General features: G+C 48.1%; 1 protein-coding gene and 3 non-coding genes across 4 annotated transcripts; 3 read left to right on the top strand and 1 right to left on the bottom strand.

Moving 5' to 3' along the window:
- The first annotated feature begins 3,558 nt into the window (after positions 1 to 3,558).
- On the top strand, positions 3,559 to 3,630 carry TRNAE-CUC (transfer RNA glutamic acid (anticodon CUC)). The gene has a single exon. It is a non-coding gene; the product is annotated as a tRNA-Glu (tRNA).
- A 5-nt stretch (positions 3,631 to 3,635) lies between these two features.
- TRNAQ-UUG (transfer RNA glutamine (anticodon UUG)) lies at positions 3,636 to 3,707 on the top strand. Its single transcript has one exon. It is a non-coding gene; the product is annotated as a tRNA-Gln (tRNA).
- A 15,558-nt stretch (positions 3,708 to 19,265) lies between these two features.
- Positions 19,266 to 19,353, bottom strand: TRNAL-UAA (transfer RNA leucine (anticodon UAA)). The gene has a single exon. It is a non-coding gene; the product is annotated as a tRNA-Leu (tRNA).
- A 20,305-nt stretch (positions 19,354 to 39,658) lies between these two features.
- On the top strand, positions 39,659 to 49,581 carry LOC149352010 (uncharacterized). The gene is made up of 2 exons (XM_089577106.1): positions 39,659 to 40,151; positions 46,872 to 49,581. Exons 1-2 carry the CDS (start codon positions 39,858 to 39,860, stop codon positions 48,756 to 48,758), a joined length of 2,181 nt encoding a protein of 726 aa, XP_089433232.1. The 5' UTR covers positions 39,659 to 39,857; the 3' UTR covers positions 48,759 to 49,581.
- The last annotated feature ends 22,206 nt before the right edge of the window (positions 49,582 to 71,787 follow it).

A 71,787-nucleotide genomic window follows, 5' to 3' on the forward strand; every position in this document is an offset into this window, starting at 1 on the left:
TTCTACAGTTCCTTCATCTCGCAAGATGGAGCTCCTGACACCATCAACATTTATTTTATTGATTGATACTCAGGTTAAATGACTGCGTACATGGGCAAATTTCGTGTGGTCCATGCCATATTTTCGCACGGTCACTTTGGCGATGTGCCATCGACCTATCAGGAGCCCACCATTCAATTTTCGTCGCTTTCGGCCAAGGTTACTTCAAGGTCAAATTTCGGGTGGTTAATGCCATATCTGGGAATGGACCATGTCAGGGTATGCCATAATAACATCCCCAACTTCATGGCTGTCAAGGCAGCCATAGCTGGCCAAAACCAAGCCAAGTGAAGCCTGACGATGGCCGGATGGACTACAGGCACCAAATTTTTGCTTGCATGTTTTATTCTTTCAAACGATGCGTTAGAGATTAGAATACGTGGATTACCGCGCGGTATTCGCCTACGACCGCTAAATAACTTATAATTATATTTCTTAACGCTTTTTCGGTTCCGGTTTCAACTGGCAAACGATGACTGTGACGTGTAGTTGATGTTTAGGTAACTAGAGGAATTAAAAATCAACTGTATAATTGCTGATAGGTTGTTTTTTTTGTCATGCTACGTCTTGAAAAGGCTGGCTTATGTGTTGTAGTGAATTAAAACTACGTATCAGCTGATTATATTAGCGTTTTTCTAGTGCATCACATGACCTACATGTCAGAGCCATCGTTAGGTTGATGAAACCGAAACAGCACGAGAGAAGAAATTTAATTATAAATTATTTAGCGGTCGTAGACGAATACCACTTGGTAATCCATGTATTATAATGTCTAACGCATCGTTTGAAAGAAGAAAACACGCAAGCAAAAATTTGGTGTCTATATTCCTTTAATCCGGCCATCGTCAGGCTGCGCTTGGCTTGGCTTTGGCCAGCTATGGCTGCCTTGATAGCCATGAAGGTTGGGGATGTGATTATGGCATACCCTGACATGGTGCATGCCCAAATATGACATGAACCGCCCGAAATTTGACCTTGAAATAACCTTGGCCGAAATCACCGAAAATTGAGTGGTGGGCTCCTGAGGGGTAGTATGGCACGTCCCCAACGTGGCCTATGCCAAAATATGGCATGGCTACACCAAGTTTGCATTGGAATGACCTCGACCGAATTTGACTGCCGGTGAATTTCGGTGTGCTCGCGTGGAAGAGAAGCTTGGCCTAGTCTCAGAATGGAATTGGCCCACTAGGGACACCCCCAGAATGGGCTTGGCCGACCCCCAAAATATGAATGGCCAACCCACGACAATTTGAAATTTGTGTTGTTCCACCTTCGGAACCGACTTGGGACACCCTCAGAATAGGTTTGGCCCACCCCGAAAATTTCGGTGGCCCACCCTGCTTTCGCACACTATTTCGTGCTTAGCAATGTTAAAACGCCAGCGATTTTTTTCGGGTTCATGATGTCGAGATGAGGTCGCTGAGAGGACGATTGGCGAAATGCAACTAAACGGGTGAGATGAGACTTGATGAATTTCAGGAGAGTTCCCTGAGAGGCGTAATGTGTCGTTTGGCGCCGCCTTGCTGCGGCCGCGCGTCCCATGCACCTGAGGGCGAAGAAAGTAGCACGATCGAGGCGCGAGGCATTGGCCGGGTGCGCAGGATGGTTACGCGATCGCGGACAACCGCGCGCCCCATCCGACAACGGGTACGATAGCAGAAGACATCGGCTTGTGCTTTCGAGGTTTTTATGACGAAAGGGAGGCTCGGCGGACGCCTGAACTGCGAAGTGAATGGATGAAAGAGGCAGTGAGAAAAGGCAGACAGAAGCACCGTAGTCGATGGCCAAGAATTTGGAGAGGATTCCCCCTCTCCCTCCCCCTAAATTCGATTCCTTGGGAAACCCCTGGCAGCGGAAAAGAGCTAATTGTGGCCAGGCAAACTCGCCTATGCTTTGTCACGCCAACCGAGCAAGCGAATGTGCAAGCAATCGCGAAGCTGTCCAAAGCAACAGGTGGGGAAAGGCAGCTTCTAATTTTCACGCAGGCTGGCATGTGGCCGCGGCTACAGCCAGAACGGGAGCGCCGTCCCCTCAAAAAAGTGAGCATTCCCCATAGGGTTTCCGCTTTATTACATGCTCAGTACAAAATGATTTTGATAGCCTAGAAGCATTACCTTCAATGACAAATGAGTAGTCCCGTTCGATAAACTGCTTCTCGAAGTTCCACGCCCAAGGCGGAGTGCATACCTACTTCTCAGCCAGATGATGGACAACTCGCATTTTGTAAACCATTTGGGACACCACAGCACAAAAAGAATAAAAATGTAAGCCTGTTTCTCACCGGTTTTAAGCTGGCTATACGCTTTACTTCATTTTTACCTTAAAGCACTGGGTCTGTTGCGAACCGCACTGCGCTAGAGGAGACGGAAACCTAAGAAATTAAGTAGCTGCTGTCGCTTACCTTTAGCGTTTCATTGCCAAGTAGTGAATATCTGGTTAAGCCGTAGTGTCTGGTGATAGTAAACACAAAAAAGTAACGCTGTGAGCCCAAAACTGTGGTGAGCGAAAGGATAAATGAAACCGCGGTGAGCAGCAGACGATCCGCTCCCGAGCGCAGGGCGGAGAACAGCAGCGCCAGTTTTGTTGTCATGAGGCGGAGGCGGGCGAAACTGCGTTTTGAGCCAATTGCCAGTCGGCACACCTACACATCTACCCAAAGTCCTTTGACAGCATGTTAGAAAATTGGTTTTCACCAACATTGTTAGGCAGTACTAGAGAGTTTTAGTATTGCGGGCTTTGCGTAATTGCGTGCATAGCTGAATAGCGGGTCCAGAGTGCGCATGCGCCGCCCGCGAGAGCCGCCCGCTTCAGCCGATTCAGCCGTCCTTGCGATTCCGGTGGGCATGTTTACAACCAACCACTGGTGTTGTTGCTTTTCGCGGTGACTTACCTTGCTTCGACGTTTTCGAGATCCACTCGCGATTCCTAGCGCTCAACCCTAATGGGACCTCAGGCTGCACTGTAACCGTCTGCAACTGCCCAGAACGTAACACAAACGTCCGGGACTAAACAAAAATATATTTCGAGCATTGTCGCAGTGTTTTATGTGCTTAAATGATGTAACACAACAATTTATATTAGATTTACAAAAATATTTTGAACTTTAGACGCCCTGTGGTGGAAAATATTCTTGCTCGAACGGTTTGTAGTTGACATTGCTTTGACTAGATGGAGCCACTATAATACGTTTCTTTTTTCGCTTGATGTTAATTTTTCGGTCATTTTGCTGTTGAAAATTAGTGTTGGTGTAATAATTGGCTCAAAAGACTCTGAAATATTTTATTTTGGCAAGTTAGTGGCATTGGCGATTGTTTTAGAAGGACCTTTCGCCTATGTCAAGCAGATCGCATTTTACGTTTTCGGTAAGCTATACCAGAGCTGTCTATGGGGATAAGTTGCTTGCATCACGCTGGCGTAATTTCCCATAGGTCCGCTATCGCGCTAACGCTATACTAAAACTCTGCTACGAAAGGTTTTTTGCAAGTATATAACGCGTAGAATGCCGCGCTCCCATCGTGTTCCGGCGTGGTCTAGAGGTTAGGATACCTGGCTCTCACCCAGGAGGCCCGGGTTCGATCCCCGGCGTCGGAAAGTATGGCCTCATGGTGTAATGGTTAGCACTCTGGACTTTGAATCCAGCAATCCGAGTTCGAATCTCGGTGAGGCCTGATTTTTTATTTTGCCCTTATTTTTACCTACTATTTCGCTGCCAAAGTTTGCGCCTGGGTGTCCATGGCCGAGTCAAGCTGTCCCAGAGGGAGCTTTACTTATGGGCATCCTGCCGCCATGCGCGCTGTGGTGGTGAAGTTATTATTAATGCCTAGAACGCCTTCTTGCTCCAGCTCGTCTTGTTGAGTTCTAGATACCACTACCGGCGGTCAAGAGGCAAAAACGTAGGAAGCAGGAGCACTGTGTTTGCCGATGCTCATACGGTTTCGTTCCCAACTGCCAAATGGAAATACTGTTCTTATGCAATGCAATGTCTCCGGCCGGCCTTATCTCATCGACCAATTCGAAGAAGAAATGGAGCGGCTCAAGGTCGTCACAGACGCGGCGTCGAGAGCCGCCTAACAGATGAACCACATCTGCGCTGTAACGACGCAATCAATGGCTGCTAAATAAAAGGTTAGAAGGTAAAAAAATGCCTCGTATATCCACTCTAATCACAATAAAATATGAATCAAGCTGGACTGGATACCAAATCATGCCAGCGACGACGCCAGGCGTAAAGTACTGGAGCCCTTCGGAAAAGTTTAGACTGTCCAGGGAATCTTGGCCTGCAAGCAATTTCAAGGTCGCACAGACTTCGTCCAGGTTAGTGGTGTTCACCATGAAAGACGGGTTTATTGCCAAGACGTTGCCGCATCAGTTGCGCATTCAGAGTAGCTAACGCCCTTGTTATCGTTCACGGAAGATCGCCGCTCTGCCTACGAAAGAATGCCGTATTTGTTCAGAGTGCGGCAAATTCAGTTGCGGAGCAGAAGGCTGCACGAAGACATTCGGTGGTGGTGGTGGTGAAAAGTGTTTATTTAATATTTTACAGAGAGGTGCTCGGGGAGAGGCCCCTAATGTGTCTCACCCCTTACAATGCAAGGCGGAGTCCCTCATTCCGGGATCCCGTTGGTCGAGACCGCTACACAAGTCCGCCGAACCAGGGCCTGTTGGGCCGATAGTTCCTGGCAGCTGAGCAGGGCCGCCTCCCAGTCCTCTCGGGTAGGGGAAGGGGTGATGGGGGAGGGGGGAGAGAAGGATTTTTTCTGCATGCCCAAACCATGTGGAAGGTGTCGGCCACCTCCCCACAGAATGAGCACCGGTCGTCAAAAGAAGGATTAAAGCGCTTGAGAACCGCCGGACACTGCAGGGTGTTTGTAAAGAGCCCAAGGAGAATTCGTTCGCCAGCTTTACCCAGTCCTTTCATAGGAACTGGGTATTGCCGGTGTTCGGCACGATAGTGCTCAGTAATGTCTTTAAAAGAAAGCAGAGGGCTGTGATCTGGGTTAAGCTCCTCCCAAGGGACGCCTGGTGCCCGGTGAGTGAGTGCGCGGGCTGCCTCATGGGCGGCTTCGTTACCTGGCATGCCTTGGTGGCCCAGTTTTTGAGATACGCTCTCGATTCTAGAGCGTTCAAGCCTAATGGGACCTCAAGCTGAGCTGCTACCGTCTGCAATTGCCCGCAACGTAAACAAACGTCCGGAACGAAACAAAAATAGAGTTCGAGCTTTGTCGCGGTGTTTTATGTACTTAAATGATGTATCAAAAAAGTTTTTTGAATATTAGACGCCATGGGATGGAAAATATTCTTGCTCGAATGGTTTGTAGTTCACGTTGCCTTGACTAGATGGCGCCACTGTTGTACGTTTTTATTTCCCTTTACTTCAATTTTAGGGTCATTTTGCTGGCGAAAATAAGCGCTGGTTTAATAATTCCATTAAATGACTTTGGAATATTGTATTTTGTCAAGTTAGCGGCAGTGGCGACCATTTTAGAAGTACATTTCACCTCGATGTAAAGCAGATCGCGTTTAACGTTCCCAGAACGCTATACTAAAACTGTCTTTGCGGATAAGTTGCTTGCGGCACGCTAACGTAATTTCCCTTAGGACCGCTATCACGCTAACCCTATACTAAAGCTCTCTATCCCATTAACGTTCTACTGTCGAAAATGTTAAGGCGAAGCTTAGTGACCCCGCCAGATTTTTTTCGAATGTTCAGAAATATTATTTTGAAAACGGTGAGAGATAGGTTGGTGCGGACTGTGCTGGTGTATGGTACAGTAAACTGGACGTTACGTACAGGATAGAGCCCAACAGTTAGATGAATAATTAACTGAAATTAATACCCCCGTCACACTAGCAAATTTATACCCCTGCCACACGGCAAATTTAATGTCATTCTCATCGAATGACATTTGTTCGACTTAATGTCATTTTTTCTGCGCGCTGCTACACGGCAAAAACTAATGTCATTTGCAAATGATAGCGATTGCTATGAAAAAAGAGTACAGGATACAAAAATTTCGATGTATGCTTCAATAAGTTGTAAAAAGTATTGCTTTGCTAATGGAAACCGATTTTAAAATCTTCATCCTCATTCCAATAACGTGTTGATCACTGCTATCCACCACGAGTCCAAGCCAAGCCAAACCTCAGCCAGCGGCGGCAAGCAAATGGCGGACGTCATTTTGTGAAATGCTCTTTATGGTGAAATTAGACAGTATTAGCTGTGCGTCCGCAAAAGCTTTGCCCATGCTACGGGCGCACCTTGCGCACCCTGCCGCCCGTTAGTTGGGAGCACGGTGGTTGGGAGTGACTAGCGTAGCGCGCAAGAAGGATAACATACTGTGGCGCCATCTAGATGACAGCAAGTCAAACCTCCTGAACTGAGTGCCGAAAAAACGTTTTTCTCTTTCATTAACGGCAGTAATGAATGCATTCGAAGGCTTTGTTGTTTTTTAATGTAAATCAATTGGATGAAATGAAAATGTAGATTCTAGTGCAAAGTTGGAGAAATACTTCGCTCGGGGTCGTTGCTATGACGACAGTGTACGCTGTACATAGTTAAGCCTAGCATCAAGAAATTCTGAAATTTATCTCAAAAGCGACTAATATTTCAAACCTATATTGTCACGGAGGGATGAGAATGCACAAAATAAAAGCGAATACAACCGTTTAGAGCAAGCTATCGCGTCGAAAAATGCAGCGGCGACGCAGTATTCGATCCGAAGCGGGCGAGCTGGGGGTCGCCATGTTGTGAATGTTAACCACGCAGGCAGGTAGCGAGAGTGAGTTTTATTTTTTTTTCCAATTCTATTTGGCATTCTTATATACATAAATGAACGACCGCACAATCATATGGACGCGAAAATATTACAGTGCTTGTGACGTTTTTGTAATCGTGTTTTTCGGTGTATATTCTCACCGTCTCTGGTGTCGAGGGAACACAATAGCTCGGAGATCGCTGGCTAATGAGTTCTGTAAACTCATTCGGTAGCTAATGTCGTTTTCATCGAATGACATTATATTTTCTCGTGTGGCAGCAAACTAATGTCATTTTGAACGAACGTCATTCGATGGGAATGACATTAAATTTGTCGTGTGGCAGGGGTATTAATGTCATTCGAATCGAATGACATTAGCACCTAATGTCATTAATCGACTGCTACACGGGAACATGTAATGCCATTAGGTTCGAATGACATTCGCCATCGAATTTAGGGGAACTCATTCGCATTCGATCTCGAATTAACCGAATGCGTACTCTGGACACCAGATACGCAGCAAGAACAAGCGACGCGAAAATATAATGTGCACACTGCGAAGCTTAGAAAGTGCATTTATTTAGTTCTGATAAAAAAGTTTAACGTTGGTGTGAATCTGTTCACACTAGAGGCTGCCGTGGATAGCTATTACTCTCGGTCTCCGCAGCAGCCAACAGCAGCGGCCGAGCGTGAAGCAGCGTCTTTCCCGCGACCGTCGGTCATTTTGGGTTGCGTGATTCTTGTTGGTAGGCGTGCCATGTTCGTTAAGCTCGAAGGTACTTAAAGACGTAACTGAACAGTTCACCTTTTGGAAGTCATTTCCAAGCTCCGCGCGTGTCCGCGCGCCGCCATGTCAGCCATTTTGTTTGTTTACATTTATCGGATTGAGGTTGACTTTGTACTTGGCTTGGCTTTCGTTGGCTAAAGTGGTGCAGAATGGCCGGAAATAATATTTTAAGCTTATAATACGGCACACAAATGTTCTCACCCGCTTTTGAAACACTGTACAACAATTTCAAACATCTTTTATGCGAGCTGATGTTGTTCAGTTGGACTATTTTTTTTCACTGATCGTCGATGCCATCATTTTCGAATGACATTATTTTTTTCCGTGTAGCACCGAAAGAGACCAAATGACATTCGATGCATCGAATGTCATTAGGTTCGAATGACATTAAATTTGCTAGTGTGACAGGGGTATAACTCATCATTTTTTTATTCGTGGTTTTAAGGGGGAAGCTTATTTTCCGAAATTGAAGGCCCTCAACATCGAAGGTGAGCTCCGTGTTTAAATTTTCTTAGTAGGCAATGTGGTTCGAAATGTTGAAAGTGAAAAATTCACACCTGAAAGATCGTTGTGCCGGATTTCCAAATTACATATTTATAAAATGGCATCATCCGCACTTCTTACGACTGCCGCGATGGCTCAGTGTTAAACCGTGGCTGGAGGAAAAGGGAATATTTTCCCCCTGTCCAGTTTCTTTTGAACATGTATGGGGGGCCTAATGATTCTAAAGAATCTCTATAGCAACTCGCTGCCTATCGAGTCAGCTCATTAAGTAGTCTATTTACTTTTTAACGAGACCTAACTGTAAAACTTTGCTCTGTATGCAGTCAACAGGGATTCTTTAGAATTGGCTCAATAAGAGTTCATAATGAGCCAAATTTTATAGAACTTCTTTTGTGCCTTCGCTATAGGAACTCGCTCCATTCACAGTCAAAACAAATTCAATAGAATTTCATATGTAAGACTTTATAATGAGTCGAATTTTATAGATCTTGTTTTGTACCTTCGCTATATGAACTCGCTCCGTACGCAGTCAAAGCAAATTCAATAGAATTTCCTAGACTTCGTAATGAGTAATATTTTATAGATGTTGTTCTGGGCTTGCTATATGAACTCGCTCCGTTCGCAGTCAAAACAAATTCAATTGTACTTCCTCTGTAAGACTTCATAATGAGTCAAATTTTATAGAGCTTGTTTTGTGCCTTTGCTGTATGAACTCGCTCTATTCGCAGTGAAAACAAATTCAATAGAATTCCTCCGTAGGACTTCAAAATGGGTCTAATTTTATAGAGCTTGTTTTGTGCCTTCGCTATATGAACTCCCTTCATTGACAGTCAAAACAACTTCTGTAGAAATGGCTCGGTAAGACTTCAAAATGAGTGAAGTTTTATAGGGCTTGTTTCGTGCCTTCGCTAAATTAATTCGCTCCGTTTGCAGTCAAAACAGAATCTGTTGAATTCTCTCGGCAAGACTTCTTAATGTGCCAAATTTTACAGATAATGTTCACTGTTTTCACTATATCAATTCGCTCTGTTCGCTGGAAAAGGCCGTAAAATTTTTAATGAAACTGCACATCTGCAAGCTATAAATAATTCAACCCAAACATATAACATAACATTTCCGAAAGGCGCCCCTGAATTGACGACCGGTCCGAGAAAAAATTTGGCAGAACTCAGCGGCAATATATTCGTTTGCTTTCTTGAGTAAAAAATACCCTCAGTGCCGTTACGACCACTTGAAATCTCCGGAAACTGGATCAACAAAGCATACAAGTATCTGTAACGAATACTTTTTCCTCGATGAACGACAAAATATGATCAGCTCTCACTACTGACTAATGAGCATGAATAGGAGTAGCCTTGTTCATTACCGTTGTTAATGCATTCGCCTTTTTTCGAGTTCTTGTTGATTTGTGTCTGAACCAATTGTTTCATATTTTTTCTTTGGCGGAAAAATTGGCCTTCTTCCCGCAACGTCCTGTCTAGAGCATAAACGCTACGCACGTGTTCTACCACGAACAATGTTTGTCGACCAAGCACATGAAGCACTGTGGGACAGTAATTCGATGCAGTACTAGCAGAACCTTTCCACAACTTCGTAAGTCACCTTTCCAGCATAGGAAAAACACTTTTGCCATGGCGTTGCGGCTCGCGAGGGTCGGGAGTTGGGTGCAGAACTGAGGACTGGCAAAGCTGCGTTTCACTGTTCCGTCGCGACTGCAGCGGGGTGAGGGTGCATTTCACCAGCGAAAAAATGGCTTGGCAGAGCTGCGCCTAATTTATTTATCGCCGCAACGACACAAGGAAGAAGCGTGCACGAGGCGCGCGACATTTTTCGCACAGTACATTTCTCCAGGGCTGAAACCGATTTATGCCCCCTCCCCCCCCCCCCCAAAAAAAAGAAATAACTTGAATGGTGAAGACCCCTTCCGCTGCAAAGAGAAGCTGACTTCGTGAGTTTTGCAAGAGCAAACCTGAACTTGAGAGTCTCATCCGCTACAGGAAACAGGCCCATTATCAATATTATGTTTGTTTTTTATCTTCGCTTGTATCTGTATACATAAGTTAATAAATATTGTTTGTTTTAAGCGCTTCCCACATTTAGCAACAGACCAGCTGTAAGGCCTACAAGTGAACTTCACTGTGTGGCGAAAATTCCTTTGCCAAGTTGGCATGGCCCCATCTTGAGGATTTAGTCGTTAGGTGCAATGGTGGCTTTTCTAGTCCGATCAGATGTGTGCGCGCTACTTGCGGACGTCTACCGCGCAGTCTCATAGTCGATCCTCGACTCAAGGACGCTGAACCAGACGTTGTCTTCTCGAGGGAGGGATATTCGTGCGAGGACCACTTTGGTAAACAAAATGAATTTCGCACCCCACCAAGCGACAGTAACCCACCTGCGCCAGAAGAGCCTTCCTCTTCAAAGACTCCATAAATAAAGTTTATTCTCGCTCTCTCTGGCACCCCAGAGTGACCGCCTCCGAAGAAAACCGAAACTCCCACCAGGAGCCGCGACAAAAAATTTAAAAAAGTCACACCGAAGCCAATCCAGTCCAATCTCAAAGTCGTAAGCAGCGGCGCCATGTTGTGTTTGTTGCCGGGTGGCGTTTCGGGCGTAGTTTTTTTTTTTTTCGTGTGCGATGTGTAGCTTTTTCGCTTAGAGAAACATACTTATGTTTCTCTATGGTTTTCGTGCTGTGGTTCTTCGAATGTGCTGCAAAATTGGTGTGCGACCTGCGCGCTTCGAAAGACCTTCTGAAGTACAGTCGTGAGCAAAAGTGGAGAGATCGGCGCTTCGGCGGCGGGAGCAGTTGCGGGGCCGCCCCACGGCGCTGCTATCTCGCCGCGCTCGCTCGCTGCGAGAGTGCCTCGAGTGACGACAAACTTCCCCCTCGCTCTCGCGCGGGTGTTTATCACGACTGATAAATTCCTAGTGCGGATTTCGGCTACTTTCCCTTCGGGAACTACACACTTTTCTTTTCACACTCCTCGTCGACGCGACCGTTCACCAGCAGAGCAGCCGAAATCCGCACTAGGAATTTATCAGTCGTGATAAACACCCGCGCGAGAGCGAGGGGGAAGTTTGTCGTCACTCGAGGCACTCTCGCAGCGAGCGAGCGCGGCGAGATAGCAGCGCCGTGGGGCGGCCCCGCAACTGCTCCCGCCGCCGAAGCGCCGATCTCTCCACTTTTGCTCACGACTGTACTTACCTGAGATTCTGAAGATATTGGACGTCGTATTGCGCCCTGCACCACGCCGTGACAATGCCGGCATTAACGTGGAAGAAAGAACGACCTTACGTGATTGCTTACGAATGTGAGTATAGTCCTTGAAATTATCTTTCAAAATGTTGTTCTGGGGTGCGTGAAGTGCTGTAAATGTTGCTGGATGTTGTCTGAGAACTTCTTCGGAGTACAGTAGAAGTTTGAATTCGATGCAACGGCTTCCGCAAGTGCGCTGTTTTCACGGGACCGCGCACCAGTCACACAGCCACGGAAACCGTCGCTTCGCGCCGATAACTTCCTCTCCGCAGCGAAGAAGTTGTGACAAGGAGTACAGTTGCATGTTTTTAATCTCTTGATATCGTTGTGCTCATTATTGCAGTGAATGTGACAAACGCGCGGAAAGCAATGTATTGGAACGACGTATGCTTCTCAGTGGCAGTGGTTCCCGGCATTTAGTTCTTCGTGCTTGTATGTGTATGTGTGCGTGTGTACAGGGTGTAATTCCAAGCTCAACAAAACATGGCCTGCCGAGTCCACGTTACAAATGCTCACAGTACTCAGGCCGTTCAGTGCCTAGAAGTGGAATGACGATCTAGTTACAAGTGCCTTGAGTTGCGCACGCCAAATGCACAAGGAATGTTGCCGGTGAGTTTTGCCGCGAAAATAGCTTTTGGTAATCCATTTCCGGCGTTGCTCGCTCATAGAGAGTATTCAGCATTTTGTGGGCACTGGCTTTGGTTGATTGTTTCTTTTTTATTTTTGCATTTCAAGCACACTTCCAACTAGTGCAATAAAGAACCTCTACGAAGGAAAAATAGTAACACTCCTTTACATCTTCCAACATGTCGCTGCACTGCGCTGGGAATGCTTTCATTTTTGTAATTGCTCACTTTGGGGTGTACCATCGCAAACTGCGCGTGGTACACTATGCTTTTAAATAATTTTATTCCGAAGGACTTTAGGTGACGCTTGCGGTTTCTCCAGAGTTCTTCAAAGAGAGAAGTACTGAGACTTGGATTTCTCCGAGATGTGTAGTTGGAGTTCCCACTTGCACTGTAGTGTCATGCCGTAAAAAGCTTACTATTTTACATTGTGTTTTGTTATATCTGTGGTATTGGTGCTGATTCATTTGCCTAGCTGTAATCTCACTGCTTTTCTGCAGCAACTGGAACATAGCCTTATTGATCTCACTACCAGAGTGCTAGAGATATCGTGAGTTTTTAATGTATGCAACTGAGTAGTCATTGAAATGGATGAAATGGATTATATGGGCTAGCAGTTTAAAATAGTCGTGACATTGTTAATGCACCTATCTTTCTACAACTATTTCAGCAGTGCCAATCCAGCATTAGTGGAGCAGGAAAGCGAAAAGTTTTCAAAATGCAGCAGGATCAGAATCCATCCCTTTGCTTAACAAAGGGGTCGTCGGCATGACAATCTTGTCAGATTTTTAGTGAGTGCAATTACTGCGTTTTAGTCGCCAGTCCAAGAGACTCGGATGTAGATGCTTTGTGCTGCCTGTGAGCTACTGAGGTTGCGTGACAGCTGTTCTCAGTTTGCACTGCACCTAATTTACTGCAATTAATCAGTCACTTGTAAAACACAGAAGACAGGTGAATTTATTCTCTAAGAACAAGTGATTGTGAATGTCACTGCATTATAGTGGCAATATTGTTATGTATTAGATAAATACTGTTACAGGCTAATGTAATAGTTATTCATTCTCATGAAATATTCTAGTCTGGCAGGGGTACCAGTCACAGCTGGATGGTGTTTACAGTTCTTTTCTAAGGGTACATTGCATTTATTTTGAAATCATACTTTCTGTATTGTGCTGTTAGTAGTATTTTCAAAGCTAGATCACCAGAGTTCTACTGCTTGTAGATACTGACCTGATTGATGCTTCTGTTTGCATTAGTGTGAAAGCAGTTGTGTGCTAAGTCTCACTGACTGATTTTTTTCTTTGGCCTACACGCAGACATCTGGGTACTTCAGACTGGCAAGCATGGTGGTGCCTATTTGACACCTCTTCATCTCTGCACAGACAAGAATGATGCACCTAATAATCTACCGGCCACTGCAAGTCATCAGCACATTTTATGAATGGAAATGCTGGTATCTATGCGATTGAGTTATTGTTCTGTGGGATATGCACAATGAAGATCACATCCAAAGAATAGCTGAAAGTGCCGATATGAACCAACAACTACCTCCTTTTGACCAATTTTATTTTCAGAATAATGAACTCAAATAAAAGATATGAATTCTAAACTAAATATGTCTATACCAGCATAGTTAGAAAGTCAGACCTCGTATCAAGCATTTGCATATTTTAAATGCGTGTTTTGAGTTGGTTGTTAATATCCCAGCACATTTATCCTCCTTACTATTTACTACAAAGGAATTAAGTGCACATGAAACAGTCTGATTTTCGAAATATTTTTGTTTCTCCTCTAAACCGGATATAGCTTTTCTCATTTTTCTTTTTGTTCACTTGATTACTGCAGCATATCATAGCTTTCTTTAGCAGTGAATTGTGCAGCCTGCTTCTGATGTTCTCAGATTGTTGGAAGCAAGCTGCCCATTGTGAATCCAGGCAACACTTAAACACAGCTCAGGAAAGCATATGCATAGGTATAATATTAGTTGCCTGTGGGCAGCAGCAGTTGAGTGAATGGGGGCTGTAACAGATGACATTCCCAGCTTATGTTGTCACCTAACAAGGATTAATGAGCAGCTGACTGTAAAGCATCCTATTCTGGCCGCTCTTCTATTCCCTATGGTTGGATCGTGCTGTACATCGGAAGGAATGCAGGAAAACACAAGTGACATGTATGTAATAAAAGAAACCAGTCTTTTTGTTGGCACAGTCAGGGCGTTGATGTATAGCTTTTTTTGTGGTTAATAGCGTTTAGTTCAAACCGATCTGAATTAAAATGCCAACAAAGGCACGCCCTTGTAGGAAATAGTAATATGCATGATGGTTATCTGGCTGATTATTGCTCAGTATCAGACATAAAGTACTCCTTGAAATTTGCATTCTCATGAGACGATTTATAGTCATGTAGAGTAGAAATGAATATTGTACTCTTTCTTTCGTCATTCTTGTACTTTGTGTCTTGCTCGAATTAGCACTTTATTGCTGCTTAACGGAGTGCAGACACCTAACTTTTGGGTGCATATTTTCTGCTTTGTAATGATGCTTAAGACAATATTATACATCGATTATCATGTGGTATTCTAGTGTGCCCACTAAATAATTTACAGTTGAATTTCTTTCTCATGCTGTTTCGGTTCCAACAGCCAAACGATGACTCTGACATCAAAGTGTGCTTATAGGTCTCACGAGACATGAAGGAATTGTGATATAATCACGGCTTTGTTCTTTTAATTAGCTACAATGCTAAAGCCAGGCAGTCTCAACAACCAAAATGACAACAAATGTAGAAACAGTGATTTGCTGTTTTTTCATGCCTCATGTGACTTATAAGGGCACGTTAACGTTGCATTCATCGTTCAGCTGTTGGAACCGAAACAGCATGAGAGAAAAATTCAATTATAAATTCTTTATAGGTTGCTATCGCTGCGGAGAAGAAAACATGCCACCGAAATTAGGCGCGTGTACTGATTTGATAAGAGGCAGTTTAATTGTGGACAGTAGATCTCACGTGTGCTCTTCAAAACAATTGTGGCTCCTTCATCATGTTCACTCTATTGTGCCCATAATCCTTGGGACAGCTGTAAATGATATCCTTTCAGAATGCTGCATAAAGGTACACAGTGCTTTCTAACATTTAATTCTCACAGAATGAACATGCAGCTAGCAATTTGCTGTGGCTCCGACTAGCATTGTGTACCTTATGTAGGGCATAAATAAATAAAAATTAAGGCAGGCTCACTCAGAGGTATTGAAGGCAGAAGGTTAGGCAGTATTTGTTTGAGTCGGTACTCCACCGTTTTTTCGTGAAAACATGCTTTCTTTGAGGTGTGATCTTTGTTGCACATGTGGTGCAGAAAATAACTGAATCTAAAATTACTTGATTGTCCCAAAATGAAATGTGTTGGTACTGCTCATGTGGCATGTCTCCTATCAATTTTCACATAAATGCTGCTAAGGCCCGCCGGGAGCTGGAAACATTCAATACCATAAGCTGCTGTAAAAGTTGCTAAGTGAAATAAAGTTAGTTGATTGCATGTGGTGTGCTGTTGCTCTGTATGATTTCTTGCATACTTACAGCAATAAGAGTGGTTACATCATGCATGTTACATTGTGTATGCTGAGCTTCTGTGGGAATGTGGTGGCCAATTAGTTATTGAAACTCGTTACTCAAATCTTATACAGTGTCAAAAGCATCACATTGCATTGAAATGAATGCATTCCAATGGATTTATATAAAATTCCTTTAACTAGTTTCAAAAAAAAGTTGTTACAGTATTTCTTTTAAAGGACATAAGCCACATTCCTATAACAATGCAGTGGCCAATTAGTTATTGAAACACTGTACCCAAATTCTATACAGATTCAAAGACAGCACATTACAGTGAAATGAGTGCACTCAAAAGGGTTTCTAAACAGACTCCTCAAGGAGTCTCTAAAGCAAGTCATTACAGTGTTCCCTTTACAGGACGTTAGCTGTGTTCCTATAACAACACGATGGCCAATTAGTTATTGAAACTCTGGACAAAAATTCCATACAGATCTAAAAGAAACACGTGTCATTCTAATAAGGAAATTTTAAATATTTTCTAAAGAATGGCAAAAGGAATTTTTGTAAGGGTCTGTCAAAAGCCTGAAACCATAGAACACATTTTTCTCCAATGTTCGGACGCGATATCCCCCTGGGATATTCTACAGCGCACGCTGAAAAAGCAGCTGCCAGTTTCACCTCGCGGCATCCGCTTCCTTCCGGTTACTGATGAAGGACGGATACCCCTCGATATAGTTACTCTACTGGGCTTGCACAGCCTATGGAAGACGTGTACGTCTGTGAGAAATGCTGATGAACGTGTTCGCCCCGCGCGAGATTGCTTTGGTTTATTGGGGTTTAACGTCGCAAAGCAACTCAGGCTATGAGAGACGCCGTAGTCAAGGGCTCCGAAAATTTCGACCACCTGGGGTTGTTTAACGTGCACTGACATCGCACAGTACACGGGCCACTTGAATTTCGCCTTCATCGAAATTCAGCCGCCGCGGCCGGGGTGGAACCCGCGTCTTTCAGGTCAGGAGCCGAGCGCCGTAACCACTGAGCCACCGCGGCGGGTAGCCCCCGCCCCGCGTGGGAGTGCTTTATTGACAATGTGGCTTTCATCAAACAATTGTTGAAAAGCCAAGGTGATCCGCCAGAATGGCTACCGAAAATGGATTAATTAGTCAACGTGAGGCGACGCACCGTCCGAGAGGGCCGGGCGTCCTTTATTGTCCGTTGTAAGTGGTGGTGTTGCATATATGTTTAAGTGCTCTGCAGGCAATAAAGAAAAAAAAACGCGGTGGGTGAGTGGTTATGGTGATCGGCTGCTGACTCGAAAGACGCGGTTCGATCGCGACCGCGGCGGTCTAATTTCGAATTCGATGGAGGCGAAATTCTAGAGGCCCGTGTACTGTGCGATGTCAGTGCACGTTAAAGAACCCCAGGTGGTCGAAATTTCCGGAGCCTTTCACAACGGCGTCTTTCATAGCCTGAGTCGCTTTGGCACGTTGAACCCCATAAGCCAAACCAAGCACTTCTTACGCATCAAATACAGACGCTGTTTTCGTATTCGATCATGTAGAAGAAGTGAACATGATTTTGGTGACAACACCACGCGCAGCGATTGCACTTGATTAATATGTCATGCAAAAAAGCCAACCCAATAAGCTTTGCATATTTCTGGCATTCGATATTTCGAACCACATTGTCGATGTCGATTAAGAAAAGTTAAAAACAAGGCTCGACGCAATTATTTTATTTTTTTATGTATTTACATTACCCCTAAGGGCAAAGCCGTTACAGAGGGGGGGGGGGGGCTAAATGTACAAAAACGAAAAGAGAAATACCCTTGGTTGCATGAATATTAAATATCACCTGGGTATACAATGTTAGGCAGTGCTACGCGGAGCTGCTTATAATTTGGAATGCCTACAATAGGGGATATTCAAAATTCCGCAAGTGCGCTTTCCCACATAACTATGTTGCGAAAAACAAGGTGGCCGACTTCGCTATATAGAAACTATATAGGCTACAGGGAAGGCGCTAAAGGTGTGGATAGAATGTAAGAAACGTATTTAGCAAGAATCAAACAAAAAACTAGGAAACGCATGGTCGGCCATTTTGTTTTGGGCAACATTGTTATGCGGAAAAGCGCACTTGCGGAATTTTGAATATCCACTATTGCGGCAGGTGGTTCCAGTCACGTGAAGGTCGCGACAGCAATGATTGCGAGAAACATTTCGTGTTACATGACACGAATCCGACTGATCAATGCGATGGGATACATAAATTGGCTGGGGGATGAGCTGGTCACGTAGAGCAAGGCCCCGCCGTGGTGGCTCAGTGGTTACGGCGCTCGGCTGCTGACCCGAAAGACGTGGGTTAGATCCCGGCTGCGGCGGCTGAATTTCGATGAAGGCGAAATTCTAGAGGCCCGTATACTGTGCGATATCAGTGCACGTTAAAGAACCCCAGGTGGTCAAAATTCCCGGAACTCTTCACTACGGCGTCCCTCATAGCCTGAGTTGCTTTGGGACGTTGAACTCCAATAAACCAACCTAAACGTAGAGCAGGATGGTGATATAACTTATGGAACAGGGTAATAGTCACTTTTTTGCGCGACATCAGCAATGCGAGGCAGAGATTCGACTTCATGGTAGTTACACTGGCAGTACGCACGGTTGTAGTTAGCAAGGATAAAACGAACGGAGTGATTCTGGGCCATCTCGAGGTCACTAATTAATTTCTCATTATTAGGGTCCCATACCGATGTAGCATACTGGAGTTTGGAGCTTGGATATTGACAACCTTCAATCTCACAATATAATCTTATCCCTTAAAATAAAAAAATAAAAAGTTGATGTGTTAATTTTTGTTGATTAACCGTATAACTATTGAGCTCTATTACGTCATACATATCCACCTTCTGTACAGTGCACGTGTACAGACAGCACCAACTGGCACTAGCATATCTCCTGCAGGTTTTAAAATTAAAATGTGTCTTGAAAAATTCCGTTTGATATTAGAAAAACGCCGGGATGAAGTGGAGATCAATTAGAAGCAATTACTTTTGTCTCAGCATGTCAGAAAGTGGATCTCTTACACATTGAGGCGTGTATAAGCATTATAATCGTTGCCCTAAACGGTGTACGATATACATCTTTTTTTTTATCTTTAAGGTGACTGCTTAATTTTCTGGGAAGTTTTACATTGTGTACCATGACGACCTCTCCTCCATTAATCGTAGCTCTAAACGGTGTACGATAACATCTTTTTTTTTTATCTTTAAGGTGACTGCTTAATTTTCTGGGAAGTTTTACATTGTGTACCAGACGACCTCTCCTCCATTTCCTCTCATTAAAATTCCTTTCTCGCTCTCTCTCTCTCTTACTTTATGCAGAGAGCAAAAGGGTGCCTTTTTTGTCTGTGTTTTTACTTCGAACAAAGCATGTGCACTGCTTCACGTTTTTCTCCCGTGTATGCCTGCTGTTTACTCTCTCGATAGATAGCCACAGCGGTTAACAAGGGACACTTCAATGGGAGTACTGCCATTTTGACAGAGAGGGGGGGGGGGGGGGGGGGGAGAGGGGAGGAGAGGAGAGGAAAGGAAATAAATTTCAGCTTTCTCAGATGTTCTGAAGGTGGCTTCCCTATGGCTTGACGGTGTAGTGGTGAAATCCTGTGTTGTGGCGGGTGAAAAAGAATCGAAATAAATATTCTGAGCATGTTACACTTTGTGTAACAATATATTGAGCAGTTTCTAAAAAAAAAACTAACTGTCAGGAGTGGGGATCGAACCCACGCCCTCTTTCGAGGACCAGAGCTTAAATCTGGCGTCTTAGACCGCTCGGCCATCCTGTTTTTTTTTTTTTAATTTGTCACAAAAGATTCTCATACCTGCCGAGCTCAGCCTTTTTTCCAAAGGTGTAACTTTTTGTCCAGCATCTGGTAGGTTCAATGAGTTTCAACTCTTCCAGGATTTGGACAACTTCGCGCGAAACCTCCGCCTTAGGGAGTATTTCTACGAGCACACCAGCGACAGACAACAAACGATACCCACCGTGTCAGACAAGTTGTGGACACCGAAAGAACAACGTGATAGACACCTTGATATGTATATATCCGCGGTGCAAAAGGACATAATAAGGGCGTATGGAAAACAACGTCCGGTCCACAACAATCTTTCGAACGAAGAACGACAGGCTTTGGAAACGTTGCGCAAAGACAAAAACATCGTAATAAAACCAGCTGACAAGAGTGCAGCATAGTAATCTTGGGCAAATCAGAATATTTAAAAGATGGCCACTGGCAGCTTAATCATCCTCAGTTTTGCAGGAAGGCCATCCTGACTTACGTGCGGTCAGTTTTTTAACAATAATTTATTATGCATATTAAGTAGAGTGTGCTGCATCAAGTACCGTTTGTTGCATTGGACACTCGCAGTGCGACGGACGCTGTGTATACGAGATCAGATTCGGGCGCCTCTGTATTTTTCGACCTCGTGATTTTAACAGAGGTGCTGTTTAAGCCGGAGGTTGTTCCGTTAGTCGTACGCAATGGTTGTGTTCGCAGTAATGAGCAACGTTCTTAGTTTCAGTTTCGCAGCTCCTCTCGGGAGCACGGCCGGTCTCGACGCGCGCGCTCTCTCGCTCTAGAGAGCGAGCGTAGTGGTGATGTGAAATATTTATTTATATTATGCACAAGAGATGCATTGCTTGGACCGTGCCTGAAGGGCCCGGCCCTCACAATCACTAGGAGGGATCCCTAGTCCGGGACCCCTGTGGCCTCCTCGGCGTCCCGGGTTCTTGTCACCAGGGCTGGTTGGTCCTGGAGAGTTGAGCAGCCGAGCAGGGCAGACTCCCAGTCCTCTCGGGTGGGGTGGGGGTTGGGTGGGAAAGCAGGATTGGCAGGGTAAGCCCACACCATGTGATACGTGTCCGCAAACACTTCCCCAGAATGTGGACACTCGCCCGAAAAGGCCGACCGGCTGTGTCGGGAGCGTCGGTAGGTGGCTAAAGTGGTGGGCGCGGGAACTAGTGGCGCTGCAGTCGAGCTTTTTTTACATCGTCTGCTGTCGCGGGAGTTTCGCTTGCTGCAGTTACGACAGGCTAGTCAGATTTCAAGCTGTTTTTCGTGTGATGGTGCTGTTAGTGTTGTGAAAACGTGTTTATGGTGAAATATGCGCACTTGGTGACTTCAAGCGAGAGGTACACATGCCATCCTGCCTTGCGCCGGCTGCTCAAGTGGCAATAGAAACGATGCCACCGATCATCATTTTTTCAAACCGCCTCGCGATGAAAGCGAATTTAAAAGGTGGGAGCAGATGTTGCATCGCAAGGACAGACGGCTCTCTCACACGTCTAAGATATGTGAGCGCCATTTTGAGCACGCAGACATTATCAAGGAGTAGAAGCACGTTGTGAGCGGGCAAGAGGTCCGAATTCTTCGCGGGAACTGGGCACTAGTGCCCGGTGCCGGCCCTCGACTCATTCCCAGCCTTACAGGTCGATTCTCAAAGCCAAAAATTGTGAAATGCAGGCGAAAGTCACCAAAAACGCGTGCTGTCATGCAGACTGATAATTAAGCGTGAAGATCGTTGAAGCGACAGTATACGTCCTCCTCAGGAGAGCCTTGCGTAGAGGCAGTCAGCCCAGATGAGCTGATGACTCTTTCCCGCTCGGCGGAAACCAGTATTACGTCCACTGCACTGACGATTGGTGACCTGGCGACTGCGACTCTACCATCTTCGGAGTGGCAACATGAATCTATAGAGGACGAAATAACTGGGAAGGTGAGTGCAGTTTTCTACTGCAGAAAGCTAGCGGCAAGCCGTCTAGTGATTCCCAGGGCTGTTATGTGGAAGAAGATGGTAGCTGCTTCGTGAACGGCTACAAGAAGCTGGACAAGCAGCTTTTCAAAACTGTAGCTTCTGTCACTGACCTTGAAAACATTCTGCTGGAAACAGATGGCTTATAAATATATGTGCTGGAGCAAATACAAATGTTGATGAACAGCTGATCGTGCCGAAGTGAACAGCCGCCGCGCCGCTGCGGAAAGTGCTGACGCACTGTCAAGCCGCTGCTGAGAGCGGCGGCCATTCACTTCGCCACGGTCAGCGGGCACGCTCCGTTTACTCGAAACGCTGCAATTTGGTAGCGCACGAGCGTAGTCACGTGGTATTTTTTGGTTTGGTTTGGTTTATGGGGTTTAACGTCCCAAAGCGAATAAGGCTATGAGAGACGCCGTAGTGGAGGGCTCCGGAAATTTCGACCACCTGGGGTTCTTTAACGTGCACTGACATCGCACAGTACACGGAACTCGAATTTCTCCTCCAAAGAAATTCAACCGCCGCGGCCGGGATCGAACCCGCGTCTTTCGGGACAGCAGCCGAGCACCATAGCCACTGAGCCACCGCGGCGGCTGGTGGTATTTTTTCATATTTCGCGGGCTTTCTTTAGATGCCGGAAAAAAGGACCCCGTAGGAATGCGATGCTACAACAAACTGGATCGGTTGTTTATAAGCCTGCTCTACAACCTAACGTAACGGTCCTGGCACTAAAATGAATATTCGAAAAGTTGCATAATTCATCGTAGTTAATTAACTAATTAAGCGCAATAAAAGATATTCTGAGGAGCGCCACATGATGGCGAACAATGTATCGGTGGTTTCAGCGGGCTGCGGTTTACCGCTTTTTTTTAAATCCTTGGTTCAAGTTACGTAAAACACCCTGTATAGCCTTATATGTTTACATGAACACTATAGTAACGGGTCGAGTACAGGGCTCTTTCATATTACCAGTTGCGAAACTTGCCATAAGGTCCATGAATCAAAAACGGCGGTTCGCGCTGGCCAAAATTCGGGTGTTTGCAGATTGCCACGCTACTCGCGGTTAATAACGTAAACTGTGTTCATGCTGCAAGTTTCGAGATTGTTGACAAACACACAACCGCCTGGCAACAAAATCAGTGATAGAGATGCATTAACAAAAATCCAAAGATGTAACTGTCAGAGATACAATTTAAGAAGTAAAAGAAGAGGGGAAAAACGACACTTTTCAGAAGACATTGGCGATATACGGCATCATATTTTATTCACCGCTTCCAGGTGGCACGCCATCGATAAGCACCCGGAAAGTGGCTATTTGAACTAGACACCCTTTGAAGTCAAGCTTCGCAGGAGGTACTGTGGAGACAACTTCAAACAAACTCTCCCTAACCCCACTGTCCGAAGCCATAGCCCGTTGTGCCAAATGGCGGCGCGGGCTGGACACTTTTCTTTCTTTTTGTCGCCCTTTCTAATATATGTCCTAAGCAATGTTTACCTGGATAAATTTAAACCGGAGTGCAGCAAATGCGGCGGCAAAGCCACCGTAGACCACATCATCTGGGAATGTCCGACAGATCTCCACCAATATCGCTTTAGAGGCTCGCGCACGCGGGCCCGCGGGAGACCTTGTTGCTCAGCTCCTACCTGAAACCGAAGCACAGGCCATGAATAGAGCCCAAGAAGTCGCCGCCACTCTCCACTGACGGCCACCTAGCCAGATCAACTAACCTACTTGTAATTGGGGATGTAAAGTCATTAGGATACCTACACCGTAATCTCCGAAATTCACCGTACAATATTCTAAAACTAGAATACCTCACTTTTGTTCGTCCACAACTTGAAGTTGCTTCTCCCATTTGGTCTCCCTATCATAAGAACATGATCATCGCGTTAGAATCTATCCAGCACGATTCATTTCACGAAACTACAACTACCGTTCAAGCGTCACTCAGATTAAAACCGATCTTTCTCTACAATCATTAAGCACGCGCCGTCACATCGCTCTCCTAACACTATTTCACAAATATGTGCACTTCAATAGAACAAGTTCATTTCACCTCGATGTCTCATCCCGCACGTCTAAAAGATTGTATAATCAGTTCAGTTTCGCAGTGGTGATACATTCGCTTTCAATTGATCTGCACTACCACGAGCCATCAGATTATGGAATGGCCTACTAGACAACATCGCTTTCGCGTCTAATCTAGATTCCTTCCGTTCTCAACTCATCACACATTTCACTGAAACCGTCATTTAGCACGCCTCCGTTCAAGTCTTTTTTTTTATTTCTGATTTTTTGTTCTTTACTTTACTGCTACTCTCTTGCCATTCGGATGTTTTCTTACTTATGTTTGCCTGCCATGTTTCCGTATTTGCCTTAATCACGCTATTTTACTCATTATTCCCACGTTCGGTGAGCACATTATCCTTTATTGTTGTGCTTTATTTTGTGTCGCGTGTTCTTTTTTTCCTGTTGTTATTCCCGCGACGTTTCTTCTTCTCTACTAATTTGTTGATATACTGTTTATCATGACTGTATGTTTCCCTTTTGTTTCTTTTGGTTATTAATGCACTGTATTGATTTATTTTTTTTTATCATGATCGTATGTTCCCTTTTGTGTCCTTTGGTTATTAATGCACTATATTATATTTTTTCGCCACCCTTACACAATGCCCAATGACCCTATAAGATATTTCAAATAAATAAATAAACTCAAGCCGATAATAAAAGTTTTACAGTCCAATCAGCGGGTATGAACTCAGAGATCTGGGTCGAGTAAGGTGTCTCGCAGAGCAAGGTCAGCCCTGCTCGAGAGAGATAATAAACTCCTATTGCATAAAAGAACACCGGAGCGGATTGTGGATGGGTTCCTCAGTCCAAGACTCTAGTAGCTTCTGCTCGACGATTGCGCGTCTACATGAACAGCGAGTAAAGACTCGCGCGACTGGGGCGACGCCAAGCGTTGAGCAGTGGGGTGCAGGTGCGGAAAGGCGACGTCCGAGATCGCGCCACCCTGCCGTTGTCTCGGAGGCTCTACGGCAGCAGTACAGAACAGGTACCGATTCCTCCTCTCTCCTCCCGCCAACCCGACTCCCTTACTCGAGCGCGTTTACATGCATTTCGCAGAGCGAGTCAGGCCAGTCAACCCAATGTTCTAATAACAGTTCGAGCAACCTAGTTCTAGTATAATTTAGTAAACCTACCCCCTGCAGGCGAGTTAACTCGACTCGCCCAGCCGCCTGCATTTGCGATCCGGCAGCGTCTACATGAATCCGACAACCGGTTTTTACCCAAAACACAAACTCGACTCCACTCTGTCGAGCATGTCGGTGAGCACATTATCCTTTATTAGAAGTTACAATTACATGAAGTTACAATACATATACATACATATACAATACAATACATACAGATATACATATACATATAGAATATATACATACATACATATAGAATACATATACAATACATATAGAAGTTACAACTACATGTTGAGGGACCAGGCACATCGATCAGCCTGACGACACCTCTGGCGAATTCGCTCGCCTGTGTACACTGGACGCAATTCACTTCCCGCAGTTTCCGTTAGAGCTAGCTATGTCAGTCGCACTTGTCGTTTGCTCCGTTGTCGGCTTTATTGTTGGCGCCGCCGCCCGCCGCCATCTTTGCGGTGCACACAGCAGAACACGGAGGAAGAAAAATTAAGGAGAGGCCCTCGCTATCCGAGCTGCACCACAAGAAGAATAAACTTTATTCGAAAAGGCTCCTCGATGGGAGCAGTGTGGTTGCTGCCGAAGCTCGTGTAGTCCAGGGCTCCCACGGAGACAGCCGCGGCACAAGATCACCCCGGGACCGTGGTGGCCGAGACCCCCTCCCACTGCTCTTATGCGAGACTTTGGTGTGAAAGCACAGCGGGGTTACGTTGGCAGGTCCACGTGGTATGAAATAATGTATCTTTAACCCCTGCAATGTGGCCGTCTATCTTCATAAGCGTGGGAATTTTCTTGATCATTGATAGGCACGGAGAGGTGCCTGTCTGAAGCTGGCGCCAGCGAGCGCCTCCTCTTGACTCAACTTAGAATGAGGCGGAGGGTACCATCTCCTGATGCTCTTTATGTCCTCCAGTATGACGCCGTACCGTTGGGCTATGGACTTTGGAAGCCACGCTTCAGCCATCGCTAGGAGAGGCCTCGAATGTCAGCCGCGTGATTCCCGGAGAGCCCCGCGTTTCCTGGTATCTAATGTTTGATTCCGGTGCTTGCGCCCCCACGTTGATGAATGAGTCAAATGGCCGTGTTGCCTAGTCCGATGAGATAATTCCTGCAGGCCTGCTGCGCGTCGGTGACGATGGTCAGAGACTCTCCATGCGCGTTGCCGATGGCTACATCTAGAGCCACAGCGACCTCTTCAGCCTCGGTAGGTTTGTAGTCTGTGATGGCAACGCTGGCGATTTCTTGGTACGCAGAATTTACTGCCCTAGCAACAGCCGCTGAATTTCCAGCGTGACAAGCAGCATCCACGTGACCGCCGATCGTTTTCCCAGACTCTTGGCTCTTTCTTCCCTCGTGCCTCGGTGTAGTTCCGGGTGCATGTGTCGTTGAATCGGGAGGACCGTGTAGGATGCCCGAATTTCGTCCGGGATGTCTTCGACTTCTTTGATGCTCTCGAAGCAATCTCGATAGCCAATTCTCTTCAGTAGAAATCTGCTGATTGGTGTTAGTAGGAGCCGTTCAACTTGGGAGTTGAGTTGCGCTTCCTGAAGCTCTAGGTAGCTGTTGGTAACGGCGAGGTCCACCAGCTTGCTCGTGGAGGTACGCTTGGGGAGGCACAAGGCCACCTCACAGGTTTTGCGGAGCAAGGCCTCTAGCTGCTCGGTTTCTGAGTTGATTAGGTTCTGATACGGCTGACTTTACGGGGCCCTGCTGACGACCAAGGCTGGTACTAGCCTCACCGTACCTGGGCCGTGGCTACGGAAAGGAGTCTGAGCATGTGGTCTGCTCGGTGGTTAGACTGTAGCCACATGCCCCGTATTTGCAGTCTGGACCTCTGGAATGACTTGTCCGCAAAGCGTGACCTCCAATTTGAGGGATTTGTCATACTTTCTGCTGCGTATTCCAGAAATATCAGACTTGTCCGGAGAGCAGGCTAGGCCACACTCATTGGCGTACTGGCTCACACAGTCCGCCGCTTCCTGGAGCCGGTCATTCGTCGGCCCATACCGTGATGTCATCGGCATATACGGCGTGCCTAATGCCGAACAGTCCGGGCATGGTGATATTGAAACGTATCGGGAAGATCATATAATAATAATAATAATAATCTTTATTTCCATCGGTATGATGGAGGAGGTTGTGGGTAAAAGCTGCTCGTAAACGGCAGCTTGACAAAGACCCACAGCCCCCCTCTACAGGGCAACAGCAGCAAGGCATGGAACAACATAAATATACACATCTAAACTCTTCGCGATTTAGCAGAGCCAAAATAAAATACAGTAGAAAGAAAAAAAAAGAAGAAAAAACAACAATGCAATAAATACAGAGGGCACAAAGAGGTACAATAAACAAAAGATTAAATATACATATCATAGGAACACAGGTACAATTTTTAGGAGTGTATGCAGTGAATCTGTCGTAATTCGCGTTTAGATATATTAAACAGGTCAGTCCCGAATTTTTTATAGTTATTTTATAGTTATTTAGCGCGCCATGATGTGCGCCCTTGTTAGGCATCTTCATAATGTCATACCTTAGGTCATCCATGCCAATTGTTGTGGTTCTACAAGTCAGAAAGGCCTTGACATAAGCATGGATCTTCTGACCGCAGCCTAGTCGACTCATACCCTCGAGGATTGTGCTGTGGTTCATGCTGTAAAAAGCCCCTTTTAGATCGAGAGCCTTGACTATGTTTTCTGTGTAATAGGGTGTTCTGGTTAAGACGTCCTCCCTGAGGAGGACGAGGACGTCTTGAGTCGACAGATGGGGGCGAAAGCCGAACATCGTCTTAGGTAGCAGGTTCGAGATAGCTTTAGAGTCGGGTGAGCACCACTCGCTTGCAGAGCTTGCCGAGGCGCGATGTTAGTGATATGGGTGGCAGGTCTCGAGGTCCGGTTTCTTCCCAGGCTTAAAGATGACCACTACATCCGCGTGTTTCCACTCCTGAGGCACCGTTCCCGCTACCCACAGCTCATTCATGCAGGTGGTCAAATGTTCCATCTCGACAGATGCCAGATTGCGTATAATCGAGTTGCCAATCTTGTCACAACCCGGTGCCGTGTTCTTGGCCGCTGCACGAATCGCCGCATTTACCTCGTCCTCGGTAATGGGACGATTTAGCTTGGTATTTTCTAGGCCGTGATAGATTGCAGAGCTGGGTGGAGGGCGGCTCGTGCCGATATATCTTCCAGTGAGCATTTGCAGATGATCCGCATCGTCGCCTTCAAAGGTGTGAGTAATGAGTTATAAGGTGTTACTAGTTTCAGAGCGCGATTTCGATTGGTCGATCGTGAGCATCAAAGGGCCCAAGTCCTTGCCATACTCAGGGTACCATTGAACGAGTCACAAAATTGGTCCCAGTTCCACCTCGCCAAGATGTCAGCATACTGCGCCGCTTGGTCACCGATTTGAGTGATCTTCTTCCTCAGTGACTTGTATTTCAGCCATCGCCATCTGATCATGCTCTCTCAAGCTTTCCAGAGGTGGAAGAGGTGCGCGTTGACCTCGGGTTCCTGCACAGCCCTGTCAAATTCCTTCGTGTCGCTCTTGTGAACGGTTAATTCTCAGCATGTTGCTTCAGTCCTCAATGGTATGGACTGAGTTGGGTCTGCATGCCTACCGGAATGCATCAAAATCAGTAAATATGGTTTTGCCAATTTAATTTTTGAGAGGTGCGGTAGGTATCGTTGCGGTTAATATACAGTGGTCACCGCCCAAGTCTTCATCGGTGTTGCACCACCCTGCCTGCTTCGTGTTCTTGACGAAAGTGAGGTCCGGGCAGGTGCCTCGCTTGACGGACTTAAGCACTTTTCATGCTTGCGACGTATGATAACTAACGAATTCCATGCCATCGTTCTCCATGACATTAGCTAAGTCTTTGCCCTTTGCGGTGTCCTTAAGATCTCCCCAACGTTTGTGGCAGACGTTGAAATCTCCAAGGATGATCAGACTATTGTGAACGGCCTTGTCTACCGCTTGCCTCACAAGTAGGTCAAAGTCTGTCCATATCTGCCATGGCGGGTTATGGGCCTTCAGAACAAAGGCACTGCGTGCTTTCCTCTTTGTTGGTATACCCTTGAGGAAGACGTGAGCAAGTTCGTCCTGGTCAATTTGGTCTTCGACGACCGCAATGGACTTGTACACCAAGAACGCAGCCTTCCCTTTGGCTCGGCTGACATATGTTGCGTATCCAGTAAAGGTCGGTTCGTATCTTATCTCCTTAAGGACGATTATCACTGGAAAGATATTGCATTTGCGTTTATAGGTATGACAGTTTCACTGCGCGCACATCGAAAGTTTCTAGGCACGTCGATTAGCCATATGTGGTAGTTTGGACATCGTTTCTTTGACGCCTGGCTTTGTGCTGCCACCTCGGCGATCACCTCCAGCTTATGCAGAGATTCCACATGGGGTAACGTTCCCTGAGATCTCGCGGTGATTAAGTGTTCTTCTACCTTCTGTTGAAGCATGGTGTGCTCGGCCCTGAGCCTTTTGATCTTGTTTTCGCTGCCTTGGGTGTACTGTTCTGTGTTTTGTTGGAGCAGGGGAGGTGACCTTACCTGCGTAGCTCTCTGCGTGATGCCGTTGAGTCTCCGGCGGCTGCTGCTGCGGTTGTCACTGCTGTCCTTGCTGCTGCTGGCCCTGGACTGCAGGACCCACACTGGGTTTTTTTCCCGTAACCTACTTGAAGCGAGATCTCGAGCAGCTGCCTGAACGGCCGCCCCTCCCGGCCTGAGACTCCTCTTTGTGGCTATCCAAGCTCCAGTGCACGTGGTCACTGCTAAAGTTCACCAGTGCCGTCTTGCTCTCGCCAAGCTGCCTCGATTCCACGATTTGGACTGCTGCGACAGCGACCAAAACCGCGGCAGTGGGTTGGTCGGGCAGGGGATGCGGGGATACGTGAACGCTAAGGCCCATAATGAGTACGGACGCGGATCCCATCCACATGTTCACGCAAAAGGGAAAAAGACCCGTGCCCCGCAGGGTGACCGGACGGGCGACTGGCGGCAGCGCAAGGGGCGCACCTCTTGTTGGAATCCTGGATGGGGTTCGGGCAAGCCGCCAATCCGTGCGACCCCGCACAGCGGGCGCAAAAAGCCTTCGAGAGGTTGTTCTGCTTACGTGCCTTCAAAGCCTGGCCGTATTGCGCGCAGTGGGTGCAGAGCGGCACAGGCAGGTCTTCGCAGAGCTCGACAGAAGTCCACTCAAGGGTCATGCGACGTGGCGTGCATAGATGGGCAAAGGCAGGGGGGTCAACCTCGTGGACGAGGACGAACTGTCCATATCTTAAAGATAGCCTGACCTTGCAGGAGGAGGTGACAAGATGGAGATTGGGGTTCCGATGGTGAAGGGTCATGACGAGGTCCTTGGGCCCCACGTCGGGGTCGACGCCGGCAAGGCGAATGTGTGACTCTCTCTGCTGAAGGATACGACACTGATCGAGGTTCGAGTGGTCTCGATCCGGGTAATAGCGGTCTTGAGGCGGTCCAGGTCCGCAGGGTCCTTGGAGGCGACCGTAAGGGCACGACGAGAGTGCCAGAGGTTAACAGCTCCGATGCCCTCGACTTCGGGGTCGATGTTCCCCTTGATCAACGCCGCCATCTCGCGGCCGATGTCCGCCGAGGCCGCGACAGAAGTTAATAACATCTGATGCGGCAGCTGGTCCGGCCGAGAGTCCCCACCTGGACGAGGTCCTGGTGGGCCAGGGGTCGCATCCAGGGCTGCAATTCCGGTATCCCCCTATAGAGGAGAAATAGGAGCACCACACAGAGCGTCAGAGAAAGTCTGGCGGACCTGTGCTTCTTGCCTTAGATCGCGAATTTCCGCTTCCTCCACGGTAACCGTGGCGGACGTCTCTCTAATATAATCCGCGTTCTAAGAACTTTCAGTTCGCGCTGGACTGCACCAGGAGGTAAGAGGTTGTCCGAGACAATGGCAGGATTCGCCCTGCACGAGGAAGAGCCGCCCGGGGAGGCGGGCCATCCGGAGCAGCCCGTTCGTCCATTGCCAAGCTGACAGCTGCTAGGCCTGCCAAAGACCGAAAACCGGCAAAAATTCGAAAATGAGGCACGGACAACAAAGAAAGATGTCATTCAGAGGGTCCATGAGGTCTTACAGGGCCCCTCCGAGTAATAGGATGTGCCAAAAGGCCCTGGTGCTGCAAAAAAAAGAGAGAATTAGCGGGAGCAGCGAAATCAACCACTGCTCCTTGTTCCTTCAATGACATATAAAAAAATTTACCGGAAATCACGTGTTTTCGCAAGCGCCACTGGGAGTTCATTGGCCGATTGTTGTTATTGTTGTGCTCTAGATGATAATGAGGACAACAACGGCACAGCCAATAGTAACATTGGGAGCAGCGTCGCCGTCATCTCCATAATTGTTTGCTGCGCATGCGCAGACGCGCTGAGATGGCGGCCAACTAAGGGGAGACCCTCACGTCCGGCTTGAAAAAATTTTACGTAGGCCCCTGCTTGATACTTTCATTCCTCCATGCAGCAAAAGTACAGTGTCTAGAATCATCTTCATTATCAGCCTGACTACGCCCACTGCAGGGCAAAGGCCTCTCATATGTCTCTCCAATTAACTCTGTCCTTTGCCAGCTGCGGTCACCGTATCCCCGCAAACTTCTTAAACTCATCCGCCCACCTAACTTTCTGCCGCTCCCTGCTACGCTTGCCGTCTTTTGGAGTCCATTCCGTTCCTTAAGGACTTACGGTTATCTTGCTTTCGCATTACATGTCCTGCCCAAGCCCATTTCTACTTCTTGATTTTGACTAGGATGTCATTCACCTGCGTTTGTTCCCTCACCCACTCACACTGGCTACTGTGCTGATCCAGAGCGCCGAGGTGGCACCAGAACCAGTGCGGAAAACCTGCGTACGGCCGCCCGGCGGCGGCCGCTTGGCCGCCGGCGGCCGTTCGCCGCCGACCAAGCAGTGCTAGATACGTTCGCCCGGCGGTCAGCCGCTCACCGGAAGCGGCGAATGCGAGCTGTCAGCGCGGACCAATAAGGGCGCTCTCTTCCCGCATCTAGCTTCCGCACGCGCGCGGCGACAAACATGGCGGCGCCTTTCGAAGCCGGACCCCTCGCTTTGGACTGAATTCTCGTTGTTGCTGCCTTTTTCACTGCGTTCACTGGCCGTAAATGGAGCACCGGTCTTTCGCTTCGTCTCGCCTTGCCTATAATAAATCTTATAAGTGATAAATTTGCCTTATTTTTTTATTTAGAGTGACGATTCTCCCACTTCTAGGCTTAAGAGGAGAGCCGGTTTGTTTACAATAATGGTTCTTGTCCCGAGAACCAGATGGCGCTACTATAGGCTGAGTCTATTTTTGCGTCTCTGCTAGCAGCAGCTGCCGGTGGCACGGCGCGCAGGGTGAAATCGAGTGGGGGTGGAGTGGAGAGGGGAGGGGAGATAGCATACGCTGAACTAAAAAGTGAGAATACGCCCTCCAATAAACAATGGCTTTAGAGTAAGCTTACAAATCTTTTTTTTTTGTTTTTGTCGGCAGCGGTTTGGCGGCAGCCGCCCGTTTTCCGCCTCTTGTGGTGCGGCACAGCGGCGGTGCGTCCGCGTTCCGCCGCGCCGCTCAAAATCCGCAGCGCAAGTTCGCTCCATGTGGGTCGCCCTCTGAGAGCGTGCTAGAAAGAGTATGGCCTCAAGAATTTATCTAGCTAGCTATAGCTGCATCTCGGAGGCCGTCGCAGAGCGCGCTGCGCCTTCCCAGGGAAAGCCGTGGTTGCTAATTTGTTTTATTCCTTTATTTTGAGCGTACTCCTAATTAACCTACGCATTAACTCACAAAACTTACTCTTCCGTCGCTCAGAGAAAAGCGAAAATAATCCTCTCGGCTTAACCACAATCTTCTTCGGGCTCAAATTTCGTTTCGTTTGTTTTATTTATTATATTATTTTAGTTAGATTTATATAGTTTTCGTTTATATTACGTTTGGGAGGGGTAAAACTGAACATTGGTTTTTTGAGGAAAGGAAATGATGCAGTAATTGTCTCACATCTCGGTGGACACACGAACCGCGTCTTAAGGGAAGGGACGAAGGTGTGAGTGAAAGAAGAAAGAGAAATGGGTGCCGCATTGGAGGGCTCTGGAATAACTTCGGCCATCTGAGGGTCTTTAACGCGCACTGACGTCGCACAGCAATCGGGCGCCATTGCGTTTCGCCTCCATCGAAACGCGACCGCCTTGGCCGGATTCGAACCCGGGAACTCGGGCTCAGTAGCCGAGCGCCCTCATTCCTGAGCCACCGCGGCGGGTTTTGGGAGGAGTACTTGCCTGATTCGGTCAAGATTAATCGGAAATCTCCATCGTCTGAGGTGACGGCGAAACAAAACCGCAAGCTCTCGCAGCAATGGTGTTGGTAGCGCCACCACGTACCCTCTGGAGGAATTAACGCTCTACCATGTCAGGAGGCTGTAGTGAATTGCTCTGGAGAAACACAAGGTGAGTGGAGAAAACAGCGGCGTGAAATTTTTTTTTCTTTTTGAGCAAAGGAAATGGTGGAGTAACTGCCTCACATCTAGCTGGGCACCTGGACCGCGCCGTAATGGAAATGATAATGGAAGAAGAGAAAGAAGAAATGAAAAGATTTGTATGTGCCATGTTTACTGTGGGGCCACCTGGGGGTCTTTAACATGCACTGACATCGCACAGCACACGGGCGCCTTTTGTGTTCCGCCTCCATTGAAAAGCGGCTACCGCGTCCAGGTTCGAACCCGGGTTCGAACCCGGAAACTCTGGCTCAATAGCCAAGCGCTCCAACCACTGAGCCACCGCTGCGGGTCTTCGGGCAATGCGAAATTGACAAGCTGGCGTTCGCTGCGTTACTACGCGCGCGCCATCTGCTAGGCCAGCGTCGTACACTGCGAGAGAGGTTTTCAGTGCATGCCAAAGGATGGCGCTACGACACGCCAAGCTAGAAGTAAATTTACCGGAAGCATACTTTTGTACTCATTTAATAGACGATATGCGTAAAGCCCCTGAAAAATTAAAGTAGCGACAAGACGCCCTCCCTCTTCTCTCCTCCTCCCCCGCGCGCCGGGCGAACGACTTTTGTTTTCTTTGTGATTTCATGTGACTGCAGTGGCGACCTCTAGCCCGCTCCAACGGAACTAACGCCCCTTTTCAATAGGTTGCGCTGGATTACCGTGCTTGCCGAGTTCTTCTCTATGTCTCCGCATTAACCGTGCGTTCCGCTGCATAAATACATCAGTGACTTAGGAGAAAAATTTGTATGCTTCACTGAATCGTCTAAAGGTAAAAATGAGCACGCATAGATGGATTGTTTTGGTCGAGCCGCACGCGCACCGTGTCCGGGAGCGCCGGGCTCTATGCGGAGTGCCAAGTTTGATATCGAGAGTGGAGCGTGCATTGAACGTAACCGTGAATCACGAGGCCGTAGAATGAATTTGCGGTGATCTGTTTTGGTGAAGAGGGGTATGCAAACAGAACGACCGTCCCCGCCGGAACGCTGGACGTGCTACTACGGATGCAGAGGTTTGACATTCGAAAAGACACCTGCAAGTGAAGGCATTATAAATGCCTGTAGTTCATCCGCTCTTCTAGTGGCTTTCGGTTTTGGTCTGCTGCAGTGTATCGCGGACCAGGTTAGACGCTTGAGGAAGTGCTCGAAATACGGTGTGAAGTCCACGCTACGTCTGTACTTATCTGTGCCTCCCCTAATGTTCTCTCGCGTGCATGAACTGTAACGATATAGACTCCCGCATTGAAATTTTCTTTGGAATAGTGACTTAGTAAGGACAAAACCTACCTCGCAAACATCCTTCGCCTGCCAGCAAAGGGATAATAAAGTTCTACGTAAATGTTTCATCGGCATCAGGCATTTAGTGAGAAGCAAAACCTACCTCGATTTTAACACATCTGTCCGATAATCTTTCATACTCGTATAGCCGCTATTAGAGCACAGCACGGGCCTTAATTATTCACGCGTCCCGAGCCCGTCAACCTTTTTCGTTACCCGCCCCAGCCCGGCCCGATTTTTTCGATATAGGCCCGAACCCGGCCCGGCCCGCGAGGTAGACATGCCCGGCTAAGGTTCGGAAACAGCCCGAGTACTAAATGCACATCGGTAAAGCCAAAGCCTTTTGTTATACGGGTCTCATTTTTAAAAAAAAAGCGGCTACAAAACGGAGATAATGGAGGCCTCACTGTGGGCAATGTTAACAAAAAAAAAAAACGTTTTAGCATTAATAAAAGAGGTTATCACAGATTTGCTCGCATTCGTAGCCTCCTCCTAACTAGTTAGGCGTCAAGGTGAAGCGAGAACGCGGAAGTGATGTTACAAAGTATGCGTCAGGAAACGCGCGACCCACTTACGATGGGCACTATCACGCATACCCATAGCTACTGGTCATATTTCGAGAGTAAACGCAAGCCTGCGCGCGCTAGCTAGCTGGTGTTTCCACCAACGGTGCCTACGGTGCCTTGACGATGCATATCGGCGCGATAATTCTCTTCTTGTCTTTTTCTGTAATATATCTGTATATAATATGCACGCGCGCACGCGCGCGACTGTAGAATGTAACGCGTGCGCTTCACCATGTCAGAGCGCAGTTTGATCTGCGCTTATAGTACGCACGTATGTCTAACTGCAGCATGCGCTCAAATTTAAGGAACGTCACTCTACAGTTAGACGTGTGCCTCGCGTCAGTTACACGTTTGCGTGCGTGCAATCACGATGCGCTCAACGCAAGCGCCCTTATGTCGAGCGTACTGCGGCCATACGCTCGATTGCGAACAAACCACTGCACAGCGTAGCTTGAAAAAAAAAAAGGAAAACTCAGCAGCTATTGAAAGCACGTCACTGACCTCGCAAAGTCTGATCGATGGCGTTGCGTTAAATTTCGCCCGGCCAATTCTGTGTAACGAAACCTTCCTCCGGCCCGCGTCGGTTTTCGATTATGGGATCGCGAAGAACCGCTTCCCACCGTCGTGACGGTTCTTGCACCCGAAAGCGCAGCAGCCCGTCATGCCGCACAGATAGACGGCTTGAAGTTACGTGACTGACACACGTTCCGAGCAAAACAAAAGCCGCTGTTCTTCACAGCAAGCAAAAGCGCAGTGTCCGCAACGACGCCTGCCGAACCTACAGTACGCGGTTGGAGCGGACAATATGGCGTCTGCGGCCGCGAAAAGCGCGGGTTTAAAGGACTTTTGCGCGCGAAACCATCGACCAATGGGAAGAGGCGACGGGCGCAGGAGAGGGAGAGGCGGCGTTCTGCAAAGGTTGTCGCTACTTTAAAAATTTCCACGGGCTTTAGATATGCGAAATGCGCAGCGCCATCTCTCGACGCTCTGAGAACTAAGTCCTCCATGTTGGCACGGTACAGAAAACGAAACCGCTGCCCAGTGTTGGGTTAAAACGGCTGCGCTTCGTTTGAAAAGTAAAATGCCGATGCAGTGTTGCGCTACCCTCTCCACTGTGAAAAGACACTACGATGCGTGCCAGAACTAGGTGCGTTCCAGCTTTTCGCTTTTCTATTTTTTTTACTCCGTCCCAACGTTTTAGTAACACAAAACGTCATGCGAGGTATCATGTGTCAGCACGCGGATCAGTGCGCAGCTTTCGCTTTCTGCGCTGATTTTTGAGAAATCTCTCGAGGTGATTTGCGTTTAAATTAAGATAAGGACCACAGCCTTTGTTGTCTCTGATCAAAATTAGAAGCCGATTTCGTGCATTTATCAACTCCCCGGTCGGGCGTGAATATATATACACGCATACTTGAACAACGTAATAGAGAAGGTAATTTTTTTGAGCGGGCCAATCGCTCGTGCCGTGGCGAAATAAGTTCACTCGAAGAACCATATGCCGATTACTGCTTAGTTTGCTACGTGTTCAGTTAAGTTTTTCCCGCGTTCAATTAGTTTTAGAAGGGCGAGCAAACTCTCTGGACCATACGCATATGAAGCAATACACCCTACGTATAAAAACTAAGGTGCGAATGCTTTATTTCTTGAGGATTCCTATACCTTCCATATCTGCGGCGACGAAAATCTAAAAAAAAAGAAGCGAATAATATAGCTACTTTATTATGAAGGAGGGACGCATTTCTAAGCTAGAAAGTTCGTGCAATAGTGTTCTGAAAACGCTTCAGGCCATCAGATTTTATTATCGTTGTGGCAAGCTTCAACAGCTTGCTTCGCAACAAAGCCATTTGTCCAAGTTTGGGAGTAAGCTAATTAAGTTTCGGAAGCAACCGAACATGCTAATTTCGCCCCTGCACACACAACTTGGCCAGCGTATCGAGCCCGTGCAGGCACCTACAGCTGTACGCTCTTTCTCTAATCAAGCCGCCGCGGTAGCTCAGTGCTTATCTAAAAAAAAAAAAAACTGCGTCTTTGCTTACATTTTGAATTATATATGCCCACTTTCCTCTTGGTAATATCGATTGACAACATCGCAATACACGCTTCAACTGCGTCTTAAGCAAGACGCGGTTTCAACGAATTGCGGCGAAAATCAACCGACGCCGGGCTCTGAAACGGTGACGTTGAAAACCGCAGGTGCGCATTGCACATTACAGTAAAGGAATCGGATTACGCAGCTGGTCGAGGGTCTTGTGTGATTATACTGCAATGCACGAAGCTCCTGGCGTCGGCGCGAACGAAAGTTCGCACTATCACAGAAGTTTGTCAACACAGGTGCGCACTCACCGCAAAATAACCGCTCGCTACCCTACCAGATGAATTCACGTCCACCTGGGAATAAAATAGCCATGATAATGCGTGATGCTTGAACTGGTGCTCTAATGCGAGCATTAAAACGACAACAGCACACGGTCACGGTTCGACTTTCCAACCCACTTTCTAGTGCCGATTATTGCGATCATCAGCGCCAGACTTCAAGCGAAGCTGAGGACGCGGTAGGAGTAAGCTGGCGCTTATTGAAAGCACCTACATTTAGTCAAAGATCAGCTGTGAAAACAACGCAGCAGCTGAAGCTTGCCGGTTGAAATTCCACTCGCAAGAAGAAAGTACGCATAGCAATCGATGCACCAGCTCGACGAGCTCGACCGCGCCAAGATGGAAACCGGAAGTTGTGGGCGCGGTGTTGCCAGACCGCCAAGCAATTTCGCATAAATTCTGTCCCGATCGTTCTTCATTGACAGTTAGTGCCTTGTTTGATTGTGGATTTGATTATTATTAGATTATGCTTTGGCTTGTTAGACTATGGATTAAATTAACAATTGGCTTGTTGGATGGATATGGATTCGTGAAAGCGTGGCACATTCTGTCCACGCTACTATAACGCCACTTACGATCCGTAAAAGGCTTTCGCCTCAAAAAAACTGTGTAGGCTAGGTAATGTGCAAATGGAAGTGTCAACATTCGTAGAGATTACAACATTCAGCAGGACAAGTAATGTGTAAGCAATGATTTTCTTGCTATAACTAATGCGCGGGTGCGTAACATACCAATATTCCGCAGTTCGTGCGTGTATGGTAATGAAAAACAACTTTGGTTTTTTTGATAGGAAATGACGCAGTAGCTGTCTCACACGTCTCGGCGGACACCGGAACTGCGCTGTGAGGGAAGGGATAACGGGGTGACTGATAGAAGAAAGGAAGAAGGGTCGTAGTGGAGGGCTCCGGAATAATTTCGACCACCTGGGGATCTTTAATGTGCACTGACATCGCTCAGCGCACGGGCGCCTTTTGCATTTCGCCTCCATCGAAGCGCCGCCGCCGCGATCGGGTTCGAACCCTGGTACTCGGTCTCAGTAGCCGAGCGCTCTTAACCACTGAGCCACCGCGGCGGGTCACGCGTGTTTGGTAATGAAATACATTTTGCTTTAGATTCTCTATTGAATAACTATGAAGATTGTACGACTTACATTCCTTACTATACGCATGTGACAACCTGTAACTGTATAGAATGTGAACGTTATACATTTTAAGCTCTTGAAACAGGTTCACTTGGGGCATCCAATGACATATCACAAATCGCACGGACAAACATTTTCTGAAGCATAAATAGCCGATTTATGTTAGTGGCAGATGTAGTAGCCCAGATGAGGCAACAGCAAGTTGAAGACGTGTATAACTGGCTCCCTGGGACAGAGAACACCTCAATCGCGCTTTCAGGTACGTGACGATGGTGTCCACCTGAAAAAAACTCTACTTTCGCACAATATCTCGTGCTCACCAGTGCTAAACCGCCAGCCATTTGTTGTTTTATTTTTTATTTCTCTTCTCTTGCCAAAAAAAGTGCACAGCTGTTACCTTTTTATGCCTGCAAATTCTTGGCCAGCGGCCAGTATCCGCCGCGGTGGCTCAGTGGTTAAGGCGTTCGTCTACCGAGCCGGAGTACCCCGGTTCGAACCCGACTGCGGCGGCCGCGTTTCGATGGACGCGGAACACACTAGGCGCCCGTGTGCTGTGCGATGTCAGTGCACGTTAAAGATCCCCAGGGGGTCGAAATTATTCCGGAGACCTCCAGTATGCACCTCTTTCTCCCTTTCTTCTTTCACTCCCTCCTTTATCCCTTCCCTTACGGCGTGGTTCAGGTGTCCAGCGAGATATATGAGACAGATACTGAGCAAAAAAAAACAGTTTACCTCCCAGTGTGGATATGTGCCATCTGTTGCTAGGAATACAGCAACTAGAAATGATCTTCACACAAACAAGTCCAGCCGCAAGACCTAAGTTTGTGGTGCTATGCGCGATCTTTGGCCAATAATTTGTGGTGGGTATACAATCCATTTACACCTTGTCATGCCAACAAAAATGAAGTTCTGGTGCTGGATTCGACACGAGACTGCCGCAGTCATACTCGCTATTCTGCTTCCGGCAACGTTGGAGTTACAGCAAGCCCTGGCGGCCAACGCCATCTACACAACGCCAGCTTATTTTGGTCCGCGAATAAATATCGTGTTCTTTCCTTCTTGTTTACTGTAAAGGATCGTCGAATGGCTAATAGCTTTTCTTACCCAAAATTTAAAAAATAATAATAAAGTCACATCTCCTTTTGAGTCATCTCATAAGGGCACGAATATTCACAGGCGTTTAATTTTCGTGAGTCTTCTTTCTCCTCGCGTACTGTGATCAGCTCGAGCCAGCGTTCCAGCGTGAGCGCGCGGCACGTTCAGACACGTAGCCCAGGGCACCGCCGGTACACGTCGGTCCTGCTTCCCCTGGAACACCCGGTCTTCCAGCAGCAGCTGCTGCTCCGTTGGAACTGCGAAGGCGAGGGCTTGGACGCCAGCCGGCGGCGGCGGCCGTTCGGTGTGCCGAGACCGTGACCGAGACGCCAGGGCCCGCACGTCTACCTCATCGGCGAGGGACGAGATGGCATCGGCGGCAGAGAGGGCGGACATTACCTACATTCTCTATGGATTCGACAACGATCTTGACTGGCGGAAGACCTGTTTCTTGGAGCCGCTACCCCCGAGTCGCTACTGCACATACTGCGGACGAGTCTGCGCAACCATGATGATGCTGCCTTGCTGCCATATCGTATGTGCAGGCTGCTACTCCCAGTGCGCTACCAGGAGCTACGCATGCGCCCTGGACGCCCTCAGCTTCCGCCAGCAGGATGTGGCCACCATGCCCTTCACCGTCCCAGACTTGGCCGCCCGGCACGTAAGTGACGGCGATCGAAGCCGCTTTGCTACATCTGCACCGCTGAAACGTCGCGCTGCGAAGCGCTTCATAAGGGCTGCGTTAAGCTACGTTCAGTATTTCGTAGACCTACTTTTATCAACTCGGACGGACGGCGTACGTTTCTTTCGTCCAAATCGTTACGTCGTTGCACCCCGAAGTATCGATCTCCATGCAGTCAAAAGGAGTCGCAGCATTTACGCTAGTTCTGCAATTTCGTGACACTTCTATCTCTTAGCACTGCATGAACTGGAGGCGCTACTCGCCCTTAAGGCCCATTAAGGCTCCATGGGCCCATTCGAGGCGCACGAGCGCAGCGCCTACGCGCACCAGGATACGCCGGAGCCGGTCTACGCATGCGCGAGGCGCAGACGCGAGCTGGCGCTGGCGCGTGGCAAATATCTGCGAATGTCAGATATTTGCGCAGCGCTCGCGCCTGCGCGGGAAGTGGTTCGCTGGTTTGCGGTCGGTGTACACCAATCAGAAAACGCATTTCTCTCGGCATTCGGTACTCCCCGTCGCGAGCTGAGCGCGAGTACCGGCGACAGGAGGCGACAGGCCATCGAGTTGCGTAAGTTTACCGACGCTTGTCGCGGCGCAGTGCTGGGCGCTGTAGTGCCGGAGCTCCCATTTCGCTGGCTAGCTTCTCTGAAAACAAGCGCTGCGCGCCCGCCGGCGCTCAAAGCAGGCCCAGACTCTCGGACATGTCGCGACGTGCAGCGTGACTCATCCCGACGCCGCGGCGCCGACACGGACCCTTCCTCCTGTCCTCCTCTCCGTCGGTGCGAACTCCTCCGACGCTCGCCGGCTCTCTACCATTGGTCTAATTTGAACGGTGGCCAGTGATTGGAGGATTTGAACGGCTGGCTGCCGTAACCGTTACCAGCGGCTATAAAAACGGAGCCGTGCTGAACCCGAGCAGCAGACGGGCAGCAGAAGAGCCATCACGCCGGAGCTACGCTCGCCGCCGGGGCTACGCTCGCCGCCGGGGCCGCTCTTCTTCTTTGTGCTAGCCCGTGGTGCTCTTGGCCCTTATATCATGTAAAAGCCCTTGTACATACTGTACATAAAAGTCTCCTTGACTCACCGTCGCCTCGACCGTTTCCTGGCTCGGACTCCCAGTCCGAACAGAGGTGGCAGCGGTGGGATGCCAAAACCCAACAGTCGATGGCAGCTGCGGGATCGACCGGCGTCAGCTACCTCGGCGCGGTGAGTGCCTGATGTTTTCCCCTCAATTCGCCAGACTGCTCTAGCACACGGTGTGTGTTGCACTGGAGAGAGCTTTGCTGTTTCGAGCCAAGTCGGAGCGCTTTGAAACGAAAGCTGGTGCAGAGGGAGTAAACGAGGCGTTTTGGAAAGAATTACTTGCGCGTGTCATGCTAGTAGTGCTATAGTAGTGAACGGCAAGGGAATTCTAAGAAAAGGGCAAACTACAAGAGGCTATTGTGCGCGATGGAGAACTTCAAAGTGAAGGAACTCATCGAAATTTGTGAAGAGTTGGGCATTGATTTAGGCCCCGCAAAACGAAAGCATGCGATTCTTGAGATCATGCGGGCAAAGGAAGTAACGGCTGAGGAAGCCAATGAGGCCTGGGATGAGATCAAAGAACGCCGTGAGCGCGAGGCCGAAGAGGCAGAAAAACGGAAGCAGCTTGAGCGCGAAGAGGTAGAAAAACAGAGGCAGCTTCAGATAAAACGGCGTGCTCGCGCTAAGAAACTGATGGACCTCGAGCTTGAAGCGCATGAGATCGATTTCGAGAGATATAAAATATTTTCCGCTGTGCATGAGACTAACGGTCAGCAGCCGAGAGACAGGCCGCGGCCCTTCGTGATCGCCGAAGATATGGCGAAATATTTGGCGGAGTTCGAGCGCGTCTGCGAGGGAAAGCGCGTTGAGCGGAATGGTTGGGCACAGAAGTTGGTAGCCCTGCTTTCCGGCGAAGCGTATGACGTTGTCAAGCGCCTGTTGGACGACGGCTTGGCGGACTACGATGAGCTGAAAAGCTTCTTACTGGCGAGATATAACGTGTGCACCGCTGGACCTTCGCCAAAGGTACCTGCGAGAGAATAGCACCCCATCGTTTAACGATTTTCCCTACCAGTTTAAAGCCGACATTTTAGAATGGCTCGAAAATGCTGAAGGGTCGGAAGATCGTGACGCAGAGATAGAGTGCGTAGCTGTAGAGCAGAGCTGCCAGTGCGGCACAGAGGAAGGTAGTCCGTACGTGGCAGATGTAACTGCTGCTGTAACATTGGGAATTGCCCCGCATTCGCCAACTGAGAAAACCTCTACACCATCGGATAAGGTAGTCACAGCATCGGACGATGCACTAACAGAGGTCTCGCCCATTGAGATTGTGGCGGAGTTACCGGAAAGCGAATCTCCTAGCGTGTCGAAACCAGGAGAAGTTGCCGAACAGGGCAGAGAGGACGTCCGTCTGGACACTAGTGAAAACGCTTGCGCCGACGCAAGCGAAGTAGATGAGGACGGCACACCGTGTTGTGCAGCGCGTTCGGCAGAGATGCAGAAACCCGAAATTTACGATCAACGGAAGCAGGCGCATGGAGAGTTTGCGGACGCTGAGTTGTGCGTTACTGTCTCTGGCGAGGAATGCGAAACGAGTCCCGTGCTTTCGCACTGCTCTGAGCTTTGCGACTTTCCAGAAAGCAGCTGCAGTAGCGGGAACACCGCGACTGGGGGCAGAGCCGACCCTCATCCGAAATTGGCTGAAACGCGTCAGGAGCATGACGAGAACTGTATACCAGCACTCATGTCAGTTGAAAACACTGGTTCGTCCGCGCCTGAAGAAACTAAGGTGCTGGACGACAGTGGAGAACAGAACCTTCCAGACGACATGGGGGTTGTAGACGTCATTCTTTCCGAGAAAGATGAGGACGAATGTGCACTTGTAGAGGCTGACAAGGAAGAACGCAGTTTGGAGGAGGCTAGTAAAGGCGCCATAGATAGACGTGAGCCAGGTAGCGCAGGTGAATTGGCTGACAATCAAAGTGATGTTTTCAGAGAACAGGAACCTAGGCGACGGAAGCAGCATGTGCTCCCTCAGGAGAAAACACAAGAAAGAAAGCTGCAACCGGAAGGAAAGTAACAGCCAGTTCCGAAAAGTGAGCTATCACCGCAAGGTGATAGACAAACAGTGCTTCCGCCGAAAGGAGAGTAAAGGCAAGCTCAAGAGAGAGAGCTGTCACCGAAAGACGATGAAAGGCTGGCAAAAGAAAGAGTGGTGCCGCCGAAAGATGAAAGGCAGGCATAAGAAAGACGGGCGCAGCCGAAAAGAGAGAAAGGGCAAACGCGCGAAAACGGGTTGCCACCATCGGAAGCATCAGCTTCAACGGCACATGGATAGCAGCAAAGTGAGTCACTTCGACAGCCCTGAAACTAGAATCAGAATCGGAGCTAAAGAAATGTTCCAGGCGTCGCTATCGAGCAAAGCGAAACACATAAGTGTGCCGAGGCTCATGGATCTGGGCAGTAGAATAAACTGCAAAAAGAAACACAAGAATTCGCGCGGGAAACAGTATCTTGGGAGAGAACCGAGATACAAGAGAGCGCTGCCCGTGAGGCGAAAAATTAAGGAGCGGGACAAGTGTGAATCTTGCCGCCAGCACAGAGAGAGCGAGACGCACAAAGGCGCGTACTCTCATGACGGCTCTCGCTTTCCACTGCGGTCCCGGGACAAACTGCGCTCCCACAGAAAGCGGCACGCGCGCACAGGGAAAACGCGAGGACGGCTCAAAGAGCGAAAGATTGTACGAGGCCGCAGTGACAGGGGCAAGAAAAATGGCAAGAAACCGTCTAAGCGCTCGGCCAAGCACACTTATCACGATGGAAAGCCGCGTGTCCGGATAACTATATTCGGTAGGCGTGAAATCAATAGGCCGTGTAGAGGCGAACCGCGCATCGAGCGGAAAGGCAAACGGGTGCGCGAGAAATTAAAGACTCGTGGAATGTCTCACTTGCCACGAACAACAAAGGAAAGGAAACGACGGTCCCACCGAAAGCGTTGCACACTTGCTATGGGACATCGCGACTGGCGCGCGAAGCGCAAAGAAAGGGACAAGTCGCAAGTGGGTGAAAGCGAATCGCTCTCGTGCTGTACCTCCCCTAGAAACTGGAAAGACAAGTACAGAGACAGAGAAAAGCGCGTATACCGCGAGAGAAGCAGAGATATTAGCTACCACGGTAGTAGAGAGAGAGAGAAAAGCGCAGCTACAGCGAAAGAGGCAGAGTCATTAGCTTCCGCTGTAACGGGTATCGATTAACTGAGTTAAACGCTGGCGTAGACGCACTAAGCCGTGTGTTCTAAGCAAGGCTGCCTTCGCCTCCTCGTGACCCACATTTTGTCTCTTCGCGAACAGCTGTTAAGTTCGCTCGCAGATCGGGTAAAAATTGATATCCTCATTTGTGGCCTCAGCTGACTGTTTTCCTGGCCGAGTGATCTCAAGAGAGCGAATTTATTTTGCATTAATTTCATTCCGAGTGTTTCATGTGTTTGACACTTTGTTTGAGATAATTACTTTCAAGTTCTTGTATCCCACATGTGTCTCTTGTTGAAGAGGGAACAAAAAGGGGCAGAACTATTGCTAACGGAGTTTTTGTGACTTTAAGTCTGGTGTATTGACGGGTGACGGAGGGCACTTGCTCGTGTTGGGTGTTGCCTGTTGTCGGTCGGTTCTTGGCAACCTGCAGAACGATCAACGACCAATGCTGAGAAGCAAGCTCTTCCGAAGGACCGAGCGAAGCTGATCCAGTCACCTGGGCGACAAGGCGGCGGAGCAGTGATCCTGTCCTGACGAGCGGGACCTGTTCACGGAAAGGAGCCTGGAGCTACCTGCGGCTGAACACCGGACGAGAGCTTGGAGGTGCCTGGCGTACGAGCGCGCCCCGCATCCGAGCCACGCGGAAGTAGCTCGTCTTCGTGGCGCATTGTCTGGCGGCGGTGGTGCTGTAGTGCCGGAGCTCCCATTTCACTGGCTAGCTTCTCTGAAAACAAGCGCTGCGCGCCCGCCGGCGCTCAAAGCAGGCCCAGACTCTCGGACATGTCGCGACGTGCAGCGTGACTCATCCCGACGCCGCGGCGCCGACACGGACCCTTCCTCCTGTCCTCCTCTCCGTCGGTGCGAACTCCTCCGACGCTCGCCGGCTCTCGACCATTGGTCTAATTTGAACGGTGGCCAGTGATTGGAGGATTTGAACGGCTGGCTGCCGTAACCGTTACCAGCGGCTATAAAAACGGAGCCGCGCTGAACCCGAGCAGCAGACGGGCAGCAGAAGAGCCATCACGCCGGAGCTACGCTCGCCGCCGGGGCTACGCTCGCCCCCGGGGCCGCTCTTCTTCTTTGTGCTAGCCCGTGGTGATCTTGGCCCTTGTATCATGTAAAAGCCCTTGTACATACTGTACATAAAAGTCTCTTTGACTCACCGTCGCCTCGACCGTTTCCTGGCTCGGACTCCCAGTCCCAACAGAGGTGGCAGCGGTGGGATGCCAAAACCCAACAGCGCGTAGGCGCAGCGCTCGTGCGTCTCGGATGCGCCCATGGAGATGAGCCTTTATCTCCACCCCGCTCTCGAGATCAAACGCCCGGCTAAAGTTTAGCTGTCGTCTGTGATGTGCATACCCCACATCCGTTGTCTGCGACGCATGGTACTGGGGCATGTTACTTTCTACCTCCGATGAAGAGCGTCTGCCGTGGATGCCTACCCGCAACTTCAACGAAGTAAGACATGATGTTGGGCTAGTCGGTTCATGGTTAGAGCGAAACAAAACTGCGCGAAGACGACGGGACAAAACAAAAGGCACGAATACACACACACAAAGCCCTGCGCTTTGTGTGTGTGTATTCGTGCCTTTCTTTTGTCCCGTCGTCTTCGCGCAGTTTTGTTTCGCTTCAACGTAGTGCCCGTGGCGCTAGTAGGGTGGCGTTACATGCCTGCATGTTCATGAAGGTCCTCTACGTGTCGATCTTTCGAGCAGAACCCTCACGGAAATATCCTGGGTCAGTGCACTTTTTCCATGAGAAATTATTCACGCCTGCGCCTGTTTCTACCCGCGCGCTGTAGAACTGAGCCAATGCTTTTCTCAAACTGCTCGGCCTCCACGCGACTGGCTCTAAAGACCAGTGTTTTCAAAAGACGGAGGCGCGCAACATGTAGGCTCCCTATGAATGGGTGCAAAAGGCATTGCTTATCAACTTAATTTCGCACAAAAGGCAGCGATGCCGAGCACAGCACCATACGCCGAGGCGAAATCAGATAAGAGAAATGCAAAAAGAAATGACCAGGTAAAACTTTCTAGCGCTCCTATACCCAGAAATTCTCGAAAGTCGCATTTTTTAACGGGAAATAGTTAATGAACGCAAATTTTTCATCTATCGTAAGATATCACTATAACAATCAATATATTCGCAGGTATCCCCTCGGCAGGCGCGGTTTTTCTTCTGTTAACGTTTTTGGTACCGTCAAAAACGTTCCGAGTTGGTTTTCTGTGGCAGTTTTAACTCCTCTATGCGAGCGGTGGACAAACTTTAAAATTGTTACAGCATTCCTTTCAATATTTACCTCACAATGCTACAATACTCAAAATTGATGTACAAGAATTCTGAACTTGCATTTTCTGCCCATTGTGTCTGTTTTCAGCTGCAACCGTGAAGGAAAACGATTTCTTCTCGTTTTTGTCTCTTGCAGATAAGGTGCTGGAACGCTGACAGAGGCTGCGCTGTCACAGGACCGTCGTTCCTGATTCTGGAACACTTCCATAAAGACTGCCTGTACCACTCCGTTAACTGCTCCAGGTGCGGCCAGGCGATCGCTCACGGCGACGTCATCGCACATCTGGCTTTAGGCTGTAACCCCGAGAGGTCGCAGCAGCCCTCACTGCTGCAGAACAACCTAAGTGCGCTGCTTGGGGGCGAAGACACCATCAGGCAACTCGAACCGGAACCCCCGGCCACTTCCCGACACCTGAGTACTGCAGTCTGCCGAGACCTACTGCTCACTCATGACCAACATCCAGAGCTCGAGCGTGAAGACGTCGCCCCAAGTCTAACGGCATTTGCCTTGACTGGGGAATACCATCCGACAAACATCTCGCCGATCATTCATCCGAGCGGTGACACAGCAAGGGGACCTAAGCCACGCAGTGTCTTCAGCGGGGAGCAAGCACCTGCCGTTGACAGCTACACTCCGACGCCTGTAGCGCGGTATCTGTACGATCAGCTCCCAAGTGCAGCCCATTCCAAGTCATCAGAGAGACCAAGATTTGTAGGCCGGGAAATCGATCTGCTGGCGGGGAGCAAGGCACCCAGTGCTTCCTCGGATGCTGAAGTCGCAGAAAACCTCTTATGCCTATCACCTGAGGTTGTGCCGAACCCGGGCCCCCCACAGGAAGGCAGCGTTAAAGGGCGAGGAGTGCCGCCGGGCAGTAACGGCGCATCACCCGAAGCTGAGCCGCCAGGACGCCATCAGTATCCGCATGTCGCTGCTATTCTGACGAGCAGCACTTTGAGTATGTCTGAACCGAACAGCGGCCGAGGGGCAGTGCCTAAAACTGAGACATCTAGCACAGCCAAAGGAGGAACAGCTCCCATCCGAGACACTGGCAAGACAGGAGAGAACGATACTTCCGAAGAGCAGCCAACTCTGACGGAGGGCTCTGCGCTTCCACATGACCAAGGCGAGACTGAGTTGAGCCCAGAGGGCCCTACGGGAGGCAGCGGAAAGAAAGCTGATGCTCTTGTCGCGGTGAGTGGAACGGAAGCACCTTCTGCATCTAACAACGCTAAAGGCGAAGTCCTGTCTTCCCTGCTACACGGGTACCTCGCTGACATCGGCCGCCTTGTGCGCATGGTTGTGTCTGGGATCGACGTTGTAAGAGATGCGCTTGGTAATCTGATGCCAGAAGAGCTTGTCTTCGTGCTGAAGGCCTGCGAGGAGGTTACTTCACAGCTCAAAGGGGAGAAAACATCAGGTGCCTTGGCGGACCAAATAGAAAGTGGAACTACGCAAGTTCTCCAGGCGGTTCAGAAAGAGGGGGGCGCCGATGATGCACTGTCTCAAGAATACGTCGCCGAAAAGATCGACCACCTGATAAGCCTCGGAAAGCACGTTTTGCGACAGCGCGTGCGTGTCTCGGTACCCGTGCAGTGGTACCTAGAGGGTTGGTCGGAACTGAAGTCCAGGGCACTTGCTGTGGGCGAGGCCGCGGATTTCTTCCATGACATCACCACACCGTTCTTTGGCTACGTGATCGTCCCCGGTCTGATGCTGGAAAAAACTGCCGGCACACTTAGGCTTCGCTTCTCCTTCTACGTGCGAAGAGGGATTTACGACAATTTCCTCGAGTGGCCCCTCGATAAGAAGCTGACGCTCAGCATTCTTCATCACACGGATAAAGGAAAGGTGCGCGCTTTGACCGTCGACACTAAGAGGGACCTGAAAGAAAAGTGCCTAAAGCCTGGGAGTAGTGAGATCACAAAGCCCTCGTTGGGCTCCAAGAGCGTAAAAGCTGACTATTTTGACACGAACGGCTACGTCTCAGGCGACAAGCTGTTGCTGAAGTTCGATGCAAAATAGCAGCTCCGCAGGGTTCGCTCCGCCGAAACAGCAGCCAGTGTCACTGCAAATGCTAGCTTTTTTTTTTTGCTTTTTTTATGTGTCTCATGAAGAGAGCTACCAGGAACACTGTTTCTTGGTAAAAAAAAACTGGCACGTGACTCAGAAGGAGCTTTAATGTCAAGAAACCAACCTGCTAGTATTTTTCGAGACTGCCAGTAGACTTTGCACTCAGTACATGTCCTTGTGTTTAGTGTTTGCAGAGAAGTGACTGTTTTGTACTTTCTTTTGTCTTCAGTGTTTCATGTTTTCTTGTCTTTTTTTTCTTTTCACAGTGTTAGGTTCGTGTTCTTTATGCCACACTCGGTAGCCGCATTTGGTTACTGCAACACCGCGACGTGGATTAATTGTACATGTCCTTGTGTTTAGTGTTTGCAGAGAAGCGACTGTATTGTGCTTTCTTTTTGTCTTCAGCGCTTCATGTTCTCTTGTCTTTTTCTTTTCACAGTGTTAGGCTCGTGTTCTTTATGCCGCACTCGGTAGCCGCATTTGGTTACTGCAACACCGCGACGTGGATTAATTGGACATGTCCTTGTGTTTAGTGTTTTGCAGAGAAGCGACTGTTTTGTGCTTTCTTTTTGTCTTCAGCGCTTCATGCTCTCTTGTCTTTTTTTTTTCTTTTCACAGTGTTAGGCTCGTGTTCTTTATGCCGCACTCGGTAGCCGCATTTGGTTACTGCAACACGCGCGACGTGGATTAATTGGCATCATTGCTGAAAGGCTAAAGCAGCAGCTTCGACTGTAGCGACTAGCGTTGTAGACAGCAAAATAAAAAGAGTGCTGAACCGATGTGCATTATTACTACAACCCATTCGAAATGCAGCGGAGGCTGACTTCGTTCAGAGTGACCCGGTCATAGCTTGACCCCGCATGCACAGTGCACTGGTTCTCTGGCTCTGCTACCTTAAAACTCACACTCCGCAAGCGGTTGCTCCTGCGACTTTCCGGCCACGCGTGAGGGGTCAGCTAGACCAACTGAAACAAGTGTTGTGTTAATCTGGCGACGATGTTCGCCTGACCGCGTAGCCTAGCGGCTTCACGTTCGCATAGCCAAAAGTAACCAGGCAGCAGTTCTTGTTTTTGTTATTGCCGTGTAGCTGAGCCCTTATAGCACCTCTTAAGCTCTAAATCTCTGTAACGCAAGGAGGAGCATTGTCCTCAGCCGGTGAGACCTTTTGGTTTTTAGGGGTGCCGTAAAAGGCTCCAATGTACAGCTGAACCAAACCGTGTCACCTGGTTACTTTTGGCAAAGACGGGATTTTGCGCTGGCCGATGCATCTCACACTCATGAGGATGTCGTATCTCGGTTGGCGACTCCGGCTGATCCGAAGGTTCCGCTTCTGCCATGGCGAATGAGCTGGGCGCCCCAGGCGACCACCGCTTTGAGCCGCAAAGAAGAAGCGGCCACGGGCGCGAGAGGGGCGCTCATGCTGCGATACAGCTGTGGCTTATTGCTCGGACTAGGCTCGATAAAACAGCTTGTCCTTGTAGAACAGGGGAGGGAGCAGGAAACAGTCACGTTGCGCTGGCAACTTCTCGAGATCAATTTAGCTTCGTTGCATCCAATGGTGAAACGAACGAAAGAGAGCAACAAAGCGTTAATGGTCGATTAAAAGCAATAGGAACGGCTTGGAAATAATTACCGTTAACCAGGCACGGAGGGCGCGGGCGGTGTGCAACTGTCAGCTTCGACACAAACTTTGGATCATTTTACAGCCTAGTAACAATTAATGGCAAGGTGTGGGGCAACCGCTTCGTCTGGCGTCTGCTCTCAGCGCGCGGCACATGCAAGGCCGGCGTATGAAAGCGCAAAAAAAAAACACTTCGGTAAAAAAAAGAAAAAGAAATGGCGCTGTTCTCGTGTTTGCAAGGAACGCGGTGGTTTAAAGAAAACTTCAGATGATATTCCGAGACTTTCTAGCAGCGAGTTCGGCCGTTAACGACGCCGTTGTGAGTGCGATCGAGAGCGTACGAGCCAACTTTGTCAAGATCTCGAAGTGCGCAATTAAGCTCAACAGAAATTGCAGATGAGATAATACGATGGAGTACGTGTTGGGGAAACCGAGGCGAAACGCAAACAGCGACGGGATCCCGAGTTGCTTTCTCGAGAAGCAGAAGCTGCCGAATGAAGACGGCAAGCGACTCATGATGGCGCTACGCGGGCGTTCAATATATTCATACCTATTATAAAACAGCGCGAAAGACGGGACAAAAGAAGGAGACAAACACAGGCGCTCGCAAGAGTTGTGCAGTTTATTTCTTCACCATCGTGTCCTTTCTTGTCTCTTCTTTTCGTGTTGTTCAGCGCTTGCGTTGTCTCCTTCTCTTGTTCCGTCTTTCGCGCTCTTTTAAGTATGATGTTGTGGCGCACAGGAAAGCTCGAACCCGGGCTCCATTTGGTAGCGTGTTGAGTCGTCGGGCTGAGGAAAGTCTGAAGCTTCGAAGTTGGAGATGCGAAAACAAGCAGATTTAATGGCAAGAAACTAAGACACTTATTTACATAAATTTAGAAAAGAAGAGCAAGGAATCAAAATTTAAGAGTTCATGACGTCAATCGACTGGATGAGCCTTTTTCCCAGGGCCCAGAGCCTTCGTGCTCACTTTGGGCACAGGTTAAATAGCCCAATGCTCTGCCATTTCACCAGGCGGCAATTCATCGTGACACAAATGATTGGCACCACACGTCACAGCCAACGAAGACACCTGTTGAGCCCTTTCACCAGGCGGCAATTCATCGTGACACAAAAGATCGGCACCACACGACACAACCAATGAAGACACCTGTTGAGAGCCCACACTTGGGAATTGGCGAGGAGGAAGCGCAAGTCCGCATCCCTGTCGCACTGTGTTGGCAGCTGGCGTCCATCGAACACAGGTGTGGCATGATGACGTCACAGCCGCAGCTGCGCAGGCTTCCTCTGATTCGTTCCGGTTTTTTTTAAGACGAGGGACGCCCTTTCTTCCCTGGTCGTCGGTCCTTCTAGAAGGTCATTGGCACCGAGCCGTGGGGTCATCTTGGGGGTCAAACGACCCGTCGAAATTGCCGCTTCTGTTGAATCCATCACCGTTTCATCTCGGGTCTCAAGATGGGTCGCAACAGCTACCTCCCCCGCCAGACGAGTCTCGGCGAGTAGCAGTCATCGCTGCTGCACGAAGAGACGACTTGGGCTAATTGCTCGCAGAAGTATGCCAGAAGCCCTCTGCCGCTCGCAACGTGGTCTTCTATTACGTCGGCCAAATTCTTTGAGGCGTCTCTGAAACTTCAACCACATGCGCAAGCAAGCACTCAACCTCCCTCCGAGCAAACCAGTTCCAAAAGAGGGTGCTATAATCCGGTTAGTATAGCTGCTGTGAATAGCTCACACTGAAACCTCCCAGGACCCACGCAAGCTGAGAAAAACCGAACCTGCTACTGTACACCTTCTTGCACGTACTTTATAAAATAAAAAAAAATCTTCAAAATCAGCAAACTGAGCGAAAATCATCAAGTTTAAAAAAAACCACTCAGCATTACCACCCAAAACTGAAAACTCGTTTGCCTTCACCCCTGTCTCGTTTTTTTACAGTGAGTGAATGCACAAAAAAAAAGGCAAACACTTATTCCCCGAATTGGACATTCTTCAGCCGCGCCCTGCGCGGTCGTGGTCGGATGGCCGGTCCACAATCAGGTGCTTCAAGAAAACTGTGGGGTTGATTGGTTCCGCCTCCGCGCGACCTACATGCGGAATGGGTGCCTCCTCCATTTCTTTGTCCCTGCCTGTCGCGACCCCCTCGGACTCACGCGCTCTCTGCGGCGCCCTTTTGTGTGGCTGTCGCGCCCTATTCTTCGTAGCGCAAAGCATGCGTCTCGTGTCCAACAACTATGCCGTCTGTGCCTCTTTCGGCCCGCAAGGGCAGTCACCTGGGCTTTCATCGGGCCCATGCATCCCCCTTCCGGAAAATGACACTGTTGGTTTTCCCTTTTCTTTCACAGTTCTCGCGGCGCTGTCCCGAGTTAATTTGCCGGCCCTCGCATCAGCATTAACACCTGTCCTAGCATTCCTCATTCGCTTGTCGCGTTCGCGGTTTTTCCTGCGCAGCGACGCTACTTGCGGTTTACTCACAGTGCTAGGCGGCGGCTCAACTGTTGAATCGTACACTCCTGTGGTTCCATCTGAGCACAAAAGCTCATTTTCCTGCTGCCTTTCTGTCGGAGTAGCATCAAACCCATTTCGGGTTACAGAATCAATCGCGTCTCTGTGGCACTTTCCGGCGAGCGTTGCGCTCATGCCTGGAGCTTCACTGCTGCCGTCAGGCAATTCCCGTTCACTCTTTGTGCCCCTTAGTACCGCCTCAACTTCCTGACTGCTAGCGCTCGCCAGCTGCACCAGCGGTGTCCCTTCTCTGGCTCTGTCATTGCGTTCACACCGAACCTCGCTGCATTCTTTCTGGCGCGGGACCTCTGTCTTATCTGCCAACGCGCTATCTGTCTCAGAGCTAGCAGTAAGCGTGTCACCTTTCTTTTCAGAATCAGAATATATTTATTTAACATCATGGCGATGTTGGGTGCACCGGCAAAAAGCCAGTGGCAAGGCTTGACGAGGCCGGCGCACCCTACAGAAGCTTGGCAGTGATACACTTGTTCACGTTAACAAAACAAACGAAAGAAACAATACGATGGCACTTTCAGAGAAAAAAAAACGTACAAACACACAAGACATATAACAGTTGTTGGCATTATTTAGCTATACATTTATAAGGATTTCTTATTTAATAAATGTGGGAGAGTGAAGTTCAGCATTTGATACCCGTAATTTGTGCGGGTCGTAGGTACAAACCAATTCAAAACTGTTCGAGTAGAGTATTTAGACTCTTTGTATATCAGTCCAGACAGCTGTAACATAAAGCAATTGTTTTTAACAACACTTGTTTCATACCGTTTCATACAACTGGGGAACGGGGGTGATGCCGAGTGCCTGAAATATCGGGCCACTTGCTCTAGTCGCGGAGCATTCACAATGCTACGAACAGCTTTTTTTTGAAGAAGGTGCAAACGATTAATGTTGGTAAAAGACGTAGTGCCCCAGACCAAAAAGCAATAGTTAAGACCAGAAGAAAAAAGTGCGTTATACAGCATTTGCTTAATACGCTTCAGCATAAAGTACCTTCGACATAAAATACCGACAACCTTGGACTGTTTGTTTATTACCATTTCGACATGATCATTCCATAATAAGTTCTTATGAAAAATCACACCTAAACTTTTGATGACTGGAACAATCTGGATGAGTGATCCGTTAATAGGCTTACTGCGAGGTCTGAAGAGCACAACTTTTGTTTTCTGGGTGTTAATGCTTAACAAATTGCATTTAGACCAGTCCTGTTCTTTCTCCACGCGGAGGTTTTTCTGCGGAATAGTTTCATACTTCTCGCCTGCCTCCTTGTTGAGAAGAGGTACACTGTTAGAAAATTCTGTAAATCTACGGGAAAAGCTGAACGGAACTCGCCCCGCACGCCGGCACTATCGCCAAAGTATAGTTCTTGTTTCGAAACGTGAACTGCTCCGCAACTTAGAAATGCGCAACTAAAGCGAAAAAGCCTTCGTATCTGCGTGCTATTATGTTCGGCGCTACGCAGAGCGACTGCACGCTTATTAGAGGCGTCACACACATGCAGGCTGTTCGCAGACGGAAATGGCGTTTTATATTATTGGGGACATTTTTGTCCTGCGGAGTAATACCACCACTAGAGCCGCTGTGCGTAGCGCGGAGTGCCACAAACGCGGCTGCTCATACGAAGCACATTGTCTGAAGGCGACTGCAAAACACAAGCGCGCTGCAACTGTTTATCAAGCAACGCAGCATCTCTTTACCGGACGACGGAGGTGCCGCTCGTTTTCAAGGTATGTATACATTCATCTCTTATCAGCGGTGTCATTATCGAGAAGGCGCTTTCAGTTTTGGCGGGAAACTCACTGTACGCATTGGCTGCGGCGAAAAGAAAACTAGTGCGCCAAAACCGTCCTCGCGTCGGCTTATTAAAGGTACGAACACACTAGCGGCAAAACGCGCGGCATGCCGCTGGCGGCGCCACCCCCGCCGCGAAAGGGACGGCCGCACTCGGCGGCAAAGTACGCGGGTACGCGCCGCCGCGCAAAGCTCCATTCATGCCAAACCAGTCGAGGTCCGCGATTCTGAAAGAGCGCGCGCGGCACCGCCGCCGCCGCTGGCATGTAACTTTAGTAGGAGCCAAGAGGTGGCGACACAGACGCTCCCCACGTGACAAAGCCGGCCGCGCCTCATTGGTCTCCCCGCTCCGCGGCACGCGGCAAGCCGCCGAAAATGGCTCCTCGACCCATTCGCTGCGCGCCAGATCAACCCGCCGCCGCGGCAGGTTTCGCGGCAAGCGGCTTGCCGCCGGCGGCGTGCCGCGCGCGTTTTGCCGCCAGTGTGTTTGTAGCTTACGGAACATCAAGGCTCTTTAGCGTACAGGCGCGGACAGAAGTAAACGGAGCACGCAACTGTCTTCCAATATATTTTTCACGCGTCACCTAATTGAAATTTGCAGGAGTGGTGCGCGCATGCTGGTAGCGGAGGTTGGTGGGCTTTCTTGTAGACAGACAACGCTTCTTCATTGCCGACGGAGAAAGCGTGATTGCACTTGGAACGCAATAGCGTGCTCAGCTTACTTATGGCCGCGCCTGTACTACATGCGAGGCGCGGGCGCACATGGTTTCGATTCGCGGCATTGAACTGATAAGGTGATCGGCAGGTGGTAGACATATATTGTCGTCATGGTTTGTCGTGATGTATTGTCGTCATGGACGACATATATTGTCGTCTTCGCGCCTGGGAGGTAATCTGCTCCCTATCCAGTCTTCGACAGAAGGCAGCATCCGCACATTTTTGTTTTGTCTGTGCTTAATTTCGTGGATCCATCCACAAGTGAAACGAATTGACTAGTGAACTCAGCAAATTGAACTTATGAACATGTCATTAAGTGCATCAAATAGCTGAAGCGAATTCATTATTTCAGTGATTAATTAATGCATTAAGAGAAGCACGTACCGTATTGTGCGTTTTTATTGTAAAGACTTTCAAAATTTTTCTTACCTCAACCGCTGGCTCGTTCGCGGTGAAATAGGGTGCCTCGATGCGCGCGCGCCCCCTCTAGGGTGGAGTCACCCTTTGGGAGGGCGAGTGCCGCCTCGCCGGCCGTGACAGTCCATCGGCGGCCATTTTCATGCCCTTTCTCGCGGCGGCGCGGCGGCCGTAACACGTGCGTTCGCTTTGTCGCCTTTTCTCTTGGTGCTGACCGGGCGCACATCGAAAAATGCCGGGTTGTTGTGTGCCGCAGTGCACCAACCACTCCAGAAATGGATGGAGAATATTTCAGTTCCCGAGGGACCCCAAGAGAAGGCTGCTTTGGACAGTAAATACCAAGCGCGACAAGTGGCAGCAGACAAACACATCGTGCATTTGCAGCATGAGTAAAACTTTCCTTCGTACGCCATAGGATTCGCATGTGCGTGCCGTTGAGGTACGCAATTTATTTTTATTGAGAGAACGTGTGGAAGGTCTGAACAGGGAAATGTAAATATTATAGCTCTGAAATTAAGTGCCGCTGGAGATTAGCAGCTTGGTGCACAGGGATTGTGTGGCGAATTTGGGAGCAAATTAAATTGCTCACAGATCAAGTATCATTGCCCGGAAAGTTCCGCACCTTGTAAGTAAACAAAAATGCCCGCATTCACTCGACGGGATGGACTGCAAAAAAGAAAAAAAAGGGCGTTGTTCGAGTATTTTCCTTTGAATGAGACTTTCTCGCTGAAAGAAGTTTGAGGCCTGTTTTTGGTGCGCTTGCTGTTCTGACTCACTGACTGCATTTTAACTTGAAACAATGAACATGAAATCTCTTCACAATGGCGCAAACAATTCTCCTTCATAGTAAAGTAAAGGAAAAGTGTAGTCCATTTCGATTATGGGGGCACTTAAGCAATCCTTGTGATGTATAAATGCGAGAGCGTTACTTGTCGCTGAATGTAGGGTTGCGGCGAAATGCTACTGCAATGTTTAGTGCGGCTACATAATTTTTGCGAGGTTCTGAAAGTTGCTGATTATGAGGTCGCGACAAAGCGAGACGACCATGCTCTGCCGCCTACGGCCACACTTTGCTGTCTCGCGTAATGATGTGGACGCGAGTGATTGAACTTCAGATGGTGAAGACGGCATAGCACCGCAACCTCGCTCTCCGAAAACTGAAGGCCAGCTGATGTTGGCCGCGGGGATTTTCCTTTTAATGCACTCGGTAGCTGCAGGAATATTCCCGTGTCTGCTCGCTCCTTCCTTCACCATGCCGACAGGTTTAAACTTGTGCATTCTCACCCACGCGGTGACAATACACTCGTCATAACCCCCCCCCCCTGGGTTAATTGCAGGGAGGGAGCCCTGCCGCGCATTCCTGGCACGCATTCCTGCCACGGCGACGGCGGGCTTTTCGCACAACGAGCCAAGGTATGCGAGAGCTGCACTCGCATTAAAACGTTTAGCGACAGCCGTAACAGTCTGCCGACTGCAGCTCACATCGGTGATGCCACCTTCCTGAATTCATTGCTCGATATGAGATGCGCGGATAGCCGCTTATAGTACACATGGCATAATTGTGCCCCTGAGCTTGTTACAAATAAAATTAGTTGTACTCTCCTAAAAATTTTATAACAGCTGAGAAAAAGTGAATTTGGTCGATTAGTCATCCATGCGAAAATAAAGCTTCACTTTTTCAGTGCATTCTGCCTAGGCTTTTCTTGGTACCTACTATCACTTATTGGAGCGTTCTTAATTATTTGAACAATTGAGTGATTGAATGCAATCTACCTGCTTACGATATTGCTGTTATTTATTTTAATCCTGCAGTTAGGTTCCTAGTGCGCTCTATGAACTCTTTCCAATCCAGCACCCGAGTCGTCGTGTGCGAGGAGAAACGACCGTCCAAATCCTAAAATATTTGGACAGTTGTCCCTTACAAGCCTATTCTGTTGCCACTTCATTAGAAAAGGCGCGAAACGCAGTTGTGTTTTCTTTTGATCGCGAAGACAAGCGCGCTTTTGCAGCAGGAAGTGCACAAAGCCTGTTGGCGCACGCCCCGCGCCTTTGAAGTGGGCATGGCAATGGCGGCCGCCGTAGCAGACGACGCAGTTGTCTTCACCCTCAACGGAGCGCGCGCGCATCGAGGCACCCTACGGTGAAACTGCACACAGCGCTTGCGTATTATGGTAACTTTTGTATCGTAGCAAGTTTTACAACGGTATACTTATTTGAGCCGTGCATGATGCAAAAGCGCAATCGTGTGCGTCGAGATCGTCGTACCGAAGCCCAAAACACCGTTTTTTTTTTTTAGGGCGGCAGTAGCGCCATCTGTCGTCTGCAGCGAAAAGCGTCACAAGGCGAGCGTTGCAAGGAGCGCGGGGGCCTTTTCGTCTGCTTCAACTGAAGCACTTCGAACATTTTCGGCCAACTGAGCGGAAAAAATGCCAGAATCAACTATTTTAACGAGGCTTTGCCATTAAAAGAATATTGTTTGACGTCTTTTTTTCGTCCAATGATTGTATTCAATTCAGCTTATATCGTCTGCTTTCGTGGCTCTCCTAAAGCGTCGGAGGACGACGTCGCGAAGTCCTGAGCTGTGTTCTTGTTTAATTTCGTTGTGGAAGACAGATGGCGCTACTGCCGCCTTTCAGCAAAAACTCGGTGTTTTGGGTTTCGGTACGCCGATCTCGACGCACGCGATTGCGCTTTTGCATCATGCACGGCTCAACTAAGTAAGTACCGTTGTAAAACTTGCTACGATACAAAAGTTACCATAATACGCAAGCTCTGTGTGCAGTTTCACCGCAAAGGAGCCAGCAGTTGAGGTAAGAAAAATTTTGAAAGTCTTTACGATAAAAACGCACAATACGGTACTCGTCTCGGAGCAAAATGAATGCAAATATTACCAGTAGCACTGAATTTATTCACTGAGACTATCTTTCATGTCTAAGCGCTATTTTTATTGTACTTGGTACCATTTATGCATTGCTCTTGCCAGTTGCATAGTCACTGGTTGCTGCTCTTGCGATTTCTAAACAACTTTAACCTTGTGATACCGTGGCTTGTATTGTTTTGTTCCCACCCTATAGTATCTTCACTGTACATTGCATATTTTTTATAGCAAGGTGTGATGTGTATTTCATTTGCCTCTTAATCCTGTATGATATGATGTTGCAATATTTTAATCTATAGTCGGGTACAACTTAAAAAGGCAGCGGCTTTTCCCTGTCAAAGAACCCCCTTCCAGCCAATGGCGTCGGCTGATATTCTCATGACCCTGCTAGGGTGACAATGCAGGGAGCAGTGCCACAATGGAGAGAGGGGTCCAGCCAGGACTATGGATGGAGGGGACTATCCCCTTTCATCTGCCACTCCCTGCATTGTCAGGCTAGTAGGACAATGAGCATCAGTGGACACCATTGGATGGCAGGGGGTTCTTTGACAGGGAAAAGCCCCTGCCTTCTTAAGTTGTATCCAACAATACATATGTGTTCATGATTACTGGAAAAACCTGTTCAGCATTGTTCTCGTTTTATCACTTTGCAACCGCTCACCCCCCTCTCACTGCCTCTGCATGAGCCCCAGGAAACTTGAGATAAATAAATAAATTTCAATAGCTAATGCAGATTTTAACGAAATAGTTTAATATGGTTCTATCTCATTAATTAAAATTAATGAATGAGGGTTGCCACTTTTGTGCTACTGATTTATTGCCACTTCAGAATTTCCAAGTGCTTAATTGTTTTGTGTTTGGCGCACTATACACTCAAGTTTCGATGACAGCCTCTACCACTGTTCTCGCCAGCAGCAGAAAAATTTAATGAGTACACATTTGAATTGTGTGTCCTGGACCCAAGTTCTCACTAAACATGTTCAAAACAAGTGGTCATCAGTTTATTTTAGCATGTAGCAGAGCCGCCAAAATGTATCCCCTTTATATGCCCCTTTATATATGATAGCACTGTCTGAACATTTTTGGTAGTGTAATTCTTCTGATGCACAAAGCGCACACCACCATGTTTTAGACATTTATGGTTCTGCAGGTGTAACATCATATTGTTCTTTTGTTTGGCAGATGTTACTTAAAGTCTGGAGCCAAGATCACAAAATTAAGAACTTGCGGCCATTGAGAGCTTTGAAGATATGAAGGAGAAGGCCACAAAGGAAGGCATATGCCCTGGCGTCCCAAGCAGCAATCTCAAGGCAAGTTTAAGTTTGCCTACTTTTGCTCAAGCATACAGCTTAAATCATAGCAGACAAAAAAAAAACGAGAAAAAGCGTATGAAGTGCGGTGTTTCTTATTCGCACGTCTAAAATGTTGCCAAACAAACCAGAACAGAAATTTGCATTGCAAGCAACACAGTGAGAAATGTAGATGCATTTTGTGGATATCTTGTTTGATTACATTAGGGAAGTTCCATTTTACATGGGACTACTGAGAGTGCACTGGCACTTATCACTGGGCCTGCCACTTTCATGTGTCTTTTTGGTTACCTGAACTGATATATTTTCTTCCCTCAGCATGAAGTGTGTATAGAAGGTTCTGCTTAGTTTGAACACAATTTCAGTCCCGTTCAAGTTAAAATTACTGAGAGTATTGTCTCAGTTCACATGTGGGTGGTTTTTAATGACCTTCCTTGAAATTTGGTTGCATTAGGTGTTATGTACCAGAACTAAAAGATCTTGACTTGCTGACATGCCAAGGTAGCCATATTAAATTTTGATGCACATCATTTTTTCTACTTCTCTAGATCAGCTTGAAGCAAGTTTTTAAACTAGAATGTGGGCTAATCTGCATTGAGTATGTTTGAATTAATAGTCTAGCTTGCTTCCCTCTTGTCTCAGAACAATAACGTTTACTCTCTCTCTCTTCAGTCTTGGGATGTGCCTTCTAATGCGTTAGTGAGTTCCAATATGCCCCTGGAGCAAGTTCATGGGGCATTCTTTAGCCTGTTGCCTACAGAACTCCTGATCTGCTTGGCATGCAACCTGTTTCTGGGACATGAGATTGGTGACATATAGTAATTTCCTCTCTATATTTTGTGCTGTATAAAATACGGCACTGTGAAGATATGCAATTGATGGGCTTTAGGAACATTGGTTTCACACTGGGAAAGTGGTTTTAGAGAATACTGGAGCCCATAGCAACAACTGATGGAGTGTTTCAGGCAGGGGTTAAAATGCAAGGTATTACAAAAAAAAAAGTAACAACGACATGAAAGATTTGCAGGCTTTATTATTATAAGTGTAGGCTGTACATTAACAATGCATCAGTGTGACATATTTTATCGTAAGGCTGTTCTGTAATTTTTTCCTTATGTAGCATAGTTTGTCTTGTTTCATATCTTGTTGGTCACTTTAGAGGCTTGTCTGTTTGGCACATGACTTGTTTTAATGGTAGTTTCAGGAGTTGTCAAATAGCATCGTAATTTTTTCATCTACTCTTGCTATACTTTAACTTTAGACGCTGTCATTGAAATAATGAAAAAGATGCAAAAATTTCAGTTTTTCAAAAATGGCATATTCGGGTTCCATATACTTCAAGTACCTACCTACCAGGTCTCAAGGTCTAATTTCACCTTTGCTAAGATGGGTGGACGGGCTTGTTGGTGATTCATCATGACAAAACAGCACAGACAAGACAAGACCAGCGCTGACTTTCAGCAACGTTTATGGGAAAGCAAATCAAAATATATACATTGTGCCCTAAAAAACAATGCACAAAGGATGCCTTGTCACATTCACAACTGGATGTGTTGAGATCAAAACAAAAATTGATTGTGAAGCATTTAACAGCACAAACTCTTTCTTAGTGAGCAACACAGAAGGTGTGCTACCACAATGATTGTAGTTTCTGTGGCCTCTATTATCTCGCGCACCAACTTTTCCCTGTCTGTCTAGCACAATGCAGCGCATGAATCCTGACAAACAGCGTTCAGGATATGTCAGATGATAGCAATCACGACAGCGAATTATTAAATTCCCCCTCACAACTTTGTTCACATGCTCTTTTTAACCTCTCACCTGCATACCTGCCAGTTTGACCAATGTAAACATATCCACCTTTCAAGGGGATTGAGTACACTATACCTTCTGTGCAATCTCCGAAGCGATTCTGATGCTTGATTGAGGAACCTTCGTTGCCTTGCTGATCTCGGCTGACATGCTTACACTGGTGCTGAAGCTTCTGAGGTGGGGAGAAATCAACCGTTTTCTTCGGCTCACTCGAGGCTGGTGAAGAGAGATTGCTAAACTTTGCTTCTAAAATGCCTTGATGAAATCTTGTGTACATGCCATGGCACCCAGTTTTGCCCAGCAAATATTATTACCTGTTTGTCTTCTGCTGGATACTCAGAACCTTTGTTGGTGTCTGTAGCCACGTGCCTTAAGCACAAGATGAAACATGCATGTTGTGCCCCAATTGAGACTGTAACTCTCAAAAGAAAGGTAGTGCCTGTCACCTACATCCACAATTTATCGCACCAATTAAATAAAATAGGCAGTTGAGTCGGCATTGATGTTCTTTTCTCCGCACCTCAGAAGCTTCAGCACCTGTGTGTGTCAACCAAGATCGGCAAGACAATGAAGGTTCCACATTCAACCATCAGAATCGCTTCATTGAGTGCACTGAAGACATAATGTACTCGATTCCTTTGAAATGTGGCTATCTTTACATTGGTAAAACTGGCAGGTGTGCCAATGAAAGGTTAAAAGAGCACCCTTACGATGTAAACAAAGCTGTGAGGGGGGAATTTGATGATTCACTGCCGCAATTGCGATCATTTGCTAGATCCTGATTACTGTGTGCCAGAATTCATATGCTGCATTGTGCTAGACAGACACTGGGAAAAGGTGGTGCTCGAGGTAATGGATGGCGCATAGATTTCAGAAAACCAGAATCATTGTGTCAGCGCACCATCTGTATCGCTCTCCAAGAAAGAGGTCGTGCTGTTAAATGCTTCATAATGAATTTTTGTTTTGTTTTCAACACACCCAGTGTGAATGCGACAAGGCATCCTTTGTTCGTTGTTTTTTTCAGGCCGTGATGTGTATATTTTGGCGTGCTTTCCAGTAAACCTTGTCGAAAGTCAGTGCTTGTGCCGGTGTATTCCTTTCTCGTCCTTGTTTTGTCTGCGCTGTGTTGTCATGATAATTTGGCCTCCAGCTACCAAACTAAATATGATATATTTGATGCCTCCAAAACACTGAAATGGCAATTTCGGAGCAAATTGAGGTAAAACCACATATCTAGTGGCCACCATTTTGCTCTTGTTTGAAAATTGGTGCTCTTCCCTAATCTGGGTATTACTCACTATCGTGAAGTTCTCCCGGAATATCTGCTTTGCGCCATTTTCTGAGGACTCAGATGATTGGCATGTGCACACCTCAAATGCTGTTTTCTCCAATTCATGTTTTTTGCCAGTACCCTAGCTGAAGTTTTCATTACTTTTTTATTGGGCAATTTCAATTAAACTTATATTGCTGAGTTCAGAAATAACTGAACCATGGAGCTATGCTATTTTTTTGTAGCTCGGTCGAACGTACCAAATTCGTGAACAATACTGTCATCTAATAATGTATCGCAATTATGGTGCTTTGACAAAATTGATCATTTTTATGCGATATTGTACTCAATAACAATATATATAGCATAGCGCCGCATGCCAGGTATTTGGCTACAGCTGCATTCCAGTCGGAACCAAGAACTGTTGAGGGAAATTGAACAACCGTAAAAAAATTACCTAGTTAGGCTTCAGTTATTTTTCCATGATACGAGTACTGATTGAGATATACTGAAACTAACTGTATTTTTGAAAAGAGAAGGAAGTAATACATATCCACATCTAATTTCATTACGTTATTATATTAAACATTTTCATTTTTAAGACCTACATCTTCCCTGGAGCCTCGAGGTGATTGTTTAACCAGCTTGCTAGACTATAATGGTCCTTGCTTTAAAAATTCACATTCTATAATGTCTTCTCTGCCCTAGGTATTTCTTGAAGATGGCACAGAGGTTGATGAGGAATGCTTTAAGTTCATGCAAGAGAACTTTGCTGGCAGTTTGGGCTGCACATTCGTACTTGGCTCCAGTTTTTCCACTGCAGATGCTTCCAGTGCAGGTACGATGCTTTCAGTACATTAAATGCGTTGTTGATTGTTTAGGCTATTGGTATGCGTGATACATGCTCACCAAAATGCATGGAACACTCCGTCGCTATTCATAAGGAGATGCACCACCTATCTTGTGGCCAAAATAAATTTCAAACCCTAATACTCAGAAGATGCCGTAGATGAGGCTGGCAACAGCATTTATAGAGTGTACATTGAAATGTGTTATGACACAGTGCTTTACATTCATCAGGCTGATATGGCTTGTCATCCCGAAGCTGCACATGGGTTAAAGAAGATGCCATAGTGCAGGGCTCCTAGTTAATTTTAACCATTTGGGATTCTTTAACATGCAGGCACTGGCATCGCACAGCAGACAGGCCTTCTGCATCAGTAGAGTGATGCAAAGTTATGGGTCTGACCTGACTAATGTGCATATGTGCATTCTTATTATAACCTAATGTAGACAAAGGACAGGCATGTCAATTCTGAAGGAATTTAGATTTGCTATCAGTAATTTAAAACTTGAAGCAAGCATTTATTTGCCTGAGCATAAAGTTCAGTCAAGGCTAACGATGGGGTCAAGTGATCAGCTGCATCTGTTAAGTGTGACTATAGTGGCTTGACTATTTACCAAACTATGCCTACAAAGTGTTGTGCTTTAATAATTCTCTTCTCGTGACTGATAAATCTTGAGGCACACAAGCGGCATGCTAAAGATGCATTGCATTGCTCTATGCATTATTGTAGCCCCTGCACTTAGTTATATTGGGTGACAAGATCCATGAGTTTTGATTAACAGTCCTGCTACTGTATTGTGTGGCACCAGGGCTCCCATGTGGTGGTTGTACAGTCATGGACAAAAGTTTGCAGGATGCAGATTGGCCTAAAAAAAAGTTTTCTGCATTAGCTCGCTAGAAAGTCAGATATTCATTCCAGCAAATGGAGCACGCATGTGTCATCATGCATCTGTACTTTTCATTGGCATTGTTGGGAACGGGCCACACAGCCCACCGCTGGAACCAGTGTTAAAGATGGGGCTTCTATCCCACCGCTGGAACCAGAGTTGAAGACGGAGGGGTCCTGGAGATGACTAACTCGTTTAGCCTCGCAGGTACCGGCTCCGAATGACGATGTCGGACTGCGTTATCGAGGAAACTGTACAGAAGGGTTTATTCTACATATTTACAGATGAGAATCGAATCGAATGCAATGCAATGCTAAATCCAATGCTCCGATCACACAACATCCCGTTAAATACGGTTCGCGTTCCCTAGATCCCTGACTGGGGAACTTGGTTCGAATAACGTTGTCCAATCGGATGGGCCATTGATGACGCTGGCGGTACCACCCACGGCACGGGGCGGTGCTGAAGCTCTCTCGCTCTCTCACAGCTCGGGGGATGAGAAGGGGAAGACAGTCATCAAACACAGATGCGTCACCTTGACCACTGCCGCAAGTGTTCTGTGCGTTGCCTCCGTGGGAAAGCAGAATCCCGCAGACTCCTCGCAGGTGGTTGAACCTTCTCGAACTCCCCCGCCGGATGGCCGAAGCACGAGACCCCTTCGACACAGCGTCTTTCAATTAGCAGCCTCGCTCAACGTGACCTTGCGTAGCATCATCCCGTTCGGTGAGCCGAAGGCCGACTCGGCCAACGTATACCGCTGTCCGCCGTGCTTCATGTGCATCTCTGCTTCCAGCGTTGCTGCTGCTGTCCCAAGTTCTCGCCACATCGTTGCCTAACGACGACACTCGTTTGACAGTAATTTCTCCCAGGCCCGTGGGAGACAGCGTCCTTCGATCGGTTAGGAGGTTCGGTGATTTGGAGAGCAACAACCCCCGTCCGTCGTCGTCTATGCTTCTGCCGCCGGCGCCAGGTCTCGTTGTCCACTCTTAACAGCTCGTCCGCGGCCCGAAAAATCTCGAATGGCCAGCGTTCACGACCGCTGGGCAGGAAGAGATGAGGCCGGAGTCGGGTGGAAGGGCTGGTTTCCAGAAAAGGCATCCAAGCTCGAACATTCAACAAAGAATGGCATCAGTGGACTGTTCCACGAGACAGGGCACTGACCCACAAGCAAGCGCTCGGAATTTGCCAAAGACCCACCAGGCTTCCCACAATGACAACAAATGTTTACTAAAACATGATTGGATTTTGGCGCAATTTTGGTGCCGAGAAAGCGCAAAATATCCCCTTTGAAATCGCCAAAGACGGACTGCTTGGACCAAGGTTAAAATCAAAAACCCACGCACAGTAGGTGCTCCTACCAAGTACTCCTGTCTACAACAATCGGCTGAATCCATCAGCATTTCCGTGCGGTTTTCCGTTCCTGAAACGCATCGAGAAATAGTTTTTGGAGAGCAGGACTCCGTCTAAGCAAGCGACCATTTTTGGGGGGGACAAAACTGTCACAAGCACGTTTGAGACGATGGTCAGTCTCAAATATGAACTTTGCGCCGTTCAAGTAACTCTGGTAACCCGACAACATCTGTGCCGCCTAAACCAAACGCGCGCTCTTTGTCTAAAGCGCTTAACGCTTCTCTACATGTCAGCCTGCGGCTGATGTACTGAACATGGTGCTCTTCGTGGCCGTCGCCAACTTGACTTAAAATAGCACCCAGTCCTCTATCACTGGCGTCACACTGAACTTCTTTACTGAAATAAGTGGCCTGAAGCAAAGGTCTGGACACGAGCGCTTCCCCCAGACGAGTTTTCTTTTCGGTCATTTCAGTGTATGTCAGTGAGGCTCCCTTTGGTAAGGTGTCAGACAATTAAGGGATCAAATCTCCGTCTACGCGACTCTAAGCGTAGTTCTACGCGAGCTGCACTCCTGTGAGTGCCGTTATCTCTTGGTAGCATGGGAAATCGACACCTGTGATTTCTAAACCAGTGACGCCTTAGCCCTTCTAACTAAGTGACGCCATAGTCCTTGTCTAAGGTAAGGAAAAAAACTAACCTCCGATCAACTCGTTTTAACTCAAAAAGCAGCCTTTCCCTGCCTGATTTCATAAACGCACAAAAAAAAAAGAGGAACAAAAAAAAAAAACAGCTACTTCGAATCGCCACGCGGGGGGGAATGCTGACTCCCCGCCGCCGAGTTGAAAGGATTAGTCTTTCAGACGCGCCCGCCGGGGTCGCGCTTTGACTGATTGTACTGCGGTCAACTCGTGACAAAAGGCTGCAGAAAAAAACGATCCCCGACTCTCCCTGTCGTTTCCGCGCCCCCTCGAGGCTCTCCGAAAACCTCGGTCGCTCCTACCATGTCGATAACCGACTCCGGACGACAAGCAGTGACCAGCGCGAGAAGCTGCTCCCTGTTCTCGCCACAAGCAGGAAGCTCGGCCACCCTTTCGTCCTGCGTGCTTCCTAGAATGGGGTGCCAAAAGTGAAGGACGATTCCCCTTCAAGTGCGCCCGCCGAACCCGCCTGCATGTGTCGTCTCGGTTGTTCGACGCCTGCGTTCGCATGCGCTGAGTGCCGTGCAACCTGGCGCTTTCTGATCTCTTGGGCCGCTTTGGTTTTTTTCTAACTGGCTTTTTGTCCCGACGGCACGGTCTAGTCTTTCTTGCAGGCCGATGCCCCTTTATGCACTTCGCGCCAGTTTTGCTTGGAAAACGCGCTCTTCCCTTTTCATTACTGCAGTCAGCCTTCGAACGAGCTGCACGCGTCGCGAGATCATCAACTGCAGCTGCAAGTTTACGAGGCGCAACGCGGGAAGGCTTCGCCTTTCCTTCCACCGCATTTCTTTTTTTCGCACCTGTCCGCGCAACCGAATTTAGGGCTTTGAATTTGATTCGTTTTTTCTTGGTTCTTGCCCTTGTTCTTTTTCTGCGCCTAGACTGTGTCGCGTGCGTCTCCTGATGACAACTAGCTATCTCTAGTTTTTCCGTCGCACCTCGGAAATTTTCATGAAATTCCAAACTGGCCTCTGTGCCTTCGCAGCAGAGTGCCAGCTCCACGCAGCTGACAGACGGACATGAAACTGCCCCTGAGATCCCTGGTTCATTCCTTAGGGAGTTGTCCTCTACCGCGTGCCTGTCGCTTTGCGCTCTATTCTCTGCATTGCAGTGCTCAGCCACAACTGAGCCCGCCTGGCTGTCGCTCTGCGCGCCATTCTCTACATTGCAGTGCCCAGCTACAACTGAGCCCGCCTGGCTGTCGCTCTGCGCGCCATTCTCTGTACTGCAGTGCTCAGCTACAACTGAGCCCGCTGCTTGGCTGTCGCTCTGCGCGCCATTCTCTCTACTGCAGTGCTCAGCTACAACTGAGCCCGCTTGGCTGTCGCTCTGCGCGCCATTCTCTCTACTGCAGTGCTCAGCTACAACTGAGCCCGCCTGGCTGTCGCTCTGCGCGCCATTCTCTCTACTGCAGTGCTCAGCTACAACTGAGCCCGCCTGGCTCTTATGGCTATCCTTTTCCCCGGCAGCCTTGCACTCTTCTTGTGCCAGTATTACCAAGGTAGCCTCTCCGGAGCCTTTGTCACTGAAGCCACTGTGACATCCCAACTCGCCCTTACCGCGGTTGTTACTCTCAAAAGGGGTTTCCGCTGTTTCAACTTCGAAACCTTTCTCGCTAGGAAAATCTCCCTTTTCGCGGTTCTGCCGGTTTGACGCCTGTATCGACTCTACTGAAAGGGTCGCGCTCGCAACTGTCCCGACAAAGTTGTCCGTTGCCACTGCTACCTTACTTGGAGGAGAATCCTCGCACTCGTGTCGTTGAGACGCTATCTCGGAATGCTCTTTCTTAGCATTACGTCCAACTACACTGGACACGGTCTCGGATTCTGCGGCTTCCCTTGGACCACCGTACCAGTTGCACACGTTCTCTGCCACTTCCCTCGTGGTGTCGCGATTTACCAACTCGGCTACGGTCACAGACTTTGCGGGTCTTGCCTGCGGACCTATTTCATAAGCATCGCTTGCTCTTTCAGGAGTTCCGGCTCTCACACTACCGCCCTTTCTTCGTATTTCGTTTTGAACTTCTAATATCTTTAGTTTCGTTGTTTCAATTTCAACCTTCCACTGTTGCCGTTGCCGTTCCTTCTCTTTTTCCCACTCTCGATCAGCTTGCTCCTTACGTGCTTTTTTCTCCCGATCGGCTTTCTCTTTAGCCTCCTGGTCGGCTTTCTCTTTAGCCTCCTGGTCAGCTTTCTCTTTAGCCTCCTGGTCGGCTTTTACTTTGCGGGCTTTTTCCCCTTGTACCAAATTCCACGTATCTACCAGCAACTGATCGTTATGCTTGACTTGTTTAAGAATGAATTCGCCCAATTCAATTTTGGTTAGTTTGCTAGGCACTTCAACTGACAGTTCCTCGCATATCAACAGCAAGTCCGACTTGTACAACCTCATTAGGTCCATGACAACGCTTTCTCCGCTTTGGCTCTGCTAACACAACAATGCCTTGAGAATAACCCCTCTCAAACGACAAAGCCCTGATTCCCAGTCAAGATTATTCTCTGAATCTTAAAGCCTGGCGAATCCCATAGCAAAAGCCAAAACGCTCACCCGTGGAGAAAGTACGATGTCGCACGGTCCATCCCAGCTGCTGCCAACCAGTGTTGGAGATGGGCCTTCGGATCCCACCGCTGCCACCAGTGTTGAGAACGGGCCACACAGCCCACCGCTGGAACCAGTGTTAAAGATGGGGCTTCTATCCCACCGCTGGAACCAGAGTTGAAGACGGAGGGGTCCTGGAGATGACTAACTCGTTTAGCCTCGCAGGTACCGGCTCCGAATGACGATGTCGGACTGCGTTATCGAGGAAACTGTACAGAAGGGTTTATTCTACATATTTACAGATGAGAATCGAATCGAATGCAATGCAATGCTAAATCCAATGCTCCGATCACACAACATCCCGTTAAATACGGTTCGCGTTCCCTAGATCCCTGACTGGGGAACTTGGTTCGAATAACGTTGTCCAATCGGATGGGCCATTGATGACGCTGGCGGTACCACCCACGGCACGGGGCGGTGCTGAAGCTCTCTCGCTCTCTCACAGCTCGGGGGATGAGAAGGGGAAGACAGTCATCAAACACAGATGCGTCACCTTGACCACTGCCGCAAGTGTTCTGTGCGTTGCCTCCGTGGGAAAGCAGAATCCCGCAGACTCCTCGCAGGTGGTTGAACCTTCTCGAACTCCCCCGCCGGATGGCCGAAGCACGAGACCCCTTCGACACAGCGTCTTTCAATTAGCAGCCTCGCTCAACGTGACCTTGCGTAGCATCATCCCGTTCGGTGAGCCGAAGGCCGACTCGGCCAACGTATACCGCTGTCCGCCGTGCTTCATGTGCATCTCTGCTTCCAGCGTTGCTGCTGCTGTCCCAAGTTCTCGCCACATCGTTGCCTAACGACGACACTCGTTTGACAGTAATTTCTCCCAGGCCCGTGGGAGACAGCGTCCTTCGATCGGTTAGGAGGTTCGGTGATTTGGAGAGCAACAACCCCCGTCCGTCGTCGTCTATGCTTCTGCCGCCGGCGCCAGGTCTCGTTGTCCACTCTTAACAGCATGCTTTGCCTGACCTTCCAGGAATACATTTTTTTCCCTGAATCTGCAACCCACACTCTTTTGTCTATTACTGTACGTGTAAACAAACAGTGCAAGCAAAACCACTAAAATTATAACATAGCGCTAAAGTCAGGATACTTTTCTCTGGACCTAGACATCTCTCGTTAGAAAAGATTTAAAGGTGAAAAAAAACGAAAGACACTACAGTTTGATATATTGTCATCGGAAACTTGATTGTATCCTTTTCCATTTAGAAGAAATGGAAGTGCTGCAGAAATGACTGGAAGGCAGGCCGAATGTAACTAGAAATGCTAGTGTAGTCATGATCTGAAAAAGAGCTGGAGCAACTTCTGTCAACCAAAACTGGTACTAGCACGATATTATTTTGGTGTGGCTGTTATTAGTGTTTTTCAAATGTCTGCACCTACTTGACATAAGACAGTAAAGCAAAAGCAGCGACGAATGGTAGAGAAGCCACATCCTTCACATGTTATTGATTTCTGTTGCCACTATGTTGGACGCAGCAAATCACATGTCCTTGCTGCAGCAGCTGTTCATTACACGTCCTTAACACAGGTGTTATATTATTCTCTTTTTTACTCAAGATTAAGTTATGGGATATTGTTCTGGGGGACGACGACAGCCTATAATTATAATAAATTAATTGTTGCACAAAAGAAGGTACTACGCTTATGTGAGAACTATAAAGGCGATAGGCGCAACTAACGGACCGGGCCGCTTTTTGTTAAGTACAACATGCTAAAAGCAAACCAGGTCTATTACTTTAAACTGCTGCAGTGGGTCCATCGAAACAAACTACATATCCATCTAAGACAATATAGCAGTACATAACCGATCCGCGAGCCTAAACGAAGAGTGCCTATGATACGAACTAATTATGGTAGCCAAATGCTAACTTTTCAGTCTACTAAACTGTTAAACAGCTTTGGGATGCACATGGATTTCAACAAACCTTTCACTGTTTTTAAATGTGAATGCAGACACTTCTTGGTTAATTCAGCAATTTCATACACAACTTAATGCAGTGATGTGATTGGCTGAAGCCATTTTGGAGCAGCTTTTTGGAGCAGCCAAAAGGGAATTTTGGAGCAGGGAAACAAGCTTTTGGAGCAGCTCAAGGCTCATTGCAAGTGAAAAAATTGACTTTGTGAGAAGTAAAATATTAAAATAAGGAGGAAACCTTTGGGAACAAAAAGGTGCTGTTCAATAGGATGTTAGGGGCATTTCGATGCGAGCAAAATGCAAAAACACCCGTGTACTAAGATTTAGGTGCATACTAAAGAACCCCA

Source organism: Amblyomma mixtum, chromosome 3, assembly GCF_055824585.1.
Source record: "Amblyomma mixtum isolate Tamu chromosome 3, ASM5582458v1, whole genome shotgun sequence".
NCBI classification, from domain to species: Eukaryota; Metazoa; Arthropoda; class Arachnida; order Ixodida; family Ixodidae; genus Amblyomma; species Amblyomma mixtum.

Bases quoted from the DNA above. Each gene is read 5' to 3' on its own strand.
- LOC149352010 (XM_089577106.1), top strand. From the start codon at position 39,858: ATGGCATCGGCGGCAGAGAGGGCGGACATTACCTACATTCTCTATGGA. The intron at 40,152-46,871 runs GTAAGTGACGGC...TGTCTCTTGCAG, and splicing joins CAGACTTGGCCGCCCGGCAC to ATAAGGTGCTGGAACGCTGA.